The sequence below is a fragment of the Vicia villosa genome, linkage group LG1 (genome assembly GCF_029867415.1).
Source record: "Vicia villosa cultivar HV-30 ecotype Madison, WI linkage group LG1, Vvil1.0, whole genome shotgun sequence".
NCBI lineage: Eukaryota > Viridiplantae > Streptophyta > Magnoliopsida > Fabales > Fabaceae > Vicia > Vicia villosa.
The window spans coordinates 250,444,935-250,517,023 of NC_081180.1; the positions used below are offsets into that span (position 1 = coordinate 250,444,935).

Genomic DNA, 72,089 nt, shown 5'->3' on the forward strand with positions numbered 1-72,089 from the left:
TATATTTATAAATATTGTCAAAACAAAAATAATATTAATTATTTTGTAGACGGGAAAAATATATTATTGATTCAAATCTTAATTTCTTATTTTTTAAAACACGGGTACTAATATGCTACACACATATGATACTGATATTAAACTTTTTTTTTTTAATCAAGAAAGAATATATATAAATTCAAAAAAACCAATACAAGCAAGGTGATCCTAAGGGGATCCAACCATCCAATAGGACGAGAACTACATCATAAAAGAAACAAGGTGGCTCCTAATCTTTTTACTTTGCCATCCTCTATACAATATATTTTCTATAGTATTGTAAACTATATTTGTAATATCAACAGGATGCCAAAAAATAACACTATTCCTATACTGCCAAATCTGGTAGATCATTTCAGCAGCTATCATCTTAAGGAGATCCACGCACCAGCCCTTAGCTTTAGTTCTATTAGTCAACCAAATTAGTTCAGCTTCCCAGTTTGTAGGTGTATGAACCTCTTCCATCCATTGAAGCATATTCATCCATATAGACCTGGTTTTCACACAACAGAAAAAAAATGATTCATATTTTTCTCATTGGACTCACACAGGTTGCAGGTATCGTTCTTCAGCATGCCAAATTTCTTCAGCCTAGCCTTGGTAGCGAGTTTGTCGTGACAAGCTAACCAAAGGCATTGCACAGCTCGAGGTTTAGCTTTATTCCTCTTAATTAAACTTCTCCAAGGAACTTTTTGCCCATCATCAATTAGCTTGGTATAAAAAACCACTGCCTTGAACCGGGTGCTATCTATGGCCATGTCCCATTCCATTTGAACTTTAGGAACCAACTCTCTAGTACTAAGGATTCCATGCATTATGCAAGTATTCTATATTTGAATTAATCTATTGATTTAAATATAGAATAATATGGTACCCATATATATTTTTTAATTATTTATGTTCTAATATTTTCAATTTTTTGAAAATAATGGATATATATATATATATATATATATATATATATATATATATATATATATATATATATATATATATATATATGTATATATATATATAACCAAAAAAACAAAGAATACAAGCAACCCGGAGGGTCCAGCAGGGGACAATCCCACTCAGATTACATCAATAAGAAAGCTAATTTTTCTCTAAGTTTGGGGATATCCCAAACTCTATTTACTATATTCTCTATAATTTGTTTGACTATATTACTATCAATATTCTTTTCTCTATACACTTTGCTATTTATACTATACCAAACAGCATAAACTGTTTCAGCCAAAGCAACCTTAAAAAAATTTCTCCTTCAGCTTTTGCTCTTGTAGATTTTAATAGCCCAATCTTTCACTTGCATTGAGCCATACTCACTATGCTCTATATGGAGCCAATCCAACACATCCCCCCTTTGGTACCACTGCACTCAAAGAAAAGGTGTTACAGTGTTTCATTTTCACGACAGAATTCACACCTGGCTTCCTTTATCATTCCAAGTTTCAGCAACCTATCCTTGGTGGCAATTCTGCCATGACAGGGCAGCCATAGCACAATCTTCGCCCTAGGTCGTGCATAGTTTCCCATGATCAAACCTTTCCATTCAACATCATTAAGTTGCTCCATGAATTGCGTATAGATTGCCTTCATCTTATATTTCTTCCTCTGTTTCATAGGTTCCCATTGATTCATGCTTTTCACACGATCCCAACCTGCAGTATATTTTTGAAAATCCAAGAGAAAGATTCTTTGACCTGAATATCCATAACATTGCCCTCCTTGACATAATATGTGTGGATCCATATCACACACATATTATCCTCCTTCTTGCAGAGATTCCGTAGCAGTTTCCCCATACAAGATTTGTTCCAAGCATACAAATTGATGATGTTTAACCCTCCTCTTTGCTGTGGAGCACACACTTTATCCCAAGCAATAGGAGACTTTCTAGACTTCACATCTTTTCCTGTCCAAAAAAAGGTGCGACACATAACATTAATTTTCTTTAGAACACACTTTGGGAGTGGTATACATTGCATCCAGTAATTAGCAACCCCAAAGATGGTACTTTGAATCAGTTGTACCCTCCCAGCATAGCTTAAAAGACGGGCACTCCAATGTCTCATTTTTCCTCCAATTTTCTCACACAGGTCCAGGCAGTGATGTCAATATTTTCAAATATTAACATAAACATTAAGTTACTGATAAATTATTTAAATAATAATATGAACAAATTTGGAATATTAACGGAAACACGAAGTTATTGATCAAGGAAACATGAAGTTACTAATCAAAATATTAAAAATTAATGAGAATAAATTTGGAATATTAACGGAAATACAAAGTTACTGATCAAAATAATGAATATTAGCGGGAACATGAAGTTACTGATTAAAATATTGAATATTAACGGGAACATGAAGTTACTGGATAAAATATTTAATATTAACGAGAACATGAATTATTGATCAAAATATTGAATATTAACGGGAACATGAAGTTACTGATGAAATATTGAATATTAACGGAAAAGTGAAGTTTATTGATCAAAATATTGAATATTAACGGGAATATGAAGTTAATGATCAAAATATTGAATATTAACGGGAACTTAAATTATTAATCAAAATATTAAATATTAACAGGAACATGACACTACAGAAAAAAAAAGGCCTCCTACCACGCCCAGAAAACCGAGGCCTAATGCAAAATAACCGTGGCGTAACGCTGAGGCCACGGTTTGGCCACGGAAATCCAACGGTGGAGTATACGTCCGTGGCCAAAAGTAAAGTCCACGGTTTTTTGATATAGACCACGCCTTTTTTACAACCGTGGCATTTTTAGGCCACGGTTTAGGTAGCTTGATTAAGGCCGCGGTTTGTATTTGCCATGACTGCAAAACTGTGGCTATATGGTAAAGCCACAGTTTCATTTTAACGCTTACGACACAGTATTAGTTCAAGATATAGCCACGGTTTGGTTATAACCACCTATTTAAAACCGTTGTTATATGTTATGCTTTCTAAACCATTTATCTTGCCACGGTTTATTTCTGTATCATTACATAAATATCCTTAAACAATAATTGTCATTTTCTATTATAAATTTATGCTTAAGAACTTTTGCATTTAATAGTCTCGCATCCATTTCGTGATGCCATTTGCAAGATTCATACATTTAAGCACCACTATACTGTGGAGACAGTTGCAACATTATTGTAATTTAAATAGACAAAATTCTGCTGAGGTGAAACTCTTGATTTGTCGGTTAATCTTACTAAAATACTTTATCGAAGCTAAACCTATGCGTGGACGGTAGCTTCAACTGCAAGTGATTGGATTCTTTGCTGTTGGTTGCCTTCTTCAACCTCCCATATTTCAGGTAGCGCTTCTCTGATATTATGAACGCTGTTGAGAGCATGGTCTGCACCGGGCACTAAATCTGAACGACCGGCCTGCCATCAATATGTTGTTACTTGTTAGCTTGCATTGCATATGATAGCAGTAATTAAGTAGATTTTCTCGTAGATAGAAAATTATAGTATCTTACAATCAGTGTGAAATCCAGCTACTTTCCCACTTGCTACGTTTCTAACACTGTCTTCAAAGAAAATATGCAGAAAATATAAGAGAACTATCATGCATTGATTCCAAGATTTTTCAAGCCTAGGGACAAAATTATATACAAGTAATTAGTCTTACCATTTTCTTTGGATCCACTTTTGCGATTCTAATAGCAGCCTCAAAGGCTTCAACAGAAGGTTTACAGAGGATTTCTCGGCAAGACTTGAGAGGGTTAAGTGTTTCAAAGCATATGATGCCTTCAAAGCGGTCTTCCAAGCCAAGCCTGCTGAGAACTTCAATAGCATGCGCGTGATCTGCATTGGTGAATATTTGCAAATAGTATCAAGTGTTTGAATAATATTATGTTAATGCTCTTCTATGTATAACAAATAGTTAAACTCTTTCCATATAAGCTATAAGTTATTTTCCTAAATTATCATAGAAAACTTATAAAAATAAGGTGAAAACATCTTAAAACATATCATAAGCTCTGTCAACCAGTCTCACAAATGCTTATACTCATAAATAAGCTCAAACTCAAACAGTCCCTTAGCCCTTAACCTTTATGCATGTTGTTTTAGTACATGAACTAATAACAAGTCAAATAAACAGAACAATAACACATACCAATGCCATGAATAAAATATGTGTTAGTAAAGACAATACTTAAATTGAAGTCCATATTTCCGGTCGGAACTCGGAAGCCTCAATTTCAAAACTTGGTGAATTTAGTAAAACAAAAATGATACTCTCTTTGCTCACCTCTTTATTATTTGCTTGTCTCCTCATCTATTGCTTCAAAGTAGTCAACAACATCATCCCAAAACACACTTGGAAATTCGCATCTTCAAGGGACATTCGCATGGCCTGGTCACCCTTCTAGGCAACAAGCAATACCATGTCATCAAGAAGACTATTGTATTCAGCTTCCAGTGCTTCATCCATATCTACAGGAACTTATTTGGGAGTAAAGTCAACATCAATAGACAATAAATAAGAAAAGTCCAAGTGAGGGCAGATTAAGGTGTATATTAAAGTCACCAATACAAGATATATCATAATAAAATTGTTTTAATATAAAACTCAGTATGGAATACATTGAGCATTACTAAATTTATATATTATCAAACAAAATGCCTTAGAAATTGATAGACTCAGTGAATAAGAACTAAGGATAGAGACATATAGGGTCTTACTCAACAACTTTTCTCTTGAATCAGAGCAATCTCAGATAGAACAAAGAGAGAAAAGAAGATATAAAAATATAAGTCTTCAGGGCATTCGAGAGAACCTCAACATCTCAGTGACCTCTATAATCCGCCACTCTCTTATTTTCAAAATATACTAAGAAACTGGCTGTTAAAACACAACACAGCCAGTTGTTTAGAGTATTATTCCCTATTACTCCTCTATTTCTACTTGCATAAACCCTTCTAATGTAATAATAGGCCTGGTATCAGAAACATTACCTAAGGAACTTGCTTGCATCTCTTTCTTTTTGTTTCCTAGAGTTTTTGTCTTTGTTGTTGGATTTACCAGAATTCAATCTCACACGAATGCACTTTGAGGAAGCATCGGGTCCATCCACTGTGTCAGTAACCAGGAACTTGAAGCTTTACCTAAAGAATATATGCACTGCTTGATAGATTTAAAAAGCATAAAGTTATGTTGTTTTGAATTGGAGAAAAAAAACTAAATATGGTGCATACACATTCGATTATATTGATTACTTTCATTTTCTTAAAATTATTATTGGTGCATATACGTATCAGTATTAGATACGTGTTTCCACTTCATAATCCTACAAGGTTTATACAAAGCGCCGAATTTCAAATTATTACAAGTGTCGAGGTGTCGACATATCAGTGTTGGTGTCGTGTTTCCTGTGTCCGTGCTTCATAGATAGGCTTTATAGATAGAGAAACAAAACTTACACCTCCACTGTCATGAATTTATTTGAATTCTGTATAGCAGCTCTCCAAACATAACAAAACAATGATTTGCAATCTGCACAATTCAGGTGCTGTAATCCTCAGTTTCCGAGCAGCCTGCAAGGATGAAATAAATAATTGAATATATACATTGTAAAACGAAACATTCAAGTATCGATTTTGTATATATATATATACCTTTGGAGCAGCTTTAGCACTCTTCCACAAGATTGCAGCACACGCCTCCGGACTATATCATGTAATAAATAAAGGTTAAACTAGTAGAACAGATCACAACATCTTCAATTGGTAGAAAATAAAGGTTAACCTTTACATTTTCCTTCCCAGACGCACCTAAAAACCTCGGCTTCTTGGCAGAAAATACATCATCAAGCTGTGTGTCATTGTATCTCGGGGCCTTAAATAATCCTGGTTTTTTAAATCTATTACCCACCTCAGCAGCTTTGCAAACATAAAGTGACAAATCAAGTAAATCCCCAACAAACTATAAAACAATGAATTGAGTAAGAAGCTATTGAAACTAACTTCGAGGAACCAGCCGAGGTCGGAGATTCATCAGTATAGTCCACAAAAATATCCCGCTTCAACTGCTCTCCCTGCCAAGAATTTATGCATAAACATCAATAAAAAACTCCTCTACCAGAATTAAATGTCAGTTATAAATACTAGAATAAATAAACTAGGGTTGGGAGCCCGAAAACTAACCCTAAGTTCTGAAGGCGTCTTTCTTTTAGCAATAGAAGCACCTTTTAGAGGTACCGATGAAATTCCACGAGAACTCGGAGGCATGACACTTGGTGTAGCTACTTTCTCCATTCAGCATTCACCACACATGCTCCAGATAGATCTACACAAGTTAAAATCAAATCAACAAAATCGCAATCAGCGAAACTAAAGAACACACTAAAATCTTGAACTGAAATAGTCATGAAATGAAAATTGATGAATAGAAAGAATTGAGAAACGGAATCAAGAGAAACGACGAAGAAATAAAGAAGAGCATGTGAAGTAAAGAAAATGAAAAATACAAACACAAACCAAAACCAGATCTCAGAACACACAATTAGATCAAAACCTCCCTCCAAGAGAGGAAAATGAAAATTTTCGGAAGAAGCATACCCTGGATTCGTGAGTATGTGAGATTCTTCAAGCTTATTCCATGGCCGCTGTGAGAAACCGAGAGAGAGATTTTTCTGTTATTGTCGTCGTTTTCGCGAGAGAGAACCGAAGACCATCGTTGTTGTTGTCGCTCGCAAGAGAGATGATGATGAGAACAAAAAGCTACCATGGTTGAGCTTTATTAAGCGCCGCTGATGTTGTTGTTCGTCGCGGAAGAGAGAGCAGAGAGCGTGAGGACGGGAGAGAGAGGCTCCGCCTCTTTTATTTTCCTTCTAGGTTTTCAGAATCCAAACTTTGAGTTAAGAGAAGGTAAGCATATCGTATTTATGTTTTTAAAATTTTCTCCTTTTTTTTAATTAAAAAAATTAAAAAATAAAATAATTAATTAGAGAAGCTAAATAAATTAGAAAAGAAAATAATTAATGAGAGGGAACCAAAAAAAAAAGAGGGAAATTTTGGAGGGGTATGTGTTTTTGGGCTTGAGTCACATTTTGAAGTGAATATTATAATGGAAAAGAAAATATTAAAAGATAGAGGGAAACTAAAAAAAAAAAGAGGGAACTTTTGGAGGGTTTTTTTTGGGGTTTTGGCCACAGTTTGAACTGAAAATTATAGGCCTCGGTTTTTTAGTTGCGGTTTAAAATATCTACCGTTATATAACCGTGACAATTGAAGTACAGGCCACAGTTTTACACTCCGGATTCAATATTCTATAACATACGTCTACGCTTTGATAACCATGGCCAAATCATATATGTGGCCACAGTTTTTGAGCTGTGGAAAATTTTAGCGTGGCCGTAGGCCAAATTTCTAGTAGTGTGAAGTTATTGATCGATTGATCAAAATATTTAATATTAACGGAAACATGAAATTACTGGTCAAAGTATTTTTCTAAATAGTGACATTGGCATCAATCCAACTCAATTATTATTTTGCTATACAAGATATATATTCTATTTTTTTAATTTCATTTTTATTATGTTTTATTTAATTTCTATATTATTTATTTTTAGTTCAATAATAATTTTTTTAAAAATATTATGTATTATTATATTTTTATTCACCAAATAAATAGAGAAAAGGAATTGAAAATAATATTTATTTTAGTTTTTTTTCTTGTAATGTGTACCGTTGTAATTGGAGAAGAAAAAAACTAAATCAATATTACTTTAATTCAAAACAAAAATTTATCATACTTTTTATAAATCAAAAGCAAATCCCGGTACGACTTTAGAAATCGTCTAAATTTCCAATTTTTTGATAACTTGCCAATTTTCATATTCAAATAGACCAATTGGAATTTCGATTCCTCTTCTGACCAGATGAACCGACCAGTCTGATACGATTCTGATTACCATGAAATTTACTACTTCAGAATCAATTCCAAATAACAACTTAAACATCTTTAAAAATGTTTTTTTGCATGAAAGAAAATCAATGAATCAACAATGGTAAAAAAAAACAATAGTAAAAAACAATACCATTATTCATATGAAGAATCATAATATTGTTATTGCTAACAATTTTTAACACAATATTTCATGCAGCTATACAGATCGTCGCCTGCTTTAGAACTACAGTCATAAAAAAAACATCTTAATTTACATAAACCTTTGGGGAGCTTGTTTGTCTCAAAGTCTTGAGATTGAGTGATGCACTCAATTTGTATTGTAAAGACCACCATCATCAAGATCATAATCGCCACACATTTTTGGATTTGACTCATTGCCATTACTCCAATCTCAATGAATTTTTTATGTTTGAGAATGTTTGTGTTAGACCATTATTTATAGCCCAACGTTTTCTTTTTTATTGACTTTATGTATAAAATTCTTTTTAAACCTTTAATTATTTACTAAATTCTTTTTAAAACTTTAATTATTCATTAAATTCTTTCTAGAATTATATCCGTTTTTTGAAAAGTAAATTGGCATTTTCTAAACCTATTATTCTTATTATTTAATAACACTCACTCTCTCCTTTTATTAAATGAAAGATTCTTATCGGATGGCAATTTGGCTCATCTCCATTGAATACCTATATCGGATAGGATAAAAACCCGTAATAGGTACGGACACGTAATTATTCATTAAAATATGCGGGTATGGGTGCATACCAGGAGCAGATGCATGTACATTTATATGGGGGCTTAAGCCCCCACCATATAATTTTCTTTTTCTTTGACAATACTAATTATTCTTTCTTTCTATATCAAGTTTAGAGAAGCCTGCCCCCACAATTTTTTATATTTTATTCATTGCATCACACTATTTGTTGTGTTCTAATAATCATATCTTATCTGACTGCCTGCTTGAATTTTCTTACTTTATAAAATTCATTCAATGTCATTATAGAATCTTATTACTTTCTATATAATTTGTAAGGTAATATTTTATACTTGTTATTTTTTTCATTACCTAACATACACAATTTACTTAAGAAATTATGGGATTATACCATCCAACATGTTTTCTGTCTATTACAATTTATTAAAGTTTCTCTTAATTTACAGGAATCAAATACTTTGATGGATTTTATATAAAAATTTAACTAATCAAAAGGGAGCATATTAAAAGAGTATCTTAACATTATTGAACTTTTATTTCTTTTTTTAGATTTTTTTTTATCATCTTCACTTTTTTGAATAATACTTTTATCTCTTTTTCAAATACTAAAAATATATATAATTATTTCATATTGTTTATATCAACATTTTTATCTATTAAATTTTATTTTAAGTTTTTATTTTATTTTTAATAAATAGAAAAATTGTGACAAATCACACCATAATTACAAATTTAAAATTTTTATTTTTAAATTACAATATTTTAAACTCTTATTTATGTATTAAAGAAAAAATTTACTATATTAATTTTTGTCCCCATTATACAAAATGTCTGGATCCGCCACTGGTGCAGACACGGATACCTTACTATCCACCCCACCTTATATCCGCACTACATATTTTTATAATGTCATTTATATTAATATTGTATAAAAATATACATGTTTTTGAAAAAATTTAAAAATATATCATTATTAAATCATTACATATTTTTAATAAAAGTGTTAATTTGTTTCTTAACTCAACAATAACATGCATAATTTTTTTAATATTATTAAAAAGTTAAATTATATGATATTTTTATAGTTAAATGATTTAATTTTACTATAAATATGGATAAAGGAGTATGGGTATAGTCATTGAGGTACCCACATAATACAGATACGGGTATGAATATTGATACCCACGCGGGTTTGAACTCTGGTACGTGAATTTTTTTAAGTACGGATATAAGGACGGATACTATAGTACAGTGCCCAAATCATATCCATTGTCATCCATATCCTAGATATTATACGTAAACATAACTCTTCTTCACATTATTAGTCTTAAATAAAATTATACTTAATAACTTTTTATTATTATCTTTTTTTATGAAATAATCAATACCAATTCAATTTTTTTTATATAAAAAGAAATCATATTTTTTAAAAACAAGAGTATAAAAATGCAAAGATGTTTTTTTTAATTGAAAAAAACTGCAAAGATGTTATTGTTACAAACTTTATAATGTTTTAAAAACTTCATTGCAAACTTTAAATAACTAAATATTGTTAGAATTTTTTTGATATTGCTACAGACGTTATTGTAAACACTAAATTGTTACAAACTTTATAAAAAATATAATAAAATTTATAACAATATTAAAAAAATATTATTGTTGAGTTAAAAAATAAATACATATATATACTAAAATGCATATATGTTTAAAAATAATATATTTAATAAAATTAATAAACATGTATATAATAACAAAAATTAAAATATATAAATATAAATTATACAGATATTAGACGGAGTGTGTATTAAAATTCACATACATGCGCTCATACTTATTTTAGTAGATAGGTATTCGTGTTTATACTAGTATCTGTTTTTAAGATTTTTAGTGGGATACCCTTTAAAAATGAATTTAATTGCTCATCCCTCTTTAACATTTATTCTTGTTTTAAAATATTATATAGGTCAGCAACTCTAATTTACTCTAATCAAAAAAATATTTTAAAAAAATATTTAATTTAATTTTATATTTTAAATAATATATTTAAAATTAAATTGACCAATATATATTGTTTGTGTTAACGATTGGAGAGTTCTGGCAACTGAATTAATTTATTGATAGAAAAGATAGCTTATAAATAGTCCTACGATGAAAACTTTCAAAAGAAGTGAATGCACTAGAGAGTGCCTAATAAAACGGATAGAAGGTGCCTAAAAAATCAAAATAACTAAATCCTATAAAGGACGACTTAAATTGAACTCACATGATCAACTCACATGAACACAAAATAAACATGAGTAACTCTTTTCTCAAAAGAAAAATAATAATAATAAATTACAACTCATAAAACTTACTTTCTACATTTAACTTATTTTGAAGGAAACTCTAACGTTAAAACATCATCATCTTCATCATCATTATCATTAATTCCCTCAATTCTCATTTTCTTGGCAGGCCTAGTAGCATCACTTTTTGGTATCTGAATAAAAATATCTGACTTCACTCCATTTTCAGCAATAACAATAGATCCATTATTTTCGATACGGTATACCAAACCACTTTCCTTGGGATCAGCATCAATGAAAACCGTTGTATTCTCGTCAATTTCTTCTCTTATAAGCATCTTAGATAGCTCTACCACCACCTTCTTCTCAATCCACCTTCTAATTGGTCTACCACCATACGCCTATATCACGACAACAATCAAAATTCCGAGTTAGTAGTAACAACCAAAAAATTATGAAGACGAAGTGGTATAATAACCACTTGAAACTCATACACACAACAGAGAGACTCTGGTAGCACTCTGGTGATGACATTCAACCTAATAATGTCAACGCTTTAGTCAAATGAGCTAATAGTAACAATATAACATAGTTCTTCTAAATAGTATTACAAGTGCTTATGAGACTATATAGATAAAAAAAAAACTTACAGGATCGTAGCTCTGAGCGAGTATATAATCTATTGCTGCATCTGTAACTGCCAATGAAATTCCTTTTTCAGCAAGACGACTAGCAACATCCTTCATTTGCAATCTTGCAACCTTCCTCAATTGATCGTGAGAAAGAGGATCGAATATAACAATTTCGTCAAGCCGGTTCAACAATTCTGGCCTGAAATGCTTTTTTACTTCCTGCATTACGTTGTCTTGAGCAACTTGCATGGTACATTTTCCTGAAAGTCCTTTTAGGAGATGCTCGGCGCCGAGGTTTGAGGTCATGATAATGATTGTGTTCTTAAAATCCACGGTTCTGCCTTGTCCGTCGGTTAATCTTCCATCGTCTAAGACTTGAAGAAGAGTGTTGAATACAGATGTATGTGCTTTCTCTACTTCATCAAAAAGTACTACACTGTATGGCCTTCTCCTTACAGCTTCTGTCAATTGTCCACCTTCCTCATGTCCAACATATCTGAAAAATTCAATTCACAATGTTAATTTTGGTTTTAACATCTATAAAGCACCCATACAGATACAGACACCGGACATTACACTGACACTAACACGACGACAACAGTAATAATTTGAAAAAATGAATAAATTTAGCGTAATCAGAAGTGTCGGTGTCTGACACTGACACAGACATGCTTTTTTTAGATTTCATCGGGAACATTTGTAAAATGGTCATTAGTGACGGTGCTATTAACGATAACTTACCCTGGTGGTGCACCAATCAACCTTGATACAGAATGTTGTTCCATGTATTCCGACATGTCCATTCGCACCAACTGATTTTCATCATCAAAGAATTGTTCAGCAAGAGCCTTAGCAAGTTCTGTTTTACCAACACCGGTTGGACCGAGGAATAGGAAGGAACCAGTTGGTTGTTGAGGTCTTCCTAAACCAGCTCTTGATTTCAACACAGCATCAGCAACAGCATTAACCGCTTGGTCTTGTCCCACAACTCTATTGTGCAATCTGTCACCAAGTCCAACTAACCTTTCTTTCTCGTTTTGGCCGAGCCGAGTCACTGGTATACCGGTCCATCGGCTAACAATCTCAGCTATTTGATCTGGTCCAACAGTTTCTGTCAACATCAAACTCTCATCTGCGTTCCCATCACTGCTCCCTTCAAGCTTTTTTATTGCATTGTCCACCTCATCGATTGCGCCATATCGTAGGTCTGCAGCTCTTGCTAGATCATACCGCCTCTCAGCCTCCTCTAGCGACAAGATAAGCTTTTCCCGTTTCTGCTTCAGCCTTCGAATCTCATCAATCCTCTCTTTCTCTTTTGTATACTTCATGATCATAGGCTGAAGCTTGTCTCTTATATCGTCAAGTTCTTCCCGCACCTATAAATAATATCAACAATTAGAACCGTCGAAATAACACAATACATCATCAAAATTGATGCTACCATACTTACATCTGCGTGACGAGCTTTGCTAGCTTTGTCATTTTCTTTCTCCAAAGCATGAAGTTCAACTTCCAGTTGCATTCTCTTCCTTTCAAGGATGTCAATTTGTTCCGGTTGGCTATCAAGTTGAACTCTAACATTCGCACAAGCCTCGTCGATTAAATCAATTGCCTTATCAGGAAGATAGCGCCCTTAAGAAACGAAAAAACGCTATGTCACAAAAATCATCCACATTCAACACATATATCATTAATATCAAAAGAAACAAACATCAAGAGAGTACAAAGAGTACGCGCACCAGATATGTACCGACTAGACAACTGAGCTGCAATAACAATTGCGCGGTCTTGAATTCTAACACCATGATGACCTTCATATTTCTCTTTTAATCCACGAAGAATACTAATCGTATCAGGCACGCTAGGTTCCGCAACATAAACCTGTTGAAACCTCCTTTCAAATGCTGCATCCTTTTCCACGTATTTCCTATATTCATCAAGAGTTGTTGCGCCAATGCATCTAAGTTGGCCACGAGCAAGCATAGGCTTGAAAAGATTGGCAGCGTCCATCGCTCCATCAGTTCGACCAGCGCCAAGAACAAGATGAATTTCATCGATGAAAAGAATAACCTTCCCTTCAGCATCTTCTACTTCTTTCAAAACCGCCTTCAACCTCTCTTCAAATTCTCCCATATACTTAGCACCAGCAACTAATGCACCCATATCCAAAGCAACTAACTTAACATCGGCCAAATTGCTCGGAACATCTCTTTTAACTATTCTCTGAGCCAGTCCTTCGACAACGGCTGTTTTCCCAACACCCGGCTCACCGATAAGAACCGGATTATTCTTTGTCCTTCTTGACAAAATCCGCACAACTCTTCTTATCTCTTCATCGCGCCCAATAACAGGATCAAGTTTCCCCGCTTGTTCAACCAAGTCTCTACCATAAATTTTCAAAGCATGAAAATTCATGTCAGCAGAAGCACTATCGACTTTCTTCCCTTCTTTACCGCCGCCACGAAGCTTTTCAACCTCCGTTTTAACCTTAGAAACATCCACGCCACATTGTTTCAACAAGAAACCAATTTGATAATCCTCAAGAATTTCCAATATCAACAAATCAACCCCTAAATGAGAGTCGCCGCGCAACTTCTGTGCCGCCTGTGCTCTCCTAATGAGTTTAACAATCGAAGAACTTGCAGGTATATCATCCGGTGGAGGAGATTGAGTAGCCAATTTCTTCAATTCTTGTTTCAAAACTCTTTCCACAGCGCGTGATTGTTCTTCACCACCAACATTGGAAATTGCTTCGAATAATATACCATTGGCATCAGAAATCAAAGTTGATGCAAGGTGTAGTGGATTCAACTGAGCATGTCCTAAACTCTTTGCAAGTTCATGTGCACCAGCAATCGATTCGTTTGTTTTGTGAGTAAACGTTTCTGTATTCATTTTCAACCTGCATTACCAAAAAAAAAAAAAACAAATATAGCCCTAGAATCTGAACAAAGAAACTATCAACCTAGAATGATTGCATGTTTAATAACAATTGCACTCCGCAACCGCATCGACGATATCACACAATTTCATCATTTTCAAGTATTTTGCACGTAGGGTTTAAAAAGCACGGCAAGCATGATAGTAAACATGTACGGTGAAAACCCTAGTTGACTTATAGTTACTGTGTGAATACTTTGTTTTCAATGAAAAAATGCATGAACAAAAGTATAAAAAGAGTTGAACGTACCTTTGGTAGAGGAAGAAAACAGAAAAGAAAATTTCAGAAAGCAAGTAGTGAAAGAAGATTTATGGGAGCAGAAAAGCTATAAGGGTGCACTTTTTGTTCACGTCTTTTCGTTTTTCTTTCCGTTTTGGGAGGAGGTGCCAAATTATTTTTTGAATTATTTTTTAGTATGAAATAGAATTGGCTCTATGAAAAGTATATGTTGATTTTGTTCACTTTTAATTAGGGTTAAATGGTTAATGGTCGATTTAAGAAAAAATCTCTAAAAAAAAAATCACAAATTTATTTTCTCGAAATTTGGTGGATTGATTTGAAATGTTGATGGTGCTTGAGTTCATGCTTTGGCGGGTAATGATTATTCCAACATTCTTTATGTTGAGCTGATGACGATATATCATGCATTGCGGATGGCCTGGAAACTTTGTATTAAAGACTTGGTGTGTTTTTCTAACTCCAACTCTGCTATCAATATTTGAAATCACTATGTCGCGATTCTTCACAACATTAAAGAGTTTCTTTCTAGGGCATGACGAGTTCGACTATTGCATACTCTTAGGAAGAGAATGCTTGTGCCGACTGTCTAACAAAACATGAGGTTAGTAATGATGTGGTGAATTAATTCTTTACGAAGCCTAATGTTGAAATAATCACTCTCCTGCTAGCTAATGCTAATGTGACTTTATTTTCAAAATAATTGTGTGCTTTTTTTCTTTCATTTTTCTGCTTGTACCAAAAAAAGAATAAGTCGGCAATTATATATTTAAAATTAATTAATTATAATTTACGAAACATGTACTTCTATTGTCGATGGTCTTGATCAAAGTTATAGAAATCAGACAGTGTGGCACCTTGTTTTGCATGTGATATTCTTTTAACAAGGAAAATAACTTTTGATGATGACAAATAATATCTTCTGACTAGTCAAACATAAGAGGTTAAGCGGATAAATATGCAAACCTAAGAATTAGGGTTCGATAGACTTAACTATCCGATAATCGCAATCATATGGAATATAACTATATGATAATCTCAATCAAACAGAATATAACTATCCGATAATCGCAATCAAATGGAATATAACTTAAGCAAACTCAAGCAAGTGTTTACAAGAAAGAAAGCAACTGACAAAGTCTTGAAGTGCAAGAAAGCCCTACCTTAATTAACCTGAGTGAATACTTCGTAAAGTATAAGGGCGTTCTCGTTAAAGTGCATGGTTAAATCACACACTCACACACATTAAAACGTTTTTTCAAACTAATTTTTCTCAAGAAAATATATTCAAAATGTCTTGAAGTTATGTCACATGAGTCGGGATCTGTCACAATAACTCTGGGAAAAATCTTGTCTTCACCAATCGATTGGCACATTAATCTAATTGACTAGCTCAGTTCAAAATTGAGCTTTAAGTGATTAGGATATATCATCTTAATGATGTGCAACGATTAGATATATTTTCTTTCTTATTTTGAACTTACAATCGATTATATATATGGTATCTAATCGATTAGCATTAAGTACTACTCGATTGGGAAGTCTTTTTTTTATAAGAGGGAGGACCTAGGCCCAAAAAAAAAACTACACAAACTCAACAATGGGGGGAAACAATTCCCTTAGCATCTAACTCTGCAAAATCCCTTAAGAATTGGGGAATCTCCTTGTAGATAACAAACTTCCGCTGCAAGCAACCACGCTTAGCCAAACAATCAACACAAGAATTTGAGTTCCGATAAACATGAGATATTACTACGACTACAAAAATGGACAAAACATCCATGATTCGTCGAAGGATAGCAACACATTCGACTGTTCCCACCTTTCCGTCTTCAATGGCTTGGACAACTATAAAGGAATCAACATTGATTTCTAGCTTATTGAAACCTAGATTTTTTGAAAGCTTTACCCCTTCTAGAACACCCCAAAATTCAGCCATAAGAGCACTACAATTACCCACAATTGGGAAGTCTTAAAATGTAATAAAATCACTTTTCTTTTTTAGCCAACCTCTAGACTAATAATAGAGGTCTCTTTCCTTATTTTAAATAATCCATAATTGTGTTTTAACACTTCTCACTCTCAGTCTCTCTCCGTAAACTTTTCTTTTTACTTTCTCTCACTAATATTTTAGCCGAAGTGCTTCTTCAATAAATTTCTTTTGTGAGTGAGGATAAGTTGTAATTCTGTAAGAGTAGAATTGTAAAATTTACCAAAGGAATCTTTTCTTACATGAGAGGCACCGTTATTAATATAACAATAACAAATTGCAGAAGAAATGGATATAAGCCCCTAAAGGACTACGTGATTCCCATTATTGAAAAACCACATTGCAATATAGTTCATCCACCCATTGGGCCAAATAATTTTGAGATTAATCCCTCTTCTAGTGGGCATGGTTCAACATAACCAATTCTTAAGACTACCCACTAAAAATTCTAATTAATACTTATCTATCTTTGTCGAATTTTGCGGCATGTTGAAAGCTAATAGTGTTGACCCTGTGTTTACCCAGAAAAATGGTAAACAAGCGCTAGTTTCCTTTTTAAAGGTTACTTTGCGGAGTCAACTAGAATAATCCAGGACTGATTGCTTTATTTTGTTAGATTATGCGTATATGATTTATATTAAATGTAAATAGTGACTTTAACGCAAAAGTAAGTACTGAAATTAAAGGCTTTAAAGTAAATCAAAGCAATAAAAAAGAAAGACAGTAAATGTGCACTGAAAGATAAAATGTAGTGTAAAATGATTGCATTTAATTAAACTGGTATGCATACGTACATTCCAAAGTTGCACTCGTTACTCATTGCGCAGAGATTTGAGTTTACTTGTGTTTATGTAGAAAATGCGGACCCCTAACTATTCCTATGAAACTTGCTTAAATAGAAAAAATAAAATAACTACTACTAACGGTCGACTGGCTATCAGTCAACACGTGTCTTCGACATGCAAGATCTTCAATTGTGAGACTTCCACGCGTCCTGTGAGAACTGCCAGAAAAATTGCCTGGAACTGCCTCTTAACTTCTACTGCCTCTCGACCTCCACTTCAATTTCTGCAGCCAAAAATCCTTAAGTCTTCGCATCCTTTTGGTCTGGTCGAACGCTGAAGCCTCTAATCATCTTTCTAGTCGAACAGCTTCGACTACTAAGCGTTATTTGGTCGACTCTCCTTGACCCACCTGGTAATGTAGATATTAACGTGAGGCCCAATTACCAATTTAGGGCCTTTTTACCAAATTGAGGCCCACTTGCCAATTTTGGGCCTTAGTTGCCCATTTATTTAGTAAGTCGAAATCCTAGGGTAACAAATTGCCCCTCCAAGCGACTTCTTTCGACTGACTTTAGGAAAGAGAAAGATGTCGTTTCAGTTCTTTCTTGGGTTTCGACTTTTGTTAATTCCCATTACGCCATGATTACGTTTCATTTTCCCAAACACTAATTATTACCTAAACGCTAGGTAATGGGCTATTAACTGCTTCCAGCTTGCTTGTGTCAGTTTCCAAGATATTTAATACGATTTTTGATCTTCTAACTTCCTTCCCCCACGTTTGTCTTGCTGAAGTAACTACACATTCTCTCTATATAGCCTCATTTCTTCCACTTCTTTTTTACATCTCCTTACGCACAACACCTTAAACTCTTTCATCTTTTCAATCTTTTCAAACTATGGCACAACCTTTAACAAATGCCAACATAAGATCCTGCATTAAGAAAGAATTTAAGCTTTCTGCAGAAGAGTTTGATGCGAATCATATCAATGCTCGTGCCCTCTATGCTAGCCAGGGGCTTGCATTTTATCCTGAAATTCTAGATGGAAACATCTATCCCTGCATGCTGATTGAGTTCTGGAGATTTGCATCTTTGCGCATAGATCCAGAAGGGAGGACTACTATAACCTCCACCATTCGAGGGGCTCATGTCAGCATCACTCCCTCAACAATCTCTGATTTGTTGAAATGCAGCAATACCGATGCAACGTTTGTTAACAACGTCTTCGACATGAACACTTCTAACATGTTAAGGGATCTCATGGACAATGACCCCTTTAGTGCCAGAGTTATCAAAATTTGGCACCAACTTTTGGTAGGCAACTTTCGTCCGCGCAACCATAATAAAAATAACATCATGGTGGAAGACTTGGAGTTCATTTCTTGTGCTCTTCAAAGAAAGAAAATCAACTTTCCTCTTTTGATTTTTAAACAACTCGTGGAAGCTGTCTCTTCAACGGCCTCTCGTCAAGGAATGGTGACTTATCTTCCTTATGGAAGATTCTTGTCTTACCTATTTCTCAAGCAAGGTGTAGTGAGGAAAATGCGCAAGGCCGGGCACGTAGAGATGTTCGAAGCCGAAAGCCCACTTCTACTATCTTTGGAGGACATCGACCAAAGAGTTCACTAAATATTGGATATTTTAGTGGCTTTAGGGTTTGCCAGTTTTTTTTTTTGTAATGACTGCGCCTTTTATGAAGGCACTTTTTGTAATGACTGGCCAAGACTTTTAGCCATTTTAATATAATATCTTAGTTTTTTATTCTCTTATTCGAATTTCTTGAAGTATAGGTTTATATTTTTTCAAATATTTACCATTTATCCTCAAGATTCGACCATCTGAATTTAGTTCTTCAATTTCATATGCATTGTTTGAAAACACCTGCAAAATTTTAAACGGTCCTTCCCAACTTGGGGACCATTTACCCAATAACTTATTCCTTTGATCCATGGGTAGAATAACCTTCCATACATAGTCACCTACCATGAATGTCTTCTCCTTGACTTTCTTGTTGTAGGCCTTCGCCACCTTTTCCTTTTGTCTTATTAATCTATCCAATACTATTAGCCTCTCTTCTTCTAATTCGACTAACTCATCAAACATCATACTCCAGTATTCGTCAGACGAGAGACTATTTTGTCGTTGAATTCTTGTCGACTGTAGATGAATCTCTGCAGGCAATACAGCATCATGCCCAAAAGTCAAACGAAATGGGGTAGTTTTTATTGCTTCCTTTGGTGACGTTCGACAAGCCCAAAAGATTTGGTCGAGCGTTTGATGCCAATTTCTTGGCTTTTTTCCCACATGCTTCTTTATTAAATTTATGATAACTTTATTAGCAGCTTCGACCTGAACATTTGCCTGGGCATAATATGGAGTAGATGTTAACAATTTAAACCTTGTTTCTGCTGCAAAAGCTTGCATTTTTTTACCAACAAAAATTGTTCCTTGATCAATAGTGATAGTTTCTGGAATCCCATATCTGTAGATAATGTGTTTTTGTATGAAACTAATCACTGCTTCTTGATCAGCATTAACTAGTGGGATTGTCTCTATTCATTTAGTAAAATAATCTATTCCTACTAAGATGAATCTTTGTTGCTTGGAAGATGCAGGTTTAATCTCTCCTATTAAATCCAAAGCCCATCCTCTAAAAGGCCAAGGTTTAATAATCGCATGCAATTCACTGGCTGGAACATGTTGAATGCCTGAAAATTTCTGGCACTCTTGGCATCCTCTTGCATATTCAATACAGTCTTTTAGCATTGTTGGCCAATATAAACCCTGTCTAAACAACAACCATTTCATCTTATGGCCTGATTGATGAGCTCCACAAACACCACTATGAACTTCTGACACAGCCAAATATGCTTCAGCTTCACTTAAGCATTTCAACAATACACCCTCGGCTGTTTTCTTGTATAAATCATTTCCTAATATCACATAGTTTAGAGCTCTATATTTAATCTTTCGATCAGTTCCTCCGACTGGATTATTTAGGTATTGGACCAATGGGTTTCTCCAATCAGCATCAGTCATATTGTCGATGGCAAAAATTTCCAAGGCATACAAATTTTTAATTTCAACATCATCATCTACCCCCTCGAATTTTGACGTCGACAATTGACCCAATTTATTTAATACTTCATGAGTTTCTTTATTCTTGATCTTGACCATATCTTCCAACTTGTCTTTAGAAACTCTATACCCAGAAGCAATTTGTGCCAATTCATTGGCAATGTAATTGTTGGATCTTGGTACATGTAAGATCTCAACATGTTTGAAGATTTCTAATAAGCGTATCACAATTGCATAATACATTATTAGATTTTCTTTAATGCACTTATACTCTTTTTTGATTTGTCGAATCACTAGTTCAGAATCACCTCGAATCTCAACCCGGGTTGCCCCTAAATCTATTAGGGCCTTCAAACCAGTAATCAAGGCTTCATATTCGACTTCATTATTAGAGCATACTTCTCTCATTTTGTAATGGAACTTAGTTGGAAGTCCCTTAGGGAAATGATTAGGACTCCAATGCCTGACCCATTTTTGTGACTAGAACCATCAAAAAACAATTTTCAATTAGTTTGCTTGACTTGATTTACAGACAATTCGACTAACCCATGGTCGACTATAAAATCAGCCACAACTTATCCTTTCATAGCTTTTAAAGGAACATATGTTAAGGAGAATTCAGTTAGCGCTAAGGCCCACTTACCAATTCGACTATGCAAAATTGGTTTAGACAACATATGTTTAATGATATCAAAATGAGAGGACACATACACATCAACAGGCTTTATATATTGCTTAAGTTTGTTACATGAGAAATACAAGCATAAGCATAATTTTTCAATATCATTATACCTAGTTTCAGCATCTACTAGGGTTCGACTTAGATAATATATGGCTCTTTCGACACCATTATCATCTTCTTGGGCCAACATACTCCCAATTGTCGAGCCTGATGCAGCTATGTATAACTTCATACTTTTTGTCCTATTGGGGGGTAACAAAATAGGAGGCTTAGTTAAATAAGCTTTTATTTGGTCGAATGCCTGTTGATGTTCTTTTTCCCATTTGAACTGATCTTGATTCTTGAGCTTCACAAGTGGTGAAAAGATCTTCGTTTTGCCACTTAGATTTGAGATGAATCTCCTCAAGAAATTAATCTTCCCCAACAATGACTGGAGTTGTTTCTTTGTTTCTGGCGCCTTTAGCTCCAAGATTGCTTTCGTCTTATTTTGGTTTATCTCAATGCCTTTCTTGTGAACTACGAAGCCTAGGAAATCCCCTGCATGTACACCAAAAGCACATTTTAAAGGGTTCATTTTGAGTCCATATTTCCTCATACGTTCAAAAGATTGTCGAAGATGGTCTAAGTGACCATTTTTAGAGTTAGATTTTATTACAATATCATCAATATAAACCTGCATAAACTTGTCAATAAAATCATGAAACATGGAATTCATGGCTCGTTGGTATGTAGCTCCAGCATTTTTTAAACCGAAAGGCATTACCACCCATTCATAAGTTCCTAAAGAACCTGGGCATCGAAACGCCGTCTTAGGTACATCTTCGTCAGCTATAAAAATTTGGTTATAGCCTGAATATCCATCCAATAAACTGAGATATTCAAATCCGGCTGCAGAGTCGACTAACATTTCAGCAACTGGCATGGGATATTCATCTTTAGGAGTAGCCTTATTTAAATCTCTGAAATCTATGCATACACGAAGGCTACCATTTTTCTTTATGACAGGCACTATATTAGCTAACCATTCGACATACCTCGCAGTTCGAATAAACTTGCTTTTCAGCAATCTTTCAATTTCTATTTTGATTTTTTCCATAACCTCTGGCGCAAATCTTCTAGGAAGCTGCTTGATAGGTTTCTTCCCTGGGTTTAATGGTAGTCGATGCTCCACCACCTGTCGACTTAAACCAGGCATTTCATTGTAATCCCATGCAAAACAATCTTTGTATTCTTTCAAAAGTCGAATCAACTTGGCTTTTAGGTCATTTGTAAGCCTCGTACTTACATAAGTAGGCCTTTTAATGATCCCATCACCTAGATCAATTTCCTCAAGAGGGTCTTGAGCTTGCATCCTTTTTACTGATCCTGATGGATCCATTTCGAAGCCTAAAGGTTCGTCATCGTATATCCCGTCAAGTCGTTCGACTTGGTGATCGACTTCTTGATCGTTTTCATTTTTTACTATCATGGCTTCAATCGTCATATTTTTCTCTAGTTCGGCTTCTAAAGCCGCTTTTTCTTTGTTGTCGGCCAAATAGGCCGTTATTCGAGCCAGGTATTCTGACTCAGTGGTCATCGTCTTTGATTGTCGTCCTCTGCTCTGGAGGACTTTCATGGTTCAATGGTTCATTAGGATCTTCTTTATTCCAAATGAAACCATAATTTGGGTCTAAGTTCAGATACTTAGACACACTTTCATCAGAAGGATATACATCTTCTGCTTTGTAGCAAGGAGCTACATTTGCCAAATGCTGGTCGAAGTGTCTGCGACCACTTTCAGTTTTGTAATAACTTTGATCAGCTTCAATATTCTCCACTATACCATCTGACCTCCAAATGGCCACACGCTGATGTAAGGTGGAAGGAACTGCCCCAATACCATGGATCCATTCTCGACCCAACAACAGTTTAAAATTTGCCTGAGATGCAATCACCATGAATACGGTTGACCTGACAGACGAACCAACAGCTAGTTTTACTTGAATTACTCCAAGTATTCCACTTGTCTTACCCTCATAATTAGATAGTACCATATTATGTGGTCTTAAGTCTTTGTCAGTCTTTCCCACTTTCTGAAGTGAAGAATAGGGCATTAAGTTTACAGCAGCCCCACCATCGACAAACACTTTGTTTATTGAAACACCATCCACTTTCGCCCTTATGAATAAAGGCTTCAAATGATACATCATTCCTCGACCTGGCCTCTCAAACACAGCCTTTTGCTCTTCTACCACTCCTTTTCCCATCACATAGTAACAAACAGGTGTTTCTTCCACATTCTCGTCAGGAAGAAAATCATCTTCATTCTCAGATACCTCAGAGATTCTGTCGAACTCAGCCGGGAGTACAGAAACAATCCCACAGTCGATTAGCAATTCATCTGACTCTATGTCAAAGTTATCATCGACTTCTTCGTCTGACAATGGAGAATACTCAGGCTCTTTTTCTGTATTGGGGATCGGAGCATCGTCGTCGACCAATTCTTTGATCAATTTCTTTCCTAGGATCATCCCAGCAGCTAATCTTTCATTTGCTATTTTAGCCTGCTCCTCAGTCAACTTCCTATGAAAGGGTTTTGACTGATAGTGAGAAAATCCTGCCTGCACCATTTTTGAACCCTCTTGTCCATTCTTGTGGCTTCTTTGGTAACGCCTCCATTGCGTTCGAGTCATGGGGTTCTTTCCTTTGTAGTTTGGAGATATGTAATCTTTTCTTTTAGATCCACTATCAGTCCAAGAACCTTCAGCATTGGTTCCATCGCCTTGAATCTGCCATTCTGGACGTTTACCTCTGAAGTTAATGGGTTTCACCCATTTGTCTTCAGGGACATCCGTATTAGGACGGAAAGTCCTTGGTTTTTCAAACATCTTCCTGTATTCTCCAGCCCTTCGACCACTGTTTTCTCATGTATACATGAATTGACGATTCTTGCCTCGACGAGGGTCGAACCTCACTTTGTTTGCAGCATCGACATTGAAAACAGCATCACACCTTGGACATAATCCAACTTGAGAGTTGTTATTGTGGCATCTCTCCAGGAATTTCAAAAGACTTTCTTTTGGTTTAGGATAAACCATGTTTAAAACTTTGCCATCAGTAGCACCGTTTTGCTTTCTAACGAAACCATCAGTAGTCTCGACCATCATCACATCAGCAAGCTCAGTATAGTGAGCCTCTTCGACTTGCAAAGAATCAATATCAACTTGCATTGATGACTTTGGCTTTTCTCCAAACTGTAACCTTCCTTCTTTCAAAGCTTTTTGCACTAAATCCCTGAAAAGGACACATTGAGAAGTTTTATGACCCAAGAAATTATGAAATTTACAAAATCCTCTTTTTTTTCTTTTGTTCAAGAGGAGGATTTTTAAGTCCCGGAGGTACTATGATTTGCCCATCAGAAACCAACAAATCAAATATTTCATCACATTTTGTTATATCAAATGAATACGTTTTACTAGAAAATTTTTCATTCTTACTTTCAACCAGATTTTTATCTTTTGAAGGTTTAAGCAATTTACAGATATATGGTGGCCCTGGCTTTAATTCAGCCACGTTGACCTCTCCCTCTTCGTATTCACTGTCGCTATTAGAGTCGAACTCACTTGTAGTAACATAAGCTATTTTTTCTTTCTTATGATACTTATTAGCCCTAGCCTTTTCAGCCTTCAGCCTTTCGACCTGGCGTACCCTATCTGCCAGTTGTGCCATATCTCTCAAATGTTGGGTGTCTAATTTCTTCCTTATGGAATAATCTAACCCACCTGCAGCCATTTCGACTAACTCATGTTCAGGAATTTGTGTAATACATCTAGCTTTCAGTAACCTAAAACGGTTTAGATAGTCATCGACTGGTTCTGTACCCTTTCGTCTAACTCCTGCTAATTCTTTCAAGCTAATTTTCGACTGCCCCATATAAAATTGTTCATGAAACAATCGTTCTAATTGGTTCCATGAGAACAAAGATTGGGGAGATAAGGTCGTGAACCAAGTAAATGCATTTTTCGTTAAAGAACTTGGAAAATACTTCATCTTTAGATTTTCATTGTTTGCTATTTCTCCAGCCTCTGTCTGGAACCTAGCAATATGTTCGACCGTCGACTCGCCAGTCTCACCAGCAAATTTGGTGAATTTTGGGACTTTCCACCCCCTCGGCAATTCAGTTTGCCTTACATAGTCTGACAACGGGGAAACGAAATTTGGTCTATGTAAACCTACATTTATCCCATTTTGGACTAAAATTTGTTCGACTACATTAGAGATATTATTGTGTCCAACATTGACATCTTGCTGGATGTTCCTAAGAACCTGGTCAGCATCTTGATGCCTTTGTACTATTCTAGGGATCTCTTGCTCAATTTGATCTCCTTGTCCTATAGGCTCGACTCCTCTCACATTCGACCCTTGAGTAGTCGAAAGGTTTGGTTGTGGGGGCGCTCCAAAGAAATCTGCAATTCTGGCCATTTGTCCCGCCAATATTTCATAACTTTGATTCGTGTTATTTATCATGGGAGTAAAAACAGTTCCCATTTGTTGAGTAAGGGCATTCACCATTTCATGATTACTTTCGTCCATTTGTTGTCGAATTGACAACATTGACGTAGTACTTAAAGATGGCAAAACCTGGTGATTATATCCTATGCCTATAGGTCGACCCCCTGGATTTGATGTGCTTGTAGCCATCATGCTGTCAGAATATAATGAAGGATTTGTATGCAAACCTTGCATCATAGACGTGGGCATTCCAAACTGAGGGTTAAAACCTGGTGGAGGCATCATTCCATGAAACGGCGGTCGTAATGGATTCAACGGTGACCGTATATTCATTGGTGATGATACCATTATTGCTGTCGTCGATCCACCAGTATTTGTTGCTCCAACTGGGGACGAATCTGCGGCATTTTGTGGTGTTCCTCTGGTCATAACACCTCCTTGATTTCCAGAAAGATCAGAATTATTTGTATTAACTTCAGCCATGTTAGTTAATTTCCGACCACTTCTTAATATCATTCATAACTAAAGAAAAATAAAGAACAATCGACGGGTCCCACTGGGCGTGCCAATTTGTTTACCCAGAAAAATGGTAAACAAGCGCTAGTTTCCTTTTTAAAGGTTACTTTGCGGAGTCAACTAGAATACTCCAGGACTGATTGCTTTATTTTGTTAGATTATGCGTATATGATTTATATTAAATGTAAATAGTGACTTTAACCCAAAAGTAAGTACTGAAATTAAAGGCTTTAAAGTAAATCAAAGCAATAAAAAAGAAAGACAGTAAATGTGCACTGAAAGATAAAATGTAGTGTAAAATGATTGCATTTAATTAAACTGGTATGCATACGTACATTCCAAAGTTGCACTCGTTACTCATTGCGCAGAGATTTGAGTTTACTTGTGTTTATGTAGAAAATGCGGACCCCTAACTATTCCTATGAAACTTGCTTAAATAGAAAAAATAAAATAACTACTACTAACGGTCGACTGGCTATCAGTCAACACGTGTCTTCGACATGCAAGATCTTCAATTGTGAGACTTCCACGCGTCCTGTGAGAACTGCCAGAAAAATTGCCTGGAACTGCCTCTTAACTTCTACTGCCTCTCGACCTCCACTTCAATTTCTGCAGCCAAAAATCCTTAAGTCTTCGCATCCTTTTGGTCTGGTCGAACGCTGAAGCCTCTGATCATCTTTCTAGTCGAACAGCTTCGACTACTAAGCGTTATTTGGTCGACTCGCCTTGACCCACCTGGTAATGTAGATATTAACGTGAGGCCCAATTACCAATTTAGGGCCTTTTTACCAAATTGAGGCCCACTTGCCAATTTTGGGCCTTAGTTGCCCATTTATTTAGTAAGTCGAAATCCTAGGGTAACACCCTGCCGCTATTCGAATCAGATTGTTTTCGTTCTTCTTACAGGATAGAGCTCGTGCGTGGCTACAATCCCTTCCTGCAAACTCCAGAACAAATTGGGGTGAACTAAAAGTTGCATTTCTCGCGCAATATTTTTTGCTGAGTAAGACTGCACAAATTAGAAGTGAGATATCAAACTTTAGGCAGGAAGGAAGATGAGGAGTTTCTATTTGACGCTTGAGAGAATTTTAAAGACCTATTAAGGTTGTGCCCATTTCATGGGGAAGCGCTGGTGAACTCACTACAAAAGCCCCTAAAAAAGGTTAGCTTTACAAAGCTACTCCTTTTGATCACATGGACGTCAAAGTAGATGCCATTTATCAAAGATACAGAATCTAAGCATAACCCCTTTTAAAAATATTCAATAGTTCATATCTATCGGGTAGACTTATATAAAAAAAAGTTAACACTACTAGATTTTTTGATAAATTCGGTATGTTTGTGACTTTCTGAATTTTTTTTAAAAATTGATAGTTCATATTCGATAAGTCAATAAAAAAATAAAATAAACATTCAATTTATTTTTTTATAAATCTCATTTGATTGTAATTTGTCAAATATTTAAAGAAATGGTATAAAATCATATATCATAATTTATTATAAATATTTGATAAAATTGTATATAGTGAAAGTATAGGTTGGTTTAATTGGATGGGTGCCGGAAGAAATTCTCATCTACCAAACCGAACTAAGCCCGAGAAGCCCATTTAAGTTAAACTATAAAACTTCCAGCTGGATATTTATGTCCCACTTCCCCATACATAGAACCAATAACTATAGAGCAACATGTCACAATACTAACGACGTGGCAAATCACCATCACTTCCAATTTCTCACTTTCATTTTCACTATTACTCATTTTTCTTTCCACAACAAGACCTGAAAACCACTGAGTCAGTGACCAAGACCAGTGCAGAGAAACAAATCTCATCTCATCCATGCTAATCTCATGATAATCCCCTAATTAATCTTCCACTAAATGGGGTTTAGATCTCGTTATTGTTTCCTTCTCTTCTTATTTTCAACCTCTCTTGTTTTTGTTGCTTCCGATAATCGAAACACCAAAAATGTCCAAACCGCCCTTAACGCTAAATGGCCCGGTACTCCTCTTCTCTTAGAAGCCAGGTACGTACATACGTCGTCGTTTTACTAATCACCATCTAACTAACTACTAACTAATCATCTAACTAATCTCTTTTTTTTGTCTTTAAACAGCGAGTTATTATCTAAACAACAGCAACACTTCTTCTGGAACTTCATTGACATTTGGATTAATACTAATCATAATCCTAATCCTGATGTTAATGAGAGTTACACAGCTAAATACTGTGTTAAGAAGATTCTAGAACAAGGTCGTTCACTATTAACGGAACCGTTAGCGTCATTGTTTGAATTTTCCCTAATTTTGAGATCGGCTTCGCCTACGATTGCGCTTTACCGTCAATTGGCTCTTGATTCGCTTGCGTCGTTTCCGTGGATTCATCATGATCATGAGATTGTTGAAACGAAGAGCAATAATACTCGATTGGATCCTCTTGGTGTTGGTGTGAGTCTCCAGAGTCCTGGAGGGAAGTGTTGTTGGATTGATACTGGTGAGCATTTGTTTTTCGATGTTGAGGAGTTGCAAGCTTGGCTTCGGAATCCTCATGATTCTCAACAGTGAGTATTGTAGTACTATTTTCTTTATCATGTATTGCTTTTTTGTTTTAGGCTTGTTTGGATAAACAACTTCATTGAATTTTTTGTAGCATAAGCACTTATCATATGCATATAGTAAGTGTTGAGAGTGTTGAGAGCAGTGTTTATACATTATAAACAACTTAGTATGTGTTTGGTTCTGCGTTGATGAGAATTGATTCTGAGTGGATTTATATGTAGAATTGATTCTGATTAAAATTGAGTTGGATGAATGTTTGGTTCTGCGGTGAGGAGAATTGATTATGAGTGAATTGATTTTGTAGGATTCTGGTTAAAAGTGAGTTGGATGTAAAGTGATTTATGTCTGGATATCTTTTATGTAAAATTGATTTGAACAACAAATTTCAGAGTAAAATTCACGTTTAAACTCAAAAGATACAAATTCTAGCTTCAAGGAGAATCAATTCTAGAGGCAGCATCAATTCTATTTTAGAAGAACCAAACACCTCAAAATCATTCCATAATCAATTCTATACCTTTAAAATTGCTTTTGGCTTTTCCAAAAGCTAAATCAAACATACACTTAATTGAACCTTAATGCTAATGCTGCTTAAAGCATAAGCTCTAATCATATAGCGAGTGTTGAGAGGGTTTATACATAAATAACTTAATTGAATTTCAATGCTGTGTATTGCATAGGAACTTATCATATTGCTTAATTGAATTTCAATGCTGTGTATTGCATAGGAACTTATCATATTGCAAGTGTTAATATATGAACTATTTCTACAACAAAAGATGAAAAAAGTTAAGTACAACTTAATTGGATGTTAATGCTGCGTATACCGTAGGCCCTTATCATAATAGTAAGTGTTTATATATAAACTATTTCTACAACAAAAGATAAAAAAAAAAGTTAAATTATTTTCGTATAAATTGTAACATATTTTCATAGCTATCATGGAGAACTTATGGAAATAAGCTAAAACAACTTGCGAGCATGTCATAAGCGGTTTTAATAGGCTATCTCAAACAATCTTACAAGTGTTTATGTTAGGAGATAAGTTCAAATAAGTCGATTCATGCATGTTTATTTAAAGATTTTTGTTTATTAATATGTTTGTAATTGTGAGCTGCATGAGTTCCAACTGAGGTTTGATTGTTTGAACTTTTTGTCATTAGTATCATAAGCGGTTTTACTAAGCTCTCAAACAGTCTCACAGGTGTTTATGTTAGGAGATAAGTTCAAATAAGTCAATTCATATAGGTTTATTTCAAGATTGTTGTTGATTAATATCTATGTAATTGTGAGCTGCATGAGTTCTAACCGAGGTTTGAACTTTTTGTCATTAGGGTGGGTGATTCGTTTCAAAGTCCTACGGTGTTTGATTTTGATCATGTTCATTTTGATTCAACTTCTGGGAGTCCAGTTGCTATCCTTTATGGTGCTCTCGGGACCCATTGCTTTAAGGAGTTTCATGTTGCTCTTCTTGAGGCTGCGAAACAGGTTAATTATAATGATAATTTATCTTAACTTGTTGATAACAACTCTTAAGCGCTTCTTCTGATTTTTCCACAGCGAAGTGAATATTTTTACTAAAACTTCCCTTTTCAAATTATCCCACAAACAATATTGTAATGATTATATATGTATTGCCCTCACAAATTATGTTGTCTGAATATTTTTAGGGAAAAGTTAAATATGTTCTGAGATCGGTGTTGCCAGTTGGATGTGAAGCACATACTGGCCACTGTGGCTCTGTTGGTGTGAGCGAGACAGTAAACTTGGGTGGTTATGGTGTTGAACTTGCTTTAAAGAATATGGAATATAAGGCCATGGATGATAGTGCAATTAAAAAAGGTTGGAGTGTGATTATCATGCTTTTTTGAATGCAGACTACTACATTAGGTTATATTTTGTAAGTAGAAGCAATTTTGTTTTAGGTCGGCGATATTTGATGATAATTTCTTTATTCTCCTTTTCATTGTTTAATTTTGGCCAACAGTTTTGAAGTGCCACTTCTAGAGAAACTATGCAGTATTGTTTCTTATAAATTTTTTGTTTAATATCTCCGTTTGTATTACTATCTTGAGAATTTGATTATTTCGATCCTCAATCCCCGTTCATGTCATTTTCTCCAGTAATGTGTGCTAATTCTTATTGTCTACTACTTCTGCTATGAATTTGATTTTCAAGTTTGGAAGCTATTGAATTTGGAAACAGAGAGTTGAAAAGAAATGTTTCCATGTTTTAATTAATTTTTGCTTAAAATTTTTAGTATTTTTTCTAAATACAGTTCATTCAAATAAAGTGGTTGAGATATTCTTTTAAAACAAACATAGGTTACTTGTCGTTGTGAATGTGAATAACTCCCTTATTAATACAGTTGTGGTTTACAGGTGTGACTTTGGAGGATCCTCGCATCGAAGATCTTAGCCAAGAAGTTAGAGGATTCATATTCTCTAAAATTCTGGTTTGTTCGTTCTCACCTATATTCTGGTTTTTAGTTTATGTTATTTGTATCAAATGACTACCTCCGCTTTTTATTATAAGTCACTTTGAGAAGAAAGTTTGTACCAAATTATAAGTTGCATGGTTAAAAATATCAGAGGAAAAGACCAAATACATTAGATGTTCACATTGTAGCCTTTAAAGAGCCAAACTAAATGACAAAGTAAAAAACGAAAAAAAAATAAAAAATAAAAACTGAACCAGAACATAAGAAAAATACATGACTATTGCACGACGACACTAGAGATTGGTGAACTAATTGGTAAAAGGCGGCCATGCAACATTACTTTATTTTTACTAATAAACTATAATGTCAACTATTCAGCTGGAAGTTGAGACTTGAGATTATACTCATACACAGTAATGCTTTCTTGCCATTCTTTTCCTCAATAAGCCTTCACATTCAAGACATAACATTTCCGGGTTCATCTAAATTATTATTATACTTATATTTTTGTATATGCTTCTTATCATGTGGCATATATATATATATATATATATATATATATATATATATATATATATATATATATATATATATATATATATATATATATATATATATATATATATATATATATATATATATATATATATATATATATATTTGATTAGTCATAATAGTTTTGAATCCTTCCATTGATATCATTGGATAGGCATGCCATTCTAAAATTTCATTGTTTGCATTTACTAGATTTATGCCTAGGATATTATCAAAGGCAGTATAAGTTTACCTGTCTGTTTTTACTTGCAGGATCGTAAGCCTGAGTTAGCATCTGAGATCATGGCTTTCAGGGATTATCTACTGTCATCAACCATATCAGATACCCTTGATGTCTGGGAACTGAAAGGTATGGGAACCTTTTTTTCCTGTTTATATGAATTGATTGATTATTTTATTTATTTCCATTTCAATTTGATTTAAAAACTGTGCTGTAATATATATTTTTTAATGAAACAGATCTAGGACATCAAACTGTACAGAGAATAGTCCATGCTTCCGATCCTCTGCAGTCAATGCAGGATATCAATCAAAATTTCCCTAGCATAGTTTCTTATTTGTCTCGCATGAAGGTAAATTTTGTTGGATGCTCAGATATGAACCATATTTCTCCAAAATTATTGACTAACATTCTTATGGAACTACGATGCACAACAGCTTGATGATTCTGTTCGAGATGAAATAACTGCAAACCAGCGGATGATCCCACCTGGCAAGTCTTTAATGGCAATCAATGGTGCTTTAATCAGTGTCGAAGAGATTGACCTTTATATGTAATATGCTTTTTTTCCTTCTACTGATATTGTTTAAGGCTATGTTTGGGAGTTTGGAGGAGAAGGGAGGGGAGGGCTTAGAAAAAAAAGAAGGATTGGGTGGAGAGAATTGAATGATTTTGGTTGGGAGGGTTTTAAAGGGTTTGCTTTTATTCATAACACCAAAAATTCCCTAATTTGGGGGAACTCAAAATTTGTATTGGAGGAGGGCTTAAATAAATTTTCAAAATATTTTTTATGTTGTTATAGTATTCGAAAAATAAAAAATATAGTAATGATATACACTCTTTTATCATTCTATACAAAATCAGTTTTTCAAAACTATGTTATGGTATAATAAACCTGATACAAAAAACTAAATATAAACTTCTATTTATAGGGATGAAAGACTCCTAATCCTAAATAAATAGGGAAAACCTAAAGGATGATCTACGATAATTGAAGTAAAATTATGATTATGGTGTAATAGTTGCACCTCGTAAGTTATTATGAACAATTTCAAACTTATGGTATTCTATTTTTATTTTTTTTAGGTTGATCGACCTGGTTCATCAGGATCTTCTGTTGGCTGATCAGTTCTCAAAATTGAAGGTGAATGTCATCTGATCTTCATTTGGCATCTATTTACTACTGACTATTTTCCTGTTAACTTGTTCATGTTTGCAACTATTAGTGGGCAAATGAAAATCTTTATCCGGTGCATTCAAATGTGTTGGAATCTGTTTGTTATACACAAACTGGAAGTATATGATGTCATGTATCAATCAATGATATTTGCCTACGAAAAATTGTGAACAAAATTTTAAATGGCAGATAAATGGCATTGCTTTGTTGTAGCTATGGACTGTTAAACTTTAATAGTGTCACTGTCACATTGATTTCTTCCCATTTTTTGTATGAAACTTGTTTTTCCATATTTTCTGTCAGAAACATGGATATTTTGCACTTGATTGATTCTTTGGTAAATATATTTATAGACTGTAATATTGATGTTCCCAGTAATTACAGATTCCTCGTAGCACTGTGCGAAAACTGCTTTCAACTTTACCTCCACCAGAGTCGGATATGTTTCGTGTTGATTTTCGTTCTACTCATGTTCATTATCTGAACAACTTGGAAGAAGATGGCAAGTACAAATGGTGGAGAAACAATCTAAATGAGGTCAACTACTTCATGAATCTCAAACAAAAATATTATTTTCAAAACATCTATGTGTAAATTTTCATCTGAATGTAATTCATTTTTTATTGTTTAGATTTTGATGCCAGTCTTCCCTGGGCAGCTACGTCAAATCCGTAAAAATCTTTTTCATGCTGTTTTTGTTATTGATCCAGCAACCACTTGTGGTCTTGAGGCAAGTTTATTTCCTCAAGAATAAAATTTCCACGCTGTAATTTATATTTATTTCCGAGTGAAATCTCTCACTGCATAGCTTATTGTTTGAAAACCTTGCAGTCCATTGATTTGATCATATCATTGTATGAGAATAATTTTCCTGTGAGATTTGGTGTTCTACTGTTTTCTTCAAAGTACACCACACGGTTAGAGGATCAGTCTACCAAGGAGGATGGAGATAAATTTGAGGATGACGTGTCTGATATGGTAATCTTCACCTTAGTAGTTTAGGAATACACACATTTTTTAGAAGAGTTTTCTGACCAGATTGTGATACACAGCTTTTGTCATTTTGCTTTTCAGATTATACGTCTCTTCAGCTATATCAAGGGGAACTATGGTATTGAAATGGCTTTCAAGTTTTTGAGCAATGTATGGAATTGTTTTCAGTATAATCTATCTTCTGTTCACAGTGTTGCTACAACCTTGTTCTGTTGCTTTTATTTACATTAAAAACCAGCAAATCATACACAAGATCAACATGACTTAAACCCAGAATAATACATATCAAGAGAAAACTGACAGATCCACTTATATTTCATATGCATATTCTTCCCGCTATCTTGAAAGTGACTGTCCAAGTTCAACTTCTGAATCTGTCAAGTTTCCTGATTTGTCTCACTTATGATTCACACTTATTTTTTCCTTTACCATGCCTATAACTGCAATATTTTTCTAGATAATCACTAACATATAAAATCAAGGGTTTAGTTCAAATAAAGTCATGAACCTAGTTTGCCAGAGAATTGATAGACTCCTCCTAAGTATTTCATCCATACCCTGTTAACAAGAAAAAGCCTCATTATTCTTTTTCATATACTCTTCGCCCAGTTTCGTCCCTAAGTTTCCCATTTTTTTTTTAATAATTATATGTATTTGGGGGATAAAAATGACATAGAATGTACCACGTATAAGCTGTTTGTGAATATTTGTTGACGATGTTCCGGGTCATCTAAATCTATGGATATTATTGTAGGTTAACAAATTACGCGATGAAGCAGATGATGATGTAGAAGATGCTCACCTTGAACTGCACCATGTTGAATCAGCATTTGTAGAAACAATATTGTAAGTGCTTTAGGCTCTTTCTGGCAATTAGTTTGACATTTCTCTAATATGACTCTTCCCTTATTTTTCAGTAGCATTATGTATTTTTATATGTTAATCACATAAAGACATGGGTGATAGGGAGTTGAGATGAGACCTCCTATTAGGGACAAGACCCCTGTATAATTGTAACAGATGTAACTGTTAACGATCTGCAATTAGTTATTTAGAATGGGAATCATAAAAGAGGACAGGGAGATGGTATTAATTAAGCATCGAATTAGATCATTGTTGTGAGATTGTAGGTCTTTCAAGCACCTTAAATTTACAGTCACTCATTATTCATTAAAGATCTTTCTCTTCTGATCCAGTTCTATCATTGAATTAAACATTCTCACTATTTTCTGTAGACCAAAGGTAAAATCCCCTCCTCAAGAGATATTACTAAAGCTGAAGAAGGAGCCAGAGTTGAAGGAATTGTCACAAGAAAGCTCCAAGATTGTATTTAAGCTTGGTTTATCTAAGATTCAATGTTCTCTGTTGATGAATGGACTTTTTATTGATCCCACTGAGGTAATGAGTAATGACCTTTTTGAATATTTTCCTATACCTCATCTTATTTCCAAAACAATTAGTTTTAAAACCTTTCTGCAGTTCTGCTCTTTGTATTTCCGTTGGTATTAGACTTTCCTAGGTAATGAGTACCTGGGTTTTCAATATTTAGACTTTTCTAGGTAATGAGTACCTGGGTTTTCAATATTTAGACTTTTCTAGGTAGCTAGCTGCCCTCTGAATTTTCTTCTCTGTTGATGAATGGTTTTTTTCCCTAAATATTCTCCTTGTTTAATTGCCAACGGTTAACCACTTCCGTAAATATAATATACACCCTGAACTGTGGAGGATTACATTCATTTTATAATGTGCTTGATGTCCTGTTTAACTTTCAGTCTGCTTTATGTGCTCAGCTTTAGTTTCATAAACTAAATTTTGGTATTACTTTAATTACTCTAATTATTATAAATTATAATTGCAATTGATTTTAACAGGAAGCTCTACTAAATGCCTTAAATGATGAGACTCAGAGATTACAGGAGCAAGTGTATTTTGGACAAATAAAATCTCACACTGATGTATTGGACAAGCTCCTATCAGAAGCTGGTATTCAACGCTATAATCCTCGGGTATAATATTTTAAAATTTTATATTTTCTGGAAACTTGTACAATGTGATGTGTGGCTAACCAGTTTCTGATTGATGTAGATTATTTCTGATAACAAACCAAGGTTCATATCTCTTTCGATGTTTACTTTTGGAGAGGCATCTATACTTAGCGGAATTAACTATTTGCATTCTCCTGGATGTAAGTTGTTGATATGTTAGAATAAACAGGTCCATTTCTACACAATGGTCTTTTGTCTTATCATTTGGACTGTTTTTATCCAATGCAGCAATGGATGATTTGAAGCCCGTGACACATCTTTTTGCCGTTGACATCACTTTAACGAGTGGGATTAAGTTACTTCGCCAAGGCTTAAATTATCTGGTTAATATTGATTTGCATTTCTTATGAATATTCTTCTTCCTTTTAGACTGATGGCTGTCATGAGTTGAGAGTGTTGGGCAACTTATTCAGTACGTCTATTTTTTTAATTTGAACATTATTCTACAGGTAGAAGGGTCCAAAGATGCTCGTGTAGGTCTTCTGTTTAGTGGCAATCATACTACAAATTTATTTAGCCTCCTTTTTGCGAAGGCTTTTGAAATTACTACATCCTCATATAGGTCTGTTTTATAATTTTTAAAGTTGACTTTTAAAAATAGATTGATTGGCATTTGTCTATTTGATTCTGCAGTTTTATGCATTTCTTTTCTAAGTTTACGCATAGTTTTATATCTATTGTATGAATGCATGGTTTTATGCAGCCATAAAAAGGATGCATTAAACTTTTTGGATCAGCTTTGCTCAGTCTATCAGCAGAAATACATCCTTACTTCTCCTGTGGAAGTTGATGGGACCCAAGCATTTATTGATGAGATCGGGAAGCTTGCTGAATCTAACGGGTTACCATCTGAGAGCTTTAGATCTTCCCTCACAGAATTTTCTGCTGATGAAGTGAGAAGCCATTTGAGTGAGGTACTTCTGGCTGCTTTTCCCTTTTCTGAACTCAATATAGCCTTTCAGTGACATTCTTTATTGTTCAGTAACAGTGAAAGTTTACACTAATGAGACTTATTGTTATCAGGCAGAGAAGTTTTTGTCTACAACCCTTGGGTCTGAATCTGGTGTCAATGCTATCTTTACTAATGGAAGGGTAAGTCTGTCTTTATCTCCTGCCATATTTTATGTCTCAGTTGTTTGTGTGTGTATATTTTAAGAGATTTTCAAAGAATCTCTGTAAATCCTCCCTGTGTTAACCTTAGCAACTGTGTTTCACAGGTTACTAGTCCTATTGACGAGGGTACATTTTTGAGTGCTGATCTGCATCTTCTTGAATCGATAGAGCTTAAGAAGAGGACGAAGCATATTTTGGAAATTATTGAAGAGGTGAACTGGCAAGATGTTGACCCTGACTTGCTAACAAGGTTTCACTTTGTCTTCGCTCTGTCTCTTATGTCCCGTGGTTATTATTATGTTATATCTCGCTACAGCCTACATCTAAGTATATGATCCAGACCAGTTATTATCTCTGCCTCTTATCATATTATTTTATGATGTTTATCAAAATCAGCATTTTGGGGACCATGAGTTATTTTGTCTTTTGCTCAATAATAATATACCCGGTGTTATCAAATAGCGGTGCCATGGCCGCTATGGCGGATATACCTGGTGGTTTTTGGGCTCACCGCAATGGTAAATATCAGCCGATATTGTCGGTTTTTCCACCATAATCTGCTATAACGACGCTGCAGAACGGACGGTATGGTGGGGTTTTGGCACTCCACCATCCGCCATCAATGAATATACCACTCAATGACTTAGACACAAACATTTGAAGGGTTAAGATGGAAATGCTAGCTTAGGAGAACTGGAAGTTTGAAAACACTTTGATGGGCTTTATGTAGTTGGTTTGTGTGTTTTGCAACATCTCTAGTTAGTTACTATGGTTGAAGTTAAAGCTTGTCCATGAGAAGGATTTTTTAAAATATTTTAAGTCCTTATAAAAATGCCCACAACATTTTATTTTTCCCATGACATATCATTTTTTAAAAAATTATTTTAGTTGTTGGTTCTTTATCTGTTTACGCAATCAATGTATCAATTCGAATTTTCCTCAATTTCTTTTGCAGCAAATTCATTAGTGATATTGTCATGTCTGTATCATCTTCAATGTCTATGAGGGAGCGGAGTTCAGAAAGTGCTCGTTTTGAGGTTTTGAGTGATGAACACAGGTAATATATCAGTCACTTAACTCAATTCAGATAGAAAGAATGGTTAGTAGGAAAGTAAAGGCACAAATTGTGATTGATATTATCTTCTTTTTAAAGGTTTATTCATTTTTGGGTTGTTGACTGAAGTTTTAATTATATAGTTATATGAAATATGAAGGTAATATTTTTTACGCTTGTTTGTTCTATGCAGTGCCATTATTCTAAACAGTGAAAATTCTAGCATTCATATTGATGCGGTTCTGGATCCTTTAAGTCCAACCAGCCAGAAGTTGTCTGGAATTCTTCGAGTCTTGTGGAAATACATTCAGCCCAGCATGAGGATTGTACTGAATCCAATGGTCGGTTGATATCTATGGTTCTATTTATATTTTATTTCTTAAATATTTTTGTTTTCCATTACCTAAGTTAAACCTTCTTTAAGATTCTTCTGAAGTCCTTCGGATCAAAAAAGGAAATAGAATAAGAAAATTGTAATTATTATGTATGATACCTGTAATTTGAAAAGACAGTTTTGTCCTTGTGGGCCTAACTATGAACTCCACTCAAATTTAGCCTTTGTAGTGCCTTTGGCCTTATGAGATTTTTTTAACCCTAATATCGAATTTTCTACTGCAAAAGCTATATTTTGTTTTAATTTATCTCAATACATTATACTAATATTCAATGATTTTTTCTTTTTATGCCAGAGTTCCCTTGTTGATCTTCCTCTGAAGAACTATTACAGATATGTAGTACCGTCAATGGTATATCTTACATTTTTCGTTCATTCATAATTCTTCATGATATTTAATCTCTGGGTTCTTAGGTTTTTATTGCTTTTGCAGGATGACTTTAGCAACACTGATTCTTCGATAAATGGCCCAAAAGCATTCTTTGCCAACATGCCATTATCTAAGACTCTTACCATGAATCTTGATGTTCCAGAACCCTGGCTTGTTGAGCCTGTTCTCACTGTGTATGTATTATTTATATGTATTAGTATTATCCTTAACATTTGTTGCATATTAAGCCACTTATGAGCCTCCACGTATCAGCCCCAAGCCATTAGCAGAGCTGGTTCATGGCATGCTATCTTTAAAGCTATTGGGCGGGGGCTCACGAATAGCTGCATTTTTAACAAGATTGTCTGTTACTATTGATACACTTTTATTTTCTGTCTACTTGTGTAAAAGTATTATTAGAGCAAATCACACTGACCTCTCTTGTATTTCAGTTTTGGCATAACTATAGCCTTCGTTATTAGTTCAGTATTAGACAGTTAAACCGTGCTAGATACATTTGATGTTATTATATCATGTTAGTCCTTAATGTGATTTCTCATTCTGCAGTCATGACCTGGATAATATTCTGCTTGAGAACCTTGGTGACACAAGAACCCTGCGAGCAGCTTTTGAACTGGAAGCTCTTGTCCTCACAGGTAAAATTGCATTGCTTTTATTTTAAGATATAGGCTGGTAATTATTTCTGATGTTGTCGTAATTAAATAGCATTAATGTTCCTCTGAATCCATTGGCATTCTTCTCTATTATTCATCGAATCAGGTCATTGCTCTGAGAAAGATCATGATCCTCCACGAGGTCTTCAGCTCATTCTTGGAACCAAAACTTCACCCCATTTAGTTGATACCCTTGTGATGGCCAATCTTGGTTATTGGCAAATGAAAGTTGCTCCTGGTGTTTGGTTCTTGCAGCTTGCTCCTGGTAGAAGTTCTGAGCTCTATATTTTTAAGGAAGATGATGATGGAAGTAAGAATAGACAATCATCAAAACTCATCACTATTAACAGTTTACGGGGTAAAGTAGTTCATATGGAAGTAGTGAAAAGAAAGGGCAAGGAAGATGAGAAATTGCTCATTCCTGATGATGATGATGATGACGATCGACAAGATAAGAAAGTGAGTGCTTGTTTTTTAAATATATTTTGAAACTTCAAATGCAAATCCTGACACTCGTTTTTATAGGGAAGTAGCTGGAATTCTAACATACTAAAATGGGCTTCCGGTTTCATCAGTAGCAATGAACAATCGAAAAATGCTGAAAGCAAATCACCCGTGAGTTATACTTTAATATTTAATTTTTAAAAGTTTCTCCATTCTGTTCCTTTTGCGTGAATTCATTTTTCTCTTGCTAGATTTAATTGAAGACCTTGTTTAGGGACTTCTGAGTAAAAAATTATCAAACTTGGTGTAATTGTTTTTGTTTTGATCTGACTAATGCTTCAATACTTTGAATTATGTAATGTTTGGCTTGAGAATTGAGATAGCTATGATTCTTGTTCTTGAATGAAAAGACCATTTATATAGCCTGCGTTGCGTCCAAATTATGTATTATCAAAATATATGATGAATTTCAATTTATTTTTTTGCCTTCTTCTCCCTTTTTTTCTTTCTTAATATCAACCCACTCCATAAGTTCCTAGAGGTGTAACTGAGTGACCCTATTTTCCACGATAGGAGACTGCGAAAGGCGGAAGGCGTGGAAAAACAATTAATATCTTTTCAATTGCTTCTGGACACCTGTAAGTTGTTCTCTTATTTTAACTTGTTTTTTTCCTATTCTGGTTTTCAGTTTCACTTTTTTTAACATTTTTTAATTTCAGACCTCTGAATTTCAAAAGTTTTAAAATGTTTTACTTGATCCAGAATCTATTAAGAGATGTTTATAGAACTGACACATTTGTGTCTTGTTAATTGTTAGGTATTTAATTTCTATCATCACAAATGCATCTTCACTTGTTTTGTTTGATGTATTATTGCCAGATATGAGCGCTTTTTGAAGATTATGATTCTAAGTGTTCTAAAGAATACTCATCGTCCAGTTAAATTCTGGTTCATAAAGAACTATCTCTCTCCTCCTTTTAAGGTTAAATATTTATTCTTCTTTTATATTGGAAATTTAAAGCAGAATTTAACAAGTTTGATTGACATACTTGAACTATTTTGGTTGTCATCTGTACACACAGGATCTGATTCCCCACATGTCCAAAGAGTATGGTTTTGAATATGAACTAATCACATACAAATGGCCTACTTGGTTGCATAAGCAGAAAGAAAAGCAGAGAATAATTTGGGCATATAAAATTTTATTCCTGGATGTCATCTTTCCCCTTTCTTTGGAGAAGGTATCATGGTTTTCTTCTTCTGTATCAAGCTTAATGCTTCATTTGTATTGTCTTCTCCACTCTCAATTTCAGAGTCGCATGACAAGGAATGAAAAGAAAAGCATATTTAAAATTGTGTGTTTAAAGTCCTCCGATATTTGCAGGTCATTTTTGTGGATGCTGATCAGATTGTCAGGACCGACATGGGAGAACTATACGACATGGATTTAAAAGGAAGACCTTTGGCATATACTCCATTTTGTGATAACAATAGGGAGATGGATGGATATCGGTTTTGGAGACAAGTAAATGCCACTGTTGTTGAATATCATTTATTGTACATGAACTCTTGGTTGTCATCACACGTATATAATTAAATGTAGGTGCAGCTTCGAATGCTAATTTTTCTTTGCCTTGCTGTTTTGGTTAGGGTTTCTGGAAGGATCATTTGCGGGGAAGACCGTATCATATTAGGTTGGCAACTACTTTCTATTTACTCTTGGCAAAAGAGTTGGAGTATATAAGTATCATTACTCTGATAGTTGTTTACCATTTCCTTTTACTTTCAGTGCTTTGTATGTTGTTGATTTGAAGAAGTTCCGAGAGACTGCTGCTGGAGATAATCTCCGAGTTTTCTATGAAACCCTTAGCAAGGATCCAAATAGTTTAGCCAACTTGGATCAGGTGAGAGATTGTTCTTTTTTTTTTTTTGTATATTTATTTTACTTTCAAAGAATCACTGTATTTATCGTTTCATAAACTCAATTTATCGTTTCATAAAGTTAGAATAGAAGGCTTATTACTTAAATTAAATGTATAATAGAAAGGGTTTAATTTTACACACTCGCAAAGGCAAGAGTATCATAAAATGATTTTTTTTTTGTGAACAAATTTTTTGGTCTTTTCTGACCATGTAATTAAGATATAGGGTTTGGATACCCATTATTTTCTTAAGATGGAATCCTTTTCATATATTTCCATTGTTGCATCATCATTGTTGGCGCATTCTCTTCTTGAGGGACCTTGGCTGAAATTTGCACTCAATTGGTTCAGGATCTACCTAACTATGCTCAGCATAACGTGCCCATTTTTTCGTTGCCACAAGAATGGCTATGGTGTGAATCATGGTGTGGTAATGCTACAAAATCCAAGGCAAAAACAATTGATCTGTGCAACAATCCAATGACAAAAGAGCCCAAACTTCAGGTGAACATTTTCTGTTTGAAGTATATGTTCTTTCTTGGACACTTTGCATCATATTAGTTTTTTGTTTTTGTAGCCTCACTTGTTTTCTGCATAAATATACTTCATTAACTTATCTCCACTTTGGTCAACAGGGGGCTAGGCGAATTGTATCCGAGTGGCCAGACCTTGATTTAGAGGCAAGAACATTCACCGCACGAATCTTGGGTGATGATCAAGAACCTATTCAATCCCCTAACGAATCTAATGAATTGAAGGATTCAACTAATGAAGATACACTGAAAGAAGACTTGGAATCCAAGGCAGAATTGTGATTTGTGCACATCGATAACAAATGTGAAGTTCTTGAAAAATATGTGATATTTGATGAAGTTGGTACCGTATAGCTGCATGGTATCTTAATTTCTTGTCAAGGAGTGCTTGGTTAATGTATTGGCATGCCACGAAACACTAGCAACAGTGAATGCAACGAAGATTTGCCTTCTCTGTTAAGAATTTTTGGTTAGAGAGAAGTGTTAGAATATTCAAATCTAATTATTGTAGACAGATGTATGTGCTATATAATCTTATGTACAATCCTGTACTCGTCCAACTCTGCTCTTTGTTCTTTTCAAAAATAAGTCTTTAGATTATGAGAAGAATGCTAGAGTCAGCAATGCCAAATTTACCATGTAATAGTGTAACTTTATTTTACATTAGCTCTCTCTTTCAATGGCTGCATGATACTTACTACATTCATGATTAAGGTAATATGATTGGATTAAATTATAACTTTTAAATAAGATATAAAATGGCTTAATGACGTTGAAAATCAAATTATTGCATTTAATTTACAAATACTAGCCTACATACGGGCACTCTCTTTTGTCCGTTCTTTTTATTATGCTAACACCTTAACGCCCGTGTAAAATATTAATAATGATTTAATGTAGAATTTTGTTGTTGTTTACTATGTAGATTTTGGGCATGTACTTGTGTAAATATAGTTATGTGATTTGGGCAAATAGAATGAAGACATGTAGACCATGTAGAATCGAGAGCAGAATAGATAGAGAGAAGTCAAACAGGTAAAGCTAGAGAAAGATTTGTTTTTAAAAGGAAGTTAATAAAAATATTTTAAGGGAAGTCAAACTTATTAATAATCATGCCATTCAACATATTCACATCATGATATTCAAGAGTAAGTATGACTCTTTCCTGATAGCTGGTGATAAAAGCTTGGGGTAGGCTCATGTACCATCTTAAGGATGAATCTTTGAAAGTTCCATACAACATCTTGCATTTAAGGGAGTCCGGCGCTTAGATGATTACCATCTTTATGGTAATGGAGGCGATATGCTCATAAGGATCACTGTACTCATCAAACTTCACTAAGGAGGGAGATTGAACCCTTTAGGGACAAGAGCTTCCCATATTTTGTCTAAAAGTGGTTGATGATCCAACACTTCCATCTCCTCTATGGGGGTAGTCTCATGTTGGTATTGTTGGATATTATGGACATCGTCCTCTAAGATTTGATTTTGGCGGCGCAGTTCGTCCATGTAGTGTACATTTCCACATGGACACTGAAATCACTGTTACCTCTAGTGTCCTCAGGCATGGGGGATTGTGTTACAACAAGATTTGTTTCTACACCTCATCTCTAAGTTTTAATGATAACAACATATATATTTTATATGTAAGCAATTTTGTTTCTAATGTTTTCTTGAGTGTGCAGATTAGAAAAATCTATATGATTTAGGACTGTTGTCTAAAGAATTATCAGAAATGTTGTCAAAAAGACTTCTCTCTTTCATTTCTATAGGAACATGGAATGCTGAATGAATCAGAAAGAAGATCTCCAAAACACTTCTCAACAAGCTTCTACTTCAGAAGTCTCAAGCGTTTCCAGAAGAAACAAAGTCTACCAAGATGTTGCTGCTCCAGATCAGAATCAAAGTCTACATCAAATACAAGTTGTCACGTCATTATCATATGTCAAAGATATGTTCGTCAGAAGAGCTGTTGCTCATTACTCTGAAGACATAGTCAAAGATCAATTGATAAAGATTCAATGTGAAATACAGTGTAGTCGATGACTCTTTTTCAGATATCTAGATGTGTTCCTCAAATATGTTGTTGCATTATTATCTAAAGACATTATTCTATTCAAAAAGGACTCAAACACTATTCAGAATTCTTAAGGGATTACTAACAGGTTTATCAACGTGCTTTGGGAAAATCTTCTTTAGGGGACCAGTTGGGTCAGAATTCTTAAAGAAGACATTGATCGTTATATCTCTTAGGGGACCAGTTGAATCAGAATTCTTAAAGGATCACTAATAGAGTTGATCAATGTTTTATTGTTAGTCACCGACAGTTGACTTATGCAATCGTAATCATTTCTATGATTAGTTGACTTATGCATGCGTTAATGTTTATCTAAACGAATTTTTTTCTAAGAACGGAAAAATTTTGAAAACCCAATTCAAACTCCCCATTTCTTGTGTTTTTCTTTACCTTCAGATTGTGCTCTCCTAATAACCATAATTGAGAACAATTAGGTCTAGGAGTGGATGTTTTGGTGAGTATCGAAGTGGTGATGGTAAAGAAAGGTGTGGCCCATATTAGTTTTACAAGGGACCCACAATGGGCGCAAATGTACTTGTCAAAAGGTACATAATATGTGGCACCCCTATGTTGGTACGGGTGGCCAGAGGCCTTAGTAGTTTTCTCTATGTCAGGGCTTGCTCACACGGCGAGATATCATTGTCAGTGGTGTTTTAGGATATGGAGAGAGTTAGCTCACGTGAGGTGATAAGTTTTGTATTCTTGATAACATTTCGTGTGTATCTGAGTTTTTCCCTTTCATACTAGGGGTGAGGTATATAAACAGGCTCGTGGGCCTAAAGTATAGAATTTTGGGAATGATAACCTCCCACTTAGTCATGGTAGTGGGTCGTTGAATCTTTACTTCACAGGAAGACGCAGTTTAGTCAATTGACTTTAAATTCTCTCTGATCAAGACATTTCTTTTTTCACATTTTCCATGACGGAACGAGTAGGAGACGTTAAAGGCGAGGTCTCCCCCATAAGTATAAGTATTTTTAGCATTCATATTGTATTTACTTTTCAATTTTATTAGCATTTGCAAAATTTATTTAAATTGAGATTGATCTTTACTACAATAATATAATATTAAAATTATTAAAATATTTGGCTTAATTGCAACTTTGGTCCTTCTATTTTTTTTTTTAGTCCCTCCATTTTTAAAACCACGATTTTGATCCCCTTTTGAGTTTTATGTTGAAAATGGGACAAAAATATGAACTAATTTTGGAGAAAAAACCAAAATAGGGGGTGCACAAAAAATTTAAAAAGAAAACTAAAATAGTTATTTTTAAAATAGAGGGATCAAAATCAAGAAAAAGACAAAATAGGAGGACTAAAATTGCAATTAAGTCAAAATATTTTAAAGATGAATTAATAAAATTTATTTTAGTAATATAGAAAATATGTTATTTTTTATTATTTTTATTTTTTATTGAGAACTAATTATTTTTTTGTTTGGATTTTCATCACCAGTATTAAGGGTGGGAATAGGCCAGGCCGACCTACAGGGGCCTACGGCCTAGCCTACATAGGCCTAGGCCAGGCCTTTTTAATAAAGAGACCAGGCTTAGGCTTTTTTAAAAACCTATTTTATTAAATAGGTCAGACTTAGGCTATTAAAAAAGCCTATGAAGCCTTATAGGCCGGTCTATATTTTTATATATATATTAGAAATATGTTAAATAAGTTGGTTCATATATATATATATATATATATATATATATATATATATATATATATATATATATATATATATATATATATATATATATATATATATATATATATATATAACAAATGCTAAATAGGTTTACTTATATATGACCTACAAGACTTCTTAAGTTATATAGATTAATTGAAAACTTTAATGAGATACAGGCTTTTTAAATAGGCTTTCAGGTCATGCCAGACTTTTAAAAAGGCCAGGCCAGGCCAAAAAACTGAGCCTATGATAGGCCGTAGGCCAGGCTTATGCCTTTTAAGTTTATCGTAGGCCAGACTCAGGCCTTCTAAAGCCTAGCCTAGCCTAGCCTATTTCCACCCCTAACCAGTATCTGGTTTATTGGACGACCTAATTTAGTTCGGAAGACATTTCTGACATTTTGTAATTGCAACCCCTTTCAATCGCAATTGTAAGATCGAATAGTCTTCCTCTTTATTAATAAATTCGATTTTCTTGATATATTTGACCATTAATATGTAGCCCATATATATAGACTAGACTAGTTAAACTGTACTAAAAAAAAATTAATTTACTTATAAATATGACCGGATGGTTAACTGATTAAAAATAAATAAATTAAAATTACATTGAAAATAAAATAAATTGATGATCTTTTGATTGAGTATTTTTCAAAAAAAAAAAAGATTTCTAATATATTTACTTTGTTTAACAGGATCTATTATATTTGATTCTTATCAATTTTCTCCTCTGCCGAAAACCCTAGCACCTGCTTCAACGTGATTCCACCTTCTCAAAATCATCACTTCCTCATCACTTCCAGTTTCGCAGTTACATTCAAATCCCCAAGGTACATTTGTTCTTCAAATTCCACCGTTACGCACACTAGTTTTCTTCAATTCCATTGTTTATCGAATTCGTACCAGTTTGCATCGTGAATGATTGAATTTATCTTCTAGGGTTTAGAAATTATATGCTTATTATTTTTGTTTAATTAGGAATTCGTTGCTGATATTTGTGTGTGAATTTGTTTTTTTAGGTGAAAGTAATGGATGAGGTAAAACATAAATCGAGAAAAGAAGACGGTGATTCGAAGAGGAGTCATCGCGATCGCGATAGAACTGGTGAAAGAGGTAAGGATAAGGATAGAAGTGAAGGTAGGCATAAGGATAATCGGGAGAAGAGGGATCGGGAGTCTCGAAGACATGATAGAGAGAAAAGTAGTGATTCTGATGATAAGCATGATAGAGAGAGGGAGAAAAGGAGAGATGTTAAGGAGAAGGATAGGGTGCGTGTTCATGAGGTTGAGAGAGAGAAAGTGAGGGATAGGAAGAGGGAAAGAGATAGGGAAGAGAAAGAGAAGGAGAGAGTGAGGGAGAAAGAAAGAGATAGAGAAGAGAAAGAAAAGGAGAGAGTGAGGGAGAGGGAAGACAAGGAGAAGGAGAGATTAAAGGAGAAAGAAAGAGAGAGGGAAAGAAAGGAAGAGAAGGAGAGGATTAGAGAGAAAGAAAGGGTGAGGGAGAGGCGGGATCATGAGAGAGAGAAGGAAAAAGAAAAGGAAAAGGAAAGGGATAGAGATAAAGGGAGGAGAGGACGAGAGAGGGAGAAGCATAGAGATGTTGATAGTGAAAACAGTGATGGTGAGTTGAGGGAGAGGAATCGGAAGCGGCATAAGAAAGAGGACGAGGATTATAAGGGGAGAGAGAAGGAGAAAAGTTCTAGCAAATCAAACAGGAAAATTGAGGGAATTGATGGAAGTCCTAGAAGAAAGAGTGACGGGGATGACTCGGATTCTAAAGACAGAGAGAAAAAACCTACCCGTGAGGAGGAGATGGAAGATGAACAAAGGAGGTTAGATGATGAAATGGAAAAACGGAGGAGAAGAGTTCAAGAGTGGCAGGAGTTAAGGAGGAAGAAGGAAGAGGCGGAAAGAGAAAAGCAAGGTGAAGCAAGTGCTGCTGAACTTGAGTCGGGAAAGGCTTGGACACTTGAAGGGGAGGAATCTGATGATGAAGATGGAACAGGTAAACATACTGCTATGGATGTAGACGAAGACGAAAAACCTGCTGATAAGGAACCTATGGAGTCAATGGTGGTAGATGTTGACAATGGAACAGTTGCGCCTGATTTACAAAATGGAGATATTGGTGCTCCTTCAGACGAGGAAATAGACCCATTGGATGCTTTTATGAATTCTATGGTTCTTCCTGAGGTTGAAAAGCTGAACAATACTGTTAACTCAACACCTTCTGATATAACTTCTGACTTGAAACCCCAAGATAAAGGGGACGGGCGTAGTAATGGCAGACAGTCAAGGAAAGGTTCAGGGAAGTCTATTGGCAGGATAATTCCTGGCGAAGAGTCCGACTCAGATTATGCAGATCCTGAAACTGACGGGGATCCAGTTGAAGAAGATGATGACGAGTTCATGAAAAGAGTGAAGAAAACGAAAGTTGAAAAACTTTCTTTAGTTGACCACTCAAAGATTGACTATATACCGTTCAAAAAGAATTTCTATATTGAAGTGAAGGAGATCTCAAAGATGACTCTTGAAGAAGTTGCTTTATACAGGAAGCAGTTAGAGTTAAAGATACATGGAAAGGATGTGCCCAAGCCTATAAAGTCATGGAACCAGACTGGACTTACTAGCAAAATTTTGGATACAATAAAGAAGGCGAACTTTGAAAAGCCAATGCCTATTCAAGCTCAAGCGTTGCCTGTAATTATGAGTGGCCGAGATTGCATAGGCATTGCCAAAACCGGGTCTGGTAAAACACTTGCTTTTGTTCTGCCAATGTTGAGGCATATCAAGGATCAGCCACCAGTTCTTGCAGGAGATGGACCTATTGGGCTTATTATGGCCCCTACAAGAGAGCTTGTTCAACAGATTCACAGTGATATAAAGAAGTTTACAAAGGTAATGGGTATCAGGTGTGTCCCTGTCTATGGAGGCTCTGGTGTTGCTCAACAAATCAGTGAGTTGAAACGTGGTACTGAGATAGTGGTTTGTACTCCAGGTAGGATGATTGACATACTATGCACCAGTAGTGGGAAAATAACTAATTTGCGTAGAGTCACCTATCTGGTAATGGATGAGGCAGATCGAATGTTTGACATGGGCTTTGAACCTCAAATCACGAGAATAGTTCAAAATATTCGACCGGATCGTCAAACAGTGCTTTTCTCTGCTACTTTTCCCCGCCAGGTTGAAATTTTAGCTCGCAAGGTTTTGAATAAACCTGTTGAAATGCAAGTTGGTGGGAGGAGTGTTGTGAACAAAGATATTGCACAGTTAGTTGAAGTGAGGCCAGAAAATGAGAGGTTCCTACGACTCTTGGAACTACTCGGAGAATGGTACGAAAAGGGAAAGATTTTAATATTTGTCCACTCACAGGAGAAATGTGATTCCTTGTTCAAGGATCTACTCAGGCACGGTTATCCTTGTCTTTCTCTTCATGGAGCTAAGGATCAAACAGACCGTGAATCCACAATATCTGATTTTAAAAGCAATGTTTGCAATTTGTTGGTTGCGACAAGTATTGCTGCTAGGGGATTAGATGTCAAGGAGCTAGAATTGGTGATCAATTTTGATGTTCCAAACCACTATGAAGACTACGTACATCGTGTTGGGCGCACTGGTCGTGCTGGCCGGAAAGGTTGTGCCATCACATTTATTTCGGAAGAAGATGCAAGATATGCACCAGATCTGGTGAAAGCATTGGAGCTATCTGAGCAGATTGTTCCCGATGATCTGAAATCCCTTGCCGCTGGCTTTATGGTGAAAGTGACTCAAGGACTGGAGCAAGCCCATGGGACTGGTTATGGAGGCAGTGGCTTTAAATTTAATGAAGAAGAAGATGAGGAAAGGAAAGCAGCAAAGAAAGCTCAAGCCAAAGAATATGGATTTGAAGAAGACAAGTCAGATTCTGAAGACGAAGATGACGGTATTAGGAAGGCAGGAGGTGATATCTCACAGCACCCTGCTCTTGCTCAGATTATTGCTGCGACAAAAGCAAATGCTCCCTCAATGTCTACTCCCATCTCTGCAACCCAACTGATTTCAAATGGTGGGCTACCTGTTTCTTTGCCTTCTGTTCTTGGTCTCCAGACTGCAACAGTCTTGCCTGGAACAGGACTACCCCTTGCTACAAACGACGGGGCAGCTCGAGCTGCACTAGCTGCTATAAACCTGCAGCACAACTTGGCAAAAATACAATCTGAAGCATTGCCAGAGCATTATGAGGCCGAGCTGGAAATAAATGATTTCCCTCAGAATGCTCGCTGGAAAGTCACACACAAGGAAACTTTAGGCCCCATTTCGGAGTGGACCGGAGCTGCTATTACCACCAGGGGACAGTATTTCCCACCTGGCAAAGTCGCAGGACCTGGGGATCGCAAACTCTATTTGTTCATTGAGGGTCCTAGTGAGCAGTCAGTTAAAAGAGCCAAAGTAGAATTGAAGCGTGTTTTGGAAGACATCACTAATCAGGCTTTGCAACTACCTGGTGGAACTCAACCAGGCAAATACTCTGTTGTATAAAGGGTAAGATTCTGATATAATTGAGTTTAGTAATGCTTATTTTATTTAGTTGCAGTTCTAATCTGATTTTACATGTGTCTTTTTTCAGGTTTTGGTTCGATATTTTTGGCTTGAAAAGGGATACAACATGTGATTGGGAAGATCACATGATTCAGTTTTTTTATGTGTTTTCCTAGCTGCACTGATTTGGATTTCAGCACATGTTCCATAAGACATATCTTTATGTCAAATTGACCATTTTAATTGATATGTTGTCATGGCATCTAAATCATCAATTTAGGCTTATAAAGTAGTCATGGCACTTATAAGATAATTGCTTTACACTTACCCTTGTTTTTGGTGAATTCAGCAATTCTATATTTTATGTTGTAATTCCAAAGGAGTGTTTAAGAATTGGATTGGTTTGGGAAAAGGAAAGTCGTTCGATTTACATTTATCCCTTTTTTAATCAGCTAATTCGATTTACTTTGTGCTGGATGGAAGGGTTCACCTTCTTTGAACATTGCAGATTGAAGGATGCTTTCTCTCCCACTAGAACGAAGAACGAGACAGCTGGTGCTTCGATGGCTCTTAGTTGTGCATAATCATTCCATAGACTTCTTCAATACGCATTCTATACATTTTACCTTATTTTTTTATTTGTTTATATCTGTTTATTCATTAGATTGAGCAAAAATCATTTAGGACACGGGCTTTTGTTATGTTTGCTTTGTGAACCGGTTGCATGTAAATCTTTGCAGTTAATGAAGGAAAGCTAACAAGGATTCTGTAGGAGAGGAAGTGGGCATGCATGCTAGTGATAAGGTTCCTTATTTCAAAAATAGACTTTGATGTTCAATCCACAAATGGTTTATGATGGTAGTCTTGGTTTGGTGATAGATGAAGTGTATGTTTCCTCTCCTTTTGGGACTTAAAGTAGTCTATGTATGGCATAGGAATTTGTTTTACTTGCAATCTATATGGGCTTAGAGTTAGACACAGTTACTCATTCTCTGTTAGACTTATTGGATCACATGTGCTCACTTTATAAGCAGAAATAACATAGTGGAAATTATTAAAGAGGTTGACCCTGACTTGCTGACAAGGTTTCACTTCTTAATCTTTGCTCTTTCTGTTTTGTCAACTTGACCAGTGTTAATTGCTTGATGTCTTTGATGCATATTTCATCTTAATTTTACATTTTTCTTGTGGTATCTGATTTATCCAGTTATTTTCTCTGCAAATTCCCATATGATGATCAGCTTTAATCACAGGAAAGTTATCGAGATCAGCATTCAGGGGGTTGAGTTAGACGTAAACATCCTGTTACCTAGTGCGAGGAAGAAAATGATAGCTTAGAAGTGAAAGTTTGACAACACATTGGTGGTTTTTTTGTAGTTAATGTCTGTTCTTTCAACATCCCCTGTTAGATTAACCTGGATTCTCTGCAGTCATGAGATCTGTTAGTTGACTGTGTTTTCTTTGAAATCTTAACTTAGAGCCTGAGATATGTACACCCCAATTTTGACCCGACTGCCATAAATTTCCTGACTGAATGTATGCAGTCATTGACTGCGGGGAATTTGGCTTTCTAGTTAGATGTTATCCATGCTAACAATTGTTTTAAGAAGACTCGGAATCTAGGCCGAGTTGTGATTTGTGAACATGATGGATGAGAGTGTTCTGTACATGTCAAAGTTCTTGAAAAAGATCTGGGATCTTTGACGCAGTTTGCACATCTTGTTATCTTAATTTCTTACCTAGGTGTTGCTGATATATTGGCCTGGCTCCATGAAACACTAACTGTGAAATGCAAATACAAACTTTCCTTGTTCAGTAGTTCGTAGCAACACCCATGTTCTCACTTGAAACCTTAAATTTGAATTAGGTATTGAGTTATGGAGGATTTTGCCTTTTGGAGAGACATGGGCATTTAAAACTGTCTTGTGTAAAAATAAATTTAATGAATGTCGTGACTATATTCATCATTGCTCCAAAACTCAATTTCCTTGCTTTTGTTAAACCAACATTAGTCTAGTCATTGTCTTAGTCGTGAAAACGAGATAGTGTTTTTGTTAAACCAACATTAGTCTAGTCATTGTCTTAGTCGTGAAAACGAGATAGTGTTTTCGCCAATGTTTGATGAATTACTTATAGTGGTCTATATTAGACAATATTTCATTTTCTAGATGGACCATCCATTTTGCAAGTTTTGGGAGTATGGAGGTTTTGAATAAAAGATAAGGATTGAATGGAAAAAATTGAAGGATTTTGGTTGGGAGAGTTTTGGAGGTTTTGTTTTTATTCATAACACAAAAAAATTTCTAATTTGAAGAATTCAAAATTTGTATTGAATTAGGATTTTGGAGGAATTATATAAAATTTTTAAATATTTTTTATGTTGTTATAGTATTATAAAGAGTAAAAATATAATAATGATAAACTTTTATATCATTCTATACAATATTTTTTTTAAAATGTCAAATATTCTTCTTTATTTAAAAAAAATAATCATTTTCGGAAACGATTCATTTCCTTCCAAATTCTTTAACATAGCCTTAAAGAAATTTGTGGTGTTGCAAATTGCAATAACAACCAATCATTACCCCCACTTTCCTGTTACATTTATTCAATAAGATTATATTTATGTTAAAATTTAATAAAATTATATTTAAGTTAAAATTGTTAATCTCAAAAAAAAAAAAAAAGCTTTTATAGTAGTTAGTTGACTATTTTTTATTTGATATTCTCTTACTCTTTATAATAAAATTCACACATTTTCTTTTGGGTTTAATGGATATGCACTGACAGTGTAAAACAGTTTTACACTGTCATCCAATAGGAAACGAGCAATTTGCCATGTAATTAAAAATTTTTAAAAATAAAAGTGTGATGGAATTGGATACATGGTTGTGATTGGTTGACAGTGTAAAACTATTTTACACTGTCAGTGCATCACCCTTTTTCTCTTTTCTTTTTACATTGTCCAAACTATTTAAATTTATTTTCACAATCTTTTTCTACTATAGGCATTATTCCAATAATTTTTCTAGTAGTTTTTTTTTTACTGCACATATAACATAACATCTTGATTTATTTTTGCATTGGTTTTTTATTATCCACTATTTTGTCTTGAACAACGTTGTCTATCTTACAACTATTAGATAAAATCTTTGCGTTAGTTTAAGTGATTTTATTGTGTCACGTAACACATGAGGTTTTTCTCCATTTTAAGCATTCAACTTGAATTCAATGGTTTGTATCTCCTTTTACTTCTCTATTGTTGTGTACTTTGGACACAAGATATTTAATCCATAAAACTAGTGGTAAGACGTTTCATCTCTAGGTTAAAGACAATTCTCCTTTTGCGAAACTTACATTCATATATCTATCTTAGTTTTGCTTAGGCAAAAGTCATACACTTTTAAAGTTTGTCTCTAAGTCTCCAACATTTGATTTAAATTTTTATCCTATTCTCTAAGGACTATATCATTTGCAAAAAAATAAACATATATCTCGTTGCTAGTTTTTAAATGTGTTACGTACATACATTCAAAAATAGAGTAAAATGTAAGGGCATATGGTTGAACCTTGGTGCAATTTCATTGATACTGAACCGATCTCCTCGAGAGCATCACTTGGTAAGTCCTTCCCAACTTCATTCCTTATGGTTCTCATTAGTCATAATACTGATACACCTTAAGACTTACTCACACTGAGTACAATTCACAAAAGTTAGCTTCCCAAACGTCTATTTTCTTTGACATCTATACCGATGATCAACTACAAAATATACCTTCCGAAATTCCAATTTAAAACTATCAATATAGCTTGCATTAACTTACAACTCCTTTCTCAAACTAGCTCATCCATAATTGTACCCAAATGAGATTCGGGATGTACTTAGTTCCAACAAGATGTGAACATCATACTCTGTGACCAATCAATCCAAACACTACTTAAAAAGATAAGCAACAACAGGATTTTCAATAAGACACTCCTACTCTTGGAAACCAAATAATACACACTCAATATGAACCTAATATTCCCACGCACTTACTGGCTTGGATTCCCTTCTGAGCTCAACATCCACTATACGTTTCATCACACGGAGGTTACATATTCGAACGACTCACAACTGGATATCTTGTGAACTACTTAGAAGTCCACGCGATGTAGCCCGTTTCACGATCCACGCTTAGTTTCGTATATAAGCTTGGCTCGCTCTCGATTGATAGCCACATGCTTAAACTTTCAGGACGCCGACTCATTTGTTCGACTAAGTAGTGTGATACTCCACAACCACTTCAATACAAGATAACCCAAAAATACATACTTATGACTATAATACTATTATCACATACTTTCTTAGTACTAAAATATACCTCTCTCTATTTTACCTTATACTCTAGAAATCTTCTTACGTGAACAATCACGAGCTGCATTTTCCTATCTTAGCATCAATGAAACCTTAATGATCCCACTTTGAATTTTTTCGAAATACAACTAATTACGATAGTTGTATTGCAAGATTTACACTACTCATAAACTCCGCATTTGCTTCTCTTTCTAAGGTGACCTTCTTAACTCCTATTATAGAACCATTCTACCACAAATTCCTTAGATCTGAAATGCTTGCTCTCTATTGGCATGAACCTCTTTAAACTGATCCTTAGGCAACTCAACATTTCCATGCGAGCTCTTACTAACATTGAACTCCTGATGAAATTATCTTGAACACAATATCCCTTCTAGGACTGGGTACACTAGGACTATCTCCTACGATTCGTCTAGTGCGGACATATCCTGCTTGGAATATGTCGTCATGTCCTTGAGTATCTTCACATACTTCACCACTTCCTTAAACCCTCACAAAGATGTTGACTTTCAATACCTCTCAAACCTTCATCCATTTGGAAGGTACCATTCCGAACATACTCCTTGAAGTATTATCGTTCTTCCAAGATGCTCTAGTGACCTTACAACCTAAGACATCAATACACCACCTTGCCTCTGAGCCTTGTAGCATACGTGCGACAAAATCATCATTTCTCCCTCACTGCACGAAATTACATGTAATACTTGTTTCATACTAGTGGGTCAATCTTGTTCTACTAACAGGCTCACACATTGCTCAACATCGACAAATTCATCTAATAGAAATCCTTAACTTTCCGACTCCTGTAACCCTGCAGGATTGCTCGAACCATGTTCCACCTTGCACTCCCACATTACCTGAAACACAAATGTTACTACAAATTTAACCAAGCTCATTGATTGTCCTTACTTTTAAACTCTTGACTTGATCCTACTCTCAAAGCACAAACTCTACTAATCATTAGGAGTCCTCGTGGTCGCTCAACTATGATCCTACCTGCGACACATATAGAATTAGGTTGATAAAGCACAATACTATATACAGTGACATTAAGAATCATGTTGGCAAAGCAAAAATATGAGGCGAAAATTGATTTACTTATGATGTTTCAAGGCTGGCTCGAGAATCGACCTGCTCTAATACCAATTATAACACCATGTGTAATATACATCTGGAAAATACATTATACATGATATTAATTGGTATTGATACAACATAAGTGCCTAATGACATCGTCATATATATATATATATATATATATATATATATATATATATATATATATATATATATATATATATATATATATATATATATATATATATATATATATATATATATATATATATATATATATAGACACACACACACACACACACACACACACACACACACACACACACATATACATGTCCAAAAGTATAAAATACATTATGGCACATGTTATACAAAGGTACTTAAATAAAATCAAGACCTTTGCACAACATCTTCATTGTACATAATCCACAATGGAAGATCACAATAATCAGAATCCTTTGAAACATCATCATACAACTTATTTTATCTTTAACTTGTAAATAAACACATGAAAAACAACAATGATAATGGGGTGAGATAATAATCTCAGTGAGTTCCCCTATCCTATGGGTCTACCCAGCTTTAAAGGAATCTATTACTGATTTTTAACTCAAGAATCTATCTTTCGTTACTCATGTGTTACTCGTACAACGTAACTAAGACTTAAGCATCTAAGGGATATTCACATTGTATGGAAACTTGAGTTCTCATAACTCAATAAATCACTATTCGGAAGCACGAAACATCAATCCCTAACCGGACCAACGTCTAAGCCAAGGCTCGGTTCATGCATGTTCATATGATTTGACTTTCATGTGGATATCAGGTTCTTTATGGGATTTGAACCCACTTTAAGAACCGTCACTCGTATGGGACTCAAATCCACTTTAACTATCTTTCATTGTATGAGCCTTGAACTCACTTTGGTGTCCACCGCTCCCCCATAAATTCAACATGGTTGGGACTCAAACCCATCTAAGGCTCAGATTATTGGTGCCACATCTCCAATTATACTTTACATAAGTATCTTAATTGGGATGTGCATGATCAAGAGAAATTTTGAATACATGATTAGGTTCAACAACATTTCACGTGATTGCACTCATCATTCACTAGGTGATCACATTCATCAATTCTCGTATTGTCTCATTAATCACGTATTCGGAAATTACCCTTGACCGTGTACATCATGATTGAGATACTTAACGTGTTTCCTTGCTCGTAAATACATAGAAAATGGATAAAAAATTCACATTGTCAATAGATATCAATCATGGGAAGGAGGTAACTTTGGCTTGGAAAAAACGTTTGCAGGACTTACTCAGAGGGTGCCATAGGCCTCAAGTGTTAAGGAAAAATTGTTGCATAACCTATCGTGTCTTTTCTTTTTTGTGGAGTATCATCAAAGATGAAATCAAGGTAAGTAATGGTATCAATATCAACTTTTGGGGGGGGGGGGGACAAATGATGTAGTGACCAATCTTTAGTAGAAGCCATGGATATTCCTATAGAGCTATTCATTAAAATTTATCTGCAAAGGTTAATGACTTCATTCATGACTCTATCATTGGCATATTCCTTCTAACATGTCAGTCTTATTCCCAAATGTTATACATACAATTGATAAACTAATTATCCTTGTTGATTATAAGTTTGGATTCTTAATTTGGAATTGAGTTGATTTGGGTAAGTTAATCGTCAAGGAAGCCTATTCTTTCGAATGGCGGCATGCTACACAATTGTATTGGTAAAAAACCATTTGGAACATAGACATTCCTCCCTGAAAATAATTGTTGATTAATTTAAAATATTTGACTTTTATTTTAACTTCTCAAGCAATACAATTGAATAGTTATGATGAATTAATGGTGTAAATTTTTTTTACAATCAGTGCATATCAATTAAATTTTTTTATTTTTTTTGTTCCCTTAAGCCAACTGTTGGTAGTAGGGGTGAACAACGGTTTGGTTCGGTTCGGATTCGGGCCCAAACCAGTGAATCGAACCAACCCTCGGGTGTAATAACTAGACCCTAATTCCGACCCTATTAGACTTAGGTTTTTTTCGGTTCGGATTAAAACGGACCGGGTATTAAAACCAGTTTAATTCAGATTGGACCGGACCAAATATAAAATCCATTCTTTTTTCTCCTTTTTATTAATTAGCAGGTGGTGGCAATTGAGTTCGTTAGAAAATTTAGTCCAAATATAAATTTCATTAAGCCAAAATATATAGACCATTAAATTGGGTTTATAATTAAGTTATTTTTAATTTAAAAATTAGTTATATGATTCAAAACATTAATTAAATATGGATCGATTTTTTAGCCTATAAAATTAGGCTTTTTTTATATAGAAAAATTAGGCTGCTTTTTCTGTGATTTAAAATTTGGTTGCTTCTGTCTAAAATAAATATAGTAAATATTTGATTCATATTAATATACATAAAATGCAATTAAAACTTGTAGAGATATATTTAGCAACTCTCTTAATCTTCATACCGTACCATTTTCCTTTGCTATACGGGCCAAAGGTAAATGTTCTATTTCCTTTTCCTCACTAAATGAGAATAAGAAATAGTAAAAATATGTTACCTATTTCCTTCATTATGTAATGGGATGTTGAGGACTTAAATGGAGATTGAAAATAAATGAATCTATTATTTTTCATGGAATTTATTTTCTTTTTTAAATTAAATTTAAAGCAATACTAGTAACATATTCTCTAACACTATAGTAACTATTTTCAGATTTAATTTATATTTTTTTTTACATTATAAGAAACGTTCTTCTAGGATCAAGATCCTGCATCATTGCTTCTTTTTTGTTCCTTCATTGTCAAGGTAACTCTTATCATTCAAGCCAATCACGTTGTCGTTTAATCAACATCATTTAGCTTTAATGCGAATCTCTTATGTATCTATTTCTGAGTCAGATTTGTTGTGTATCCCCAATCCCCATGTGTGCATTTGCGTACTTTCCAGCTATCTTGTTTTATTGGGATAATGGGGGATGTGAGATTAACGTTCTTGCATTATTATGTTTAATTTGCAACACTCAATGGATGTCACCATACTAGGAAATGCCATTTGATTTGTTTTTTTTTTTGTAATCATGGCTATTGTACCAGATCTAAGATTGTTTGGTTCTAAGCTGGGAAATATTATTTTGAAAATGTTCATGCTCATAAATGCTTAAAAGCATTGTTTCAGATCATGAGGGATTTTTTTTCTTGTTTGTTAGTATCATGGGTTTTATTTGAGGATTGGATATGAATTTAGCAAAGAAACTGTATATTGTCTATATGGGTGCAATTGTGCATTGAATTACCTTAAAGTCTAACTAATTATTGACACATTGTACAGATTGAGTAGATCCTATGAGGTCATCATCATCTGCCAGGAGGCCGTTTACAAAGAATGAAGTGGGTAGTTGGTCGATACTCATCATGAGGCACCGTTTTCTGCTATCTGTTTTAGCTCTACTAACTATCCTATGTACAGTTTATCTTTACTTTGCTATTGCTTTTGGGTTCAGAGATTCATGTTCTGGATTGAGTGGTCCTGAGAAAGTTTCTTGTCATATGAAGCTTGTTAAGGGGGAGCTCAGAAGTACTCTCACCAGACATTTATGATTTTCAAATAGAGACAAGTTTATGCTGGTGTCTCTCTTGAGTATTATATGTAGGTAGTTGTGTATTATACATATACTACATCTTGGCATGTATTTGTGAACCAAGAAATGCATAAGGTGTGCAGAAACCATTTTCTTTATTGCTAATTTTGGTGAGTATTTTCCTTTGTAGCTGTAAAAGAATCTTCAGCATTCTAGCAGTTCAAATCAAGTTTTAGATTTCAAATATAAATAAAATATCTAAGAGCATCAATTGATTAAACTATATGTTATTATTAAATAAATGTTATATGTTCAAATATTGGTAATAACATTATTTTGTAACTTACCACTTAATAAATATGTCATAAAGGTAGTTATTATTCTAATCGACCTCAAGTCTCCTCATTGCGGCTATGACGGTGTGAATTTCGAGTTCGTGCATACGGCGAGTGGTCAAATCGAAACACTTGTCTCCTAGTCGAGGCTAAGGGGCATGGTGTGAACTTCGTTCCCACATACAGTACCAATATTCCGGTCGACCGTTATTGTGACTATGAGGTATTGTTTAGTTGTAAAAATTAAAGTCTTTTAGATTTAGAAAATGAGCTTTGTTGGATTGAGGTGTATGAGAATTGTTCGATTTTCAAATAATGTGAAACTATTTTGGTTAAACGAGAACAATTATGCATTGTGCTTCAATAAAAAGAAGAATACAGATTGTTGTGTATTATCCTAAAAATTAAAAAGAGGTTATTCAGACGGAGAGACCAAACTTTTGAATTAATGAGAAAAGAGAAATGTGACACTCGAATTTCTTAAAAAATTTGTAACTATATTAAATTCTCCTATTGGTATCTATTAATAGTTATCAAAACACTCAGTTTTTAAAGAAGTTAATGGTGATTATTTAAGGAACATTAGAATCACATATTGCTGCGCTGAAGGTGAGTTTGAAGGTTTGTTGGAAATGTAACAAATCATTAGAATCACACATTAGAATCACATATTGCTGCGCTGAAGGTAATTTAATGGAAACTATGTGGGTAATAGCTGAACATTTTACATAACATGATTCACCCATGGATTATGGTTCATTGTTTAATGATATATGGATGAGTGTGATATCATAATGTTTAACACTGAAGAATGTGTGAGGAAACTATAAGATCTAGTTTTTAATAGCAAAGATTAAATGTTATAAGTTAAAGAAATTAATGATGAAAAAAGTTATAGAAGGTTATGGTATCCATGGAAGGGAGGTTCTAACAATAGTGAAAATTTTGCGCACAAAATTGAACATGAAAGATTTTATGAATTAGAAGGAGACACACCTTCAACCTTGTTACGTGAAGTTAAACACATGCTTATGCGTGTGAAGAACACAACAATATTCGATTTGACAGCGTCCATTGTAACTTTAATTGGAGTATTTGATCACAAGAACCTCGCGGAAAATATGTAAAATGCACCAATTTGTTGTAATCCTTGTCTTTAGGGAATTTCACCTTACGGAATTTCACCGAAACTCTCAAACATACAACAAATTGAGTATCAAACATGAAGAAAAATAGTATTTCTTTGTTTAATAGATTTTGTTGGAAGAGATGATTATTAGAACTTTTAAATATAAAAGTTCATATACAAATACATAAAAGTTGTGTTTAGTTAATAAAATGCCATGTGAACAAATACATGACTAATTTTATTTGAATACCTAAAAAGGATTCTTTCTCTCATTTGTTCTAATGTTTTTTTTGTTGTGACAAACAACTAATAAATTATGAAAAGGAGAGAGGACTAAACCAAAATAAAATGAGAGAATTCAAATTCTTAAATATTGTGCGCATTATAATTATTAGGTTTATTATCATTTTCCATCTTGTAACATGTAATTGATTTAGTGACAGCCTAATCAGCCATTGATCCGGAAGGTGGTCAGAACCTATGGGTTGACGGCTTCAAGCATAATGTTGGTAATGATGAGGAGAGAGTGTACCTGCAAAGCACTCCGACGATCAAGTAAGTAGGAATACAAATATGTGAAGATGTTGTTAGGGTTTGAAATTGTGTTATCTTAACCTTTCAAATGAGAGGGTTTTTATATTGTCACCCAGCCCTTAGCTATTGGTCCACATTTTTGGGTTGGATAGTGGATCTAGGTCCAAAACGCATGACTGTCGGGATTCTAGGAGTATGTTCAGGAATTCTGGAAGGCTGCCCGTAAATAGCCGTTAGGCGGACAAAGGAATAATTCTGGGCGAGAGAGATGCCCAACAAGCAGAGGGCTTTCTGTCCCCGATAAGGGAGTCGAGCGAATATCTTGTTCTTGGCATGGAAGAGGGTTTGGCCGAGGTTGGTGACTGTATGCCATCCTCGAGTCAAATGTAGGTTTGTCTTCGACATAGGTATGAGAAGGGGGCTTCCCCTACCCGCTATTGATAAAGCCAAGTATATTGGACCGTCCTGAATGCAGGAGTGGTCGAGTGGATTAAGTCAACGCCTAATTATTGAGCCAATCCAGGACAAATATTAATTATTTTCATTCCAAATAATTAATCATTTATTAATATCTATCATTAAAATTAATATATTAGATTAAAATCCCTTTCAAAAATCCATAACTTATATAATCATTAAAACTCAATTATTATTTATTTTAAGAAAAAAATAATTTTAGTCAAGAAAATATTAATAAAATCTTATATAATATTATATTAATAAAAATATTTAATAATATTAAAATGTACATATATAGTTTTAGTTAAAAAAAATAATTATTATAGAAAATAATAATAAAATATATATTAGTCAAGAAAATAGTTATTATAGAAAATAATAATAATACTAAAATAAATTTATAAATAATATTAAAATAATTATTATAAAAATAATAATTATTATTATTATGAAAATTATAATAATATTTATATTTATAGGATTAATAAAAAAAATCTATTTTATGAAAAGATTTGTTGTGAATTCAATGCCAAGAACAAAGTATAAAACAAGGAAGAATAAAGGACAAGGAAGAAGAGGAACACAATAATTGGTTATAACTGCTATTCTTTCACTTTCTCTTAGAACAAGATTACAAGTTTACAAGAATAACAAATAACCTCTCTCACCCTAAATTAGGATTTGCAGCTTACAATAATGAGAGACTAGTATGTTATTTATAATAAAACCTAACATACTAACTAATGGGTTTTTTCCACAAGACCCAACAAGCCAACTTAATAAACAAACTAACTTAACAAATTAGGGTTTAAACACTAAAACCTAATTTAACATGCTAACAACCCTAGCATCTTCGACAAAAGCATGTGAACAACCTTCGACTTCATGCTTAATCCTGTCGAACTAAGAAGCTACCCTTCGACCATACTAGAGTTGGATCCAATATCTCACAAATCTCCACCTTGGACATAACTCTACAACGTCAAGGGAACAAATTAGCTTTCTTCATGCAGCTTTATCAACTGCATACAGTGGAAAAACTTGCAACTCGGCAATGTCTTCTCCGCTGTCGTCAATTATGCATTCATGGTTGCCTCTCCCTTCAACGCTTCCAAGCAACCCTGCTGAACCAGTAGGGCTTTCATCTTCAAGCGCCACAGATCAAAATCATTCACTCTGGTGAACTTTTCAATCTCATACTTTGTTGAAGGCATCATCTCCATGCTCACCGCACCAATTTGTTGTGAATTCAATGCCAAGAACAAAGTATAAAACAAGGAAGAATAAAGGACAAGGAAGAAGAGGAACACAATAATTGGTTATAACTGCTATTCTTTCACTTTCTCTTAGAACAAGATTACAAGTTTACAAGAATAACAAATAACCTCTCTCACCCTAAATTAGGATTTGCAGCTTACAATAATGAGAGACTAGTATGTTATTTATAATAAAACCTAACATACTAACTAATGGGTTTTTTCCACAAGACCCAACAAGCCAACTTAATAAACAAACTAACTTAACAAATTAGGGTTTAAACACTAAAACCTAATTTAACATGCTAACAACCCTAGCATCTTCGACACAAGCATGTGAACAACCTTCGACTTCATGCTTAATCCTGTCGAACTAAGAAGCTACCCTTCGACCATACTAGAGTTGGATCCAATATCTCACAAGATTTATTTTTATTTATTAAATTATGTTGAGATATTAATGACAATTAGAACAAATCGTATCTTCGGAGATATATCTTTGAATTTATCCAAAAAAATGGTATCTTCGGATATACTCCAAATTCACTCAAAAAAAATCTAAAATAAATACATTCAGACATATATTTAAAAATAGGATTTTGGGATTTTCAAAGGTGAAATTCACGCCAAAGAGATGTTCAAAGAAATTCCCTTGAAAATATCAATGTAATGCTTCACCAATTTAATGAGGTACAGATAAATATCAATGTATGTCTTACATATCTCTAAAAGAGTAAAGATATTTGTGTTAAAGAATGAGAAAGGTGAGTTTTTCATTGACAACAACATTGAATATTGTGGGCTTGTGGAACAAAATGGAGAACATCGATCAAAACCCATAAATAATTTTTAGTAAAAGATTTTTCTTTTGTTAAGTCAATCAAAAAATCTGAAATAAATGACATTCCACAATGGTGCTACATAGTCTTATTTATTGATTGACTATTATAAGAATGATAGAAATGACTAATAATTTATATAATTAAGGATTCAAATGGTCTTATAAAAGATCAAAATAAACCTCATACAAAATAAAAACAAAAATAATATTAAACCTCATTATTTAGGGTGAATCTAAATGGTTGAATAATTGATATAAATATATATATATATATATATATATATATATATATATATATATATATATATATATATATATATATATATATTTATTTTAATAAAAATAAATGAGTAGGATATTGCGGATTTAGATCAGTAATCTTGCACTTGATACTTCACTACAAAAATCCGCGTAAATTATGGCGGTTAGTCTAAAACGCCGTAATATTCGGTTAATTATGGCGGTTTTTATAAAAGACGTAATATTAGTAATTAAATGGCGGATTTAACTGCCGTTATATACTTAAGACAATTTCTTTATCCACCTCCAAGTTTTTTAGAAACCCACGCGAAATTTCTAAAACGCTCATATATTTCGGAAGTGTATCTCCGAAGTCAAAAAAGAGGGTGATTTCGGAGATGTATCTCCGAAATTATTATTTTAAGTAAAAAAAGGTGTTTTCGGAGATGCATCTCCGAAAGCAACATTTATGCATTTTCGAAAAAACGCTTTTCGCTGTTTAAACAAAACAGTCTCCCCCCATTTTCAGTTTACCCTTAACACCAAAACTTCAAAATCCCCAAGCATTTGCGCCTACACACTCCAAAGGTTACTTCAAAACAACATCAAATTACTCTTCAACCTTCAAAGACTACTTCTAAAGCACCATCAACATCACTTCAAATCTGTAAGTTCTCACAACTTTAAATCTAGGATTGAAATTGATATTAGGGGTGTTAGAAATTAGTATAATGTAGTAGGTTTAAGTTATTATATGTCACTGAGTATGTTTAGATAGGAAAATTTTGATTTTGAAACATTTAGGGCAAGATGTGGAGGTTATGCAAAAATGGAGTTCGCAGGGGGTTTCGGAAGTGCATTTTCGAAAACACCTCCATGACCAGTTCCGAAAATGCACTTTCGAAATGAACCCAAAATTGTTTTTTTAATTTTCTTGATTGTTTCGCCTTCTTACGGATTTCAATTTTTTCAGGAAAATGGCAGGCAACCCCGCACGATTTAGACAGGGCAGAGAGACCCAGACAGCGTCGACTCGACGCGAGCGGCTCTCACAGTTGGCATCGACACAGGGACGGGGTAGAGTACGAGTACCCGTCCAGATGGATGAGGCTGGTTTCTCTTATGGATCGAAGAGTAGGCTGGCTCGGGTGTCTTCTTCTCCCTAGGAGGAGGTACGGGAGGATGAGGAGGAGGTGAGATACGAGGAGGAGGAGATACCTGATGTTGATCCTTTGCACGGGGAGGAGGAGGAGGGCTACCCGGGAGAGCCTAGGGACACTTCCTTGTTGGTTTACTACAACGACCACGTCGCTCGACGTGTCTGGGAGGGAGAGGTATTTTTTTAATTACACTTTATAATTTTACCATTTTTTATTTAGTTTTTTATTCTACTTTCTCCTAACGGTCTAACTAACAATCTTTTTTGTTTTTGTTTTTGTTGTAACAGGAAAGACCGATGATAAAATTTGTGAACCACACGCGGAAGATTTTTGATCTGTTTAAACCACATGCCCAGTGGTTTAATGATGTGGTAGGTGGTTCCGGACTCGGCGGGTTGTGCATGACCGGGTATACCACTATTAGCCACGGCATGCATGGGGCTTTCGTGGAGCGGTGACACAAGGAGACGTCTTCTTTCCACTTTCCTGTTGGGGAGTTGACGATCACCTTGCACGATGTTCATTTCCTGCTCCACCTGCCGATCAGAGGGAGGCTGCTGCACCATTCCCAGATACATCCGGTGGATACGATTGAGTGGATGATCGACTATTGGGGTATGGACCCAAACATGGCTGATTATTTGTGTCGGATGACGAATGGGGCCCATCCAGTTCTCCAGCTTCAGAAAGTTGTATGAGAATCACTTGGTGGCGGCAGTAGAGTCCAAGCAGGAGGGTGACAGGCTTTTTACAGAGTATCACCGTGTCTGCGCTCTGAGGTGCTGGTTCATATTCTTGGTAGGCACTACACTCTTTGTGGACAAGAGTGTGCAACCTACATTGACATGACATATATCCGCTACTTTATCGACCTGAGTACCATTAACCAGTGGAACTGGGGGTCAACTATTCTGGTATACCTATACCAGAAGCTGAATGAAGCCTCCAACTGGAGGACCAGGAAGTTGACTGGATCTTCCACACTCCTGACGGTACGTTTGTTTTTAATTATTTCACATTTATTTATGGTTCATATTTATTTTTAACATATTATCGTATTTGTATTTCAAGGATGGGTCATCTCGTACTGCCCTTGTATCCACGGCTTCGCCATTGTTCCTGCGTACACTGACGCCATGCCCAGGGTCGCCCGATACGTTCTCCAAGGGGGAACAACACAGTGCCACCATATCGCGTGTACCTCGACCACATAGCTCATGATGACATCTATTGGACGCTGTTCACCGACTACCGTGATGTTTGACATTAGGGGACAACACCAAGGTGAGGTATCTGCTGGAGCAGTGCATGAGGAAGTTTGCACGTGTGCAGATGATACCGAGGTCACCGTTTGAGGCTGCTCCCGACACAGCTACCCGAGTGGAGCTCACTGCTATATTTGAGGACTGGGCGCATCATTTGGTCCCGTAGGAGTATCAACATATGCAGGCCACCCAAGAGTTGTATTGTGTAGAGGGGTATGTAACATGGTTTTATCGGGTGTCACACCCTCTGATGACACTCGACGCTCCCAGGCCAGCACACGAGGAGATCTTGAAGAACCAGAAGGTCGATGATGACCATGCCACTAATCTCATGCCGATATGCCAGCGGATAGAGATGCTTGGGCAGGACACATTGGACCGATGTAACATCAAGCACGACAGTCCTGAGGCAGTAGCCATCATGGAGAGGATGGTTGATGAGTGGTAAATTGTTGTGAATTTGAGTGTGAATAATTAGCACTCATCAGCTTAATTCATTTGCTTTTCGTCAATAAACCTTAACTTTAGTGTATATTTGGTACAGTTTACGTTATAGTGTATATATTGCGTTATCGTGTAAATATCATTGAGTTTAATTGTTTTCATCTTATTTTTGTAGGTATTCAAGCATTGATATTTATTCATAGTTAGATAGAGCATTGAATAAGCTTTCCAACGCTTCGAACCGGGCGCAAATCGGAGTTACGGTTCTCAAGTTATGGCCGAAACATTGCAGAATTTTTGCTGTTCTGGTGTACTTCGCCGGGCGGAGCAATTGGATCGCCGGGCGAAGCAGAAATACTCAAAAATGTGATTTGCTACTGTCTGGAGCCGCCGGGCGAAGCCATTTTGCCGCCGGGCGAAGCGGGGCTGACAGAAACACGTTTTAAGGGCCAACAACACAATTTTTAGGTTATGGTTGGATATTTTAGAGCTCCAATCCATCCAATAGCATTTTTTGAGTGGAATGATGCTAGAAAACACAATGGAGCTGTCAAATGGATGATCCGGGGTTGAATCCTTCATCAATCGGAGCCGACAAACCGGGAGATTTTTGGGTTTTTCTTCTTTTCTTCTCTTTGTGGTTTCATTTGTGGGTTTTGTATATATATACTTTGATCTCATGTATATTTGTTGACTATTATGTTATATAAAGCTTGCTTTCATATTTTTATGGATTATTGTCTTAGATTGTTGCTTTGTGGCTATGTGTTTGAGTTGCTATAGAGATGTAGGGCTCTAATGCTTATCTAGGATTATTTTCTATTAACTTAATTGCAGAGATGGATTAGGTTGATAATCACTCAGTGTCAGTGCTTAATGCGTCTGAGCGGTCGTGTTTTTCTGAGAGATCGACATTTACGGGAAGCTCGGATTTCTCATGTGTTGTTTAGGTGTCTGAGAGATCGACACTTAGATAATGTTGTGGGTTGTGTTGTTGACATGTGGTAATATTGATAGGTTACAAGTTGAGTATATTCGGTCAATAAGTTTAAGTTTGTGAAGAGTATATTATATGCAATACTTGATAGTTTCTTCTATTTGAAGAATGTATTCTTTTTGTGTTAATATTTACTTTTCAATTTTTTTTATCTTTAACAAATTCAATCCAAACTCATAACTATGGAAACTGTTGAACGGCAGTTCAATGCACTAGTCCCCGTGGAGACGATAATTTCCCGGATACATACTTCCAAAACTTTTGTTGCTTGCCGCTTTACCGCTTCAACAAAATGGCGCCGTTGTCGGGGATTGGTGTTTTATTGAATTTGCATTGCAATAGTTTCTTTGGTTTGGAGTTTTGTATATATTGAACATATTGTATATTCTTACTTGTCTATATTTGTGTATATGTTTACTATACTTTCACATGTTTTCTATACTTGTACATTTGTTATATTATTGTTTGTTTTCCTTTCACGTTTGCTTGTGTGTGGTTAGGAATAGCCGGACGGAAGTAACTTGAAGGAACGTTCTTAAATAACAGGCGTCGAGCTAACGACGTAAAACAAGCGCTTGTTGGGAGGCACCCCAACGTTTGTAAATTGTTTATAATTTTTTCTTTAGTTTTTTATTGTTTGTGTTAAAAGTTTGGCTCGATAGCTTGAGGTCGCAATTGGTGATTTATCAAGTTTGATCATTGCGACTTGCGGATGTATGGTAATGATAGAGTTTAACATTTTGTACACGTTCGAGGTATGTGTTTATCACTTTCTAGATTGTAGCATATTCATGATACTTAGGCTTTTTGCAACTTGTATGCCATTCATTCTTTCGTATACTTGTTCATTTGTGAATCACTTTAGTTCCCAACCTTTTTGTGAGGAAGCTTTCCATTGTTTACATATGCGGGAGACCACAATTCTTGTTTTAACTAGATGTTATTATGTTTAATCTTTTGTTTGTATTGACTTTGTGAAAGCATGAAAATGATCATGGCATTTTGTTTGATTTTGAGCACAACTACCTTAGCCATATTGTCATTTCACCTTGTGAGTGTGTGATCTTTTGTTAACCCCCTTTGAGCTTTTTGTCATTATCCATTTCGCTTTTTGAACTTGAGAATTAGTTCGCTTTTTGGTGGATTTTGATTGTTGTTTTTTTTTGAACCCTCAACCTTTTGTTGTTGTATGAGTTTTTACCTTGCCTTGGTAAGTGGGAGTATTCATTGTATAACGTTGGTTGAATTCAAGTTGGGGAGAGCATTGATTATGTGCTTGTTTGGTTGGTTGAGTATGTGTTGAGGAAAGGAAAAAGAAAAAAAGAAAGAAAGCAAAATAAAGAAAGCAAAATAAAGAAAGAGAAAAATAGAAAAAGAAAGAAAAAGAAAAAGAAAGAAAAAAGAGGAAAAACTTTGAAAAATAGTAAGACAAAGAGTATGGAATAAATTGTGCTAATAAGTTTTGTGTTTGGTGTGAAACTTGTGATGATGAAGAAGTGTGATTTAAATTATATTGTGTGAAACTTTGTGGAAGTAATTACTCTCTTAGTTTTAGGCAAGTTTTTGTTTCATTTAGCTTTAGGACTTATCACTTGTTTGTTTACCGAGCCGCATTACAACCTTGAAAAGCCCTTGTGATTTATGTTTTCATGTGTCAATGTGAATTTTTGAGATAAATGCATAATTTTGTCTATTGTTTGCAAGATTGTTGGATGAGTGAAAATTCTTCATTTTGTGTTTTTCATCTACCGATGATTCTTTTTGCTAGGTATGATTCATATGTGAACTTGCATTGTTTTAGAATGTTTGGCATAAATTTTGTATTTAGCATTGGTTTCATGTTTTTATGTTATCATCAAAGTAGTGGTAAGTAGTATACTTTGTGTGTACCGTTTTTGATTGAGCCATACATTTGTTTCCTTCTTTAAAACTTGTCGTTTCGTGATTCTTTGATTGATCTTTTTGTCATTTCGAGTTGTTTAGTTTTGTTTGAGGACAAACTTTCTTTTGAGTGAGATTTGTTTGTTTCTTGTTTGAGGACAAACAAGTCTAAGTTGGGGAGAGTTTGATGAGTGGTAAATTGTTGTGAATTTGAGTGTGAATAATTAGCACTCATCAGCTTAATTCATTTGCTTTTCGTCAATAAACCTTAACTTTAGTGTATATTTGGTACAATTTACGTTATAGTGTATATATTGCGTTATCGTGTAAATATCATTGAGTTTAATTGTTTTCATCTTATTTTTGTAGGTATTCAAGCATTGATATTTATTCATAGTTAGATAGAGCATTGAATAAGCTTTCCAACGCTTCGAACCGGGCGCAAATCGGAGTTACGGTTCTCAAGTTATGGCCGAAACATTGCAGAATTTTTGCTGTTCTGGTGTACTTCGCCGGGCGGAGCAATTGGATCGCCGGGCGAAGCAGAAATACTCAAAAATGTGATTTGCTACTGTCTGGAGCCGCCGGGCGAAGCCATTTTGCCGCCGGGCGAAGCGGGGCTGACAGAAACACGTTTTAAGGGCTAACAACACAATTTTTAGGTTATGGTTGGATATTTTAGAGCTCCAATCCATCCAATAGCATTTTTTGAGTGGAATGATGCTAGAAAACACAATGGAGCTGTCAAATGGATGATCCGGGGTTGAATCCTTCATCAATCGGAGCCGACAAACCGGGAGATTTTTGGGTTTTTCTTCTTTTCTTCTCTTTGTGGTTTCATTTGTGGGTTTTGTATATATATACTTTGATCTCATGTATATTTGTTGACTATTATGTTATATAAAGCTTGCTTTCATATTTTTATGGATTATTGTCTTAGATTGTTGCTTTGTGGCTATGTGTTTGAGTTGCTATAGAGATGTAGGGCTCTAATGCTTATCTAGGATTATTTTCTATTAACTTAATTGCAGAGATGGATTAGGTTGATAATCACTCAGTGTCAGTGCTTAATGCGTCTGAGCGGTCGTGTTTTTCTGAGAGATCGACATTTACGGGAAGCTCGGATTTCTCATGTGTTGTTTAGGTGTCTGAGAGATCGACACTTAGATAATGTTGTGGGTTGTGTTGTTGACATGTGGTAATATTGATAGGTTACAAGTTGAGTATATTCGGTCAATAAGTTTAAGTTTGTGAAGAGTATATTATATGCAATACTTGATAGTTTCTTCTATTTGAAGAATGTATTCTTTTTGTGTTAATATTTACTTTTCAATTTTTTTTATCTTTAACAAATTCAATCCAAACTCATAACTATGGAAACTGTTGAACGGCAGTTCAATGCACTAG

The 72,089-nt window shown here is 34.9% G+C and overlaps 3 protein-coding genes and 1 long non-coding RNA gene across 4 annotated transcripts; 2 read left to right on the forward strand and 2 right to left on the reverse strand.

Annotated features, from left to right (window-relative positions):
- Positions 1–5,846: 5,846 nt before the first annotated feature.
- LOC131625653 (uncharacterized) lies at positions 5,847–6,346 on the reverse strand. The gene is made up of 3 exons (XR_009290917.1): positions 6,209–6,346; positions 6,029–6,099; positions 5,847–5,944 (listed from the first exon to the last, which is right to left on the reverse strand). It is a non-coding gene; the product is annotated as an uncharacterized LOC131625653 (long non-coding RNA).
- A 4,710-nt stretch (positions 6,347–11,056) lies between these two features.
- Positions 11,057–14,500, reverse strand: LOC131599109 (chaperone protein ClpB1-like). Its single transcript, XM_058871586.1, has 5 exons — positions 13,345–14,500; positions 13,056–13,237; positions 12,347–12,981; positions 11,624–12,101; positions 11,057–11,374 (listed from the first exon to the last, which is right to left on the reverse strand). Exons 1-5 carry the CDS (start codon positions 14,498–14,500, stop codon positions 11,057–11,059), a joined length of 2,769 nt encoding a protein of 922 aa, XP_058727569.1.
- Positions 14,501–28,029: 13,529 nt separating this feature from the next.
- Positions 28,030–43,495, forward strand: LOC131645149 (UDP-glucose:glycoprotein glucosyltransferase-like). The gene is made up of 37 exons (XM_058915809.1): positions 28,030–28,349; positions 28,440–28,883; positions 30,216–30,369; positions 30,552–30,723; positions 31,263–31,336; positions 32,129–32,225; positions 32,336–32,448; positions 32,534–32,649; positions 33,183–33,240; positions 33,658–33,810; positions 33,905–34,003; positions 34,105–34,251; positions 34,348–34,416; positions 35,021–35,112; positions 35,502–35,664; positions 36,138–36,272; positions 36,352–36,451; positions 36,540–36,634; positions 36,761–36,873; positions 37,015–37,225; positions 37,335–37,403; positions 37,529–37,674; positions 38,380–38,481; positions 38,672–38,819; positions 39,168–39,224; positions 39,306–39,436; positions 39,810–39,898; positions 40,023–40,375; positions 40,442–40,531; positions 40,934–40,998; positions 41,240–41,342; positions 41,443–41,601; positions 41,745–41,885; positions 42,011–42,054; positions 42,150–42,264; positions 42,634–42,786; positions 42,918–43,495. The coding sequence occupies exons 1-37, from the start codon at positions 28,204–28,206 to the stop codon at positions 43,095–43,097; spliced, it is 4,896 nt and encodes a 1,631-aa protein (XP_058771792.1). The 5' UTR covers positions 28,030–28,203; the 3' UTR covers positions 43,098–43,495.
- A 3,753-nt stretch (positions 43,496–47,248) lies between these two features.
- LOC131645150 (DEAD-box ATP-dependent RNA helicase 42-like) lies at positions 47,249–51,525 on the forward strand. Its single transcript, XM_058915810.1, has 3 exons — positions 47,249–47,405; positions 47,595–51,098; positions 51,184–51,525. Exon 2 carries the CDS (start codon positions 47,604–47,606, stop codon positions 51,093–51,095), a length of 3,492 nt encoding a protein of 1,163 aa, XP_058771793.1. The 5' UTR covers positions 47,249–47,405; positions 47,595–47,603; the 3' UTR covers positions 51,096–51,098; positions 51,184–51,525.
- Positions 51,526–72,089: the final 20,564 nt, after the last annotated feature.

Bases quoted from the DNA above. Each gene is read 5' to 3' on its own strand.
- LOC131599109 (XM_058871586.1), bottom strand. From the start codon at position 14,500: ATGAATACAGAAACGTTTACTCACAAAACAAACGAATCGATTGCTGGT. The intron at 12,982-13,055 runs GTAAGTATGGTA...TATTATTTATAG, and splicing joins GCAAAGCTCGTCACGCAGAT to GTGCGGGAAGAACTTGACGA. The intron at 11,375-11,623 runs GTAAGTTTTTTT...GTCGTGATATAG, and splicing joins TCGCTCAGAGCTACGATCCT to GCGTATGGTGGTAGACCAAT.
- LOC131645149 (XM_058915809.1), top strand. From the start codon at position 28,204: ATGGGGTTTAGATCTCGTTATTGTTTCCTTCTCTTCTTATTTTCAACC. The intron at 28,350-28,439 runs GTACGTACATAC...GTCTTTAAACAG, and splicing joins CCTCTTCTCTTAGAAGCCAG to CGAGTTATTATCTAAACAAC. The intron at 36,635-36,760 runs GTTAATATTGAT...ATTATTCTACAG, and splicing joins GCCAAGGCTTAAATTATCTG to GTAGAAGGGTCCAAAGATGC.
- LOC131645150 (XM_058915810.1), top strand. From the start codon at position 47,604: ATGGATGAGGTAAAACATAAATCGAGAAAAGAAGACGGTGATTCGAAG.